This window comes from Neofelis nebulosa, chromosome 2 (assembly GCF_028018385.1).
Source record: "Neofelis nebulosa isolate mNeoNeb1 chromosome 2, mNeoNeb1.pri, whole genome shotgun sequence".
Lineage (NCBI taxonomy): Eukaryota > Metazoa > Chordata > Mammalia > Carnivora > Felidae > Neofelis > Neofelis nebulosa.
The window spans coordinates 102,754,859-102,826,027 of record NC_080783.1 but is presented as its reverse complement, the minus strand read 5'-3'; the positions used below and the strand labels follow the sequence as shown (position 1 = coordinate 102,826,027).

The 71,169-nt window shown below is 49.3% G+C and overlaps 1 protein-coding gene across 1 annotated transcript; it reads right to left on the bottom strand.

Annotated features, from left to right (window-relative positions):
• Positions 1-17,019: 17,019 nt before the first annotated feature.
• Positions 17,020-56,623, bottom strand: MARCO (macrophage receptor with collagenous structure). Its single transcript, XM_058715490.1, has 16 exons — positions 56,424-56,623; positions 43,096-43,197; positions 41,780-42,001; positions 40,424-40,459; positions 35,343-35,387; positions 34,982-35,026; positions 34,555-34,662; positions 31,041-31,139; positions 30,909-30,944; positions 30,323-30,421; positions 30,168-30,230; positions 21,830-21,874; positions 20,737-20,835; positions 20,108-20,152; positions 19,431-19,607; positions 17,020-17,287 (listed from the first exon to the last, which is right to left on the bottom strand). The coding sequence occupies exons 1-16, from the start codon at positions 56,530-56,532 to the stop codon at positions 17,157-17,159; spliced, it is 1,461 nt and encodes a 486-aa protein (XP_058571473.1). The 5' UTR covers positions 56,533-56,623; the 3' UTR covers positions 17,020-17,156.
• Between the last annotated feature and the right edge of the window lie 14,546 nt (positions 56,624-71,169).

Here is a 71,169-nt window from a genome sequence, read left to right as displayed (position 1 = left end):
CAGAGTCCCTTTGGTCACCTAAGGTAACATATTCACGGGTCCTGGGGAATCGGATGCGGACGTCTTTGGGGATCTTTTTTCTGCCAAACACACAGCCTCCTGGAGTTAATATTCTGGTGCTTAAACACAAAGATATTCATGGCAGCATTACTTGTAACAGCAGAGAACTTGAAAAGCTTAACCGACCATTAATAGCAGACTAGTTAAATTGGTTATGATGCCTCCATTTAGTGGAGTCCCAGGCTGTCAAAGATCTGAGCAAGGTGGGGGCTGTTTGTAGTCACAGGGATCCATCTCGCAGATGCTTCGCTGAGTGAAAAAGTGACTGCAGGGCAGGATGAAAAGTGAGCTGACAGCTGAGTGGAAAGAAAAGTGCATATGCTTTGATATGCATAGAATGTATTTGGAAAGATACACAAGAAACTGTTAATGAGACCAGAACTGGATTGAGGGTTTGAGTCAGGGCGAGACTCTTCATAATATATCCTGTGGTATTGTTTTCCTTTTTCACCATTTGTAGAAACAACTTTTCAATTAAAAAGAAATCTAGCTAGGGAAAGGATGGAAATGAGACCATCAGTATCTTAGCGGCAACATCTATCACTTCCCAAAAGATCTGCCCCAATTCTCTTCTGACTGATATGCCCTCGAGGGCATCCTAGAGCAGCTCTGGTCCTGGGAGGGATGGCTGGAGGGCCCAGGCAGCTGGAAGAACACAGAGGTGGGACCTGGAGGCAAGAGGGCAGGCAGGAGAACAGCCAGGTATGATTCCTTCCTTCCTTCCTTCTGTATTTCTTCCTTCCTTCCTTCCTTCTGTATTTCTTCCTTCCTTCCTTCCTTCCTTCCTTCCTTCCTTCCTTCCTTCCTTCCATATTCCTTCCTTCCTTCCTCCCTTCCTTCTTTCCTTTCTCCCTCCCTTCCTTCCTTCCATATTTCTTCCTCCATCCCTCCCTCCCTTCCTTCCTTCTTTCCTCCCTCCTTCCCTTCCTTCCTTCCTTCCTTCCTCCCTCCCTCCCTCCCTCTCTCCCTCTCTTCCCTCCTTCCTTCCATATTCCTTCCTTCCTTCCTTCCTTCCTTCCTTCCTTCCTTCCTTCCACAAATATGTATAGAAAGCCAGTGTGCAGGGCCTGAGTCAGCATTGGGAGGGGGAGCTGGGGGGTGAGGGGCACTCCCTGGAGCCTAATCTCTTAAAGTCCCCTCTCACTTCAGACCCACGAACACTTGACAGGCGCCCTGGGTCTGGGAAGTCTGGGCACCTGGGTACTCTGCCTCACCCTTGATGAAGTCAGATGTGAATTTTAGAAAACCCCTTGGGCTGGGAGGGGGAGCGGGGCACAGAGACCAAGAGGGGCAAGAGACGAGGCAGGGCAGAAGCTGGAGGTTGGTTCGGGGGAAGCGGGACAAAGATCTGGGTTAAGACAGTGGCTGCTGGGAAGAGGGAAAGGGTCTGAGGATGACCTGGTGACAGATGGAAAAGACTGGGGAAGCTGGAGGGACCCCTTGTCTCCTTTCTGAGAAGGGGCGTGAGGGGGACAATGGTCCTACTGTGAGAACGTGCAGGCAAAGGCACTTGCGGGACGCCCAGAGGATGATGACGCTGCAGGGGTGGACAAGGGGCCAGCAGCAGGGTCCTCACCAGAGGGACAGAGCGGTGGCGGTGCAGGGAGGGGAGGTGCCACAGCGACCGGGCTGCACGTGCATGCGTGGCACCCTGCTCCTGCTCACCTCACTACCATAGAAATAGCAAAGTCCTCTAAGATGATTCAAGCTTTACTGAAGAATGACAACACACACACACGTCACTCACTCACATTTTCTCTCTTCCTCTTCCCCCTCCTCTTCTTCATCTGCTTTGGAGGTGGCTTTGGGAGGAAGCAGATAGAGTTGGGGTGACCACCCCCAGCCACCACGTGGCACCGTTCCTACCAAAGAACGTATGGACAGTGAAGCAAAGAGAGAGTGAATATCAGTTTTTCAGGGCCAAAGAGAAGAGAAAGAAGCTGGGGAGGAAGGCTGAAGTGTGGGGGGGGGGGTCAGGGAGACAGCGGGGTAAAGCTCCAAAAAAGTTTGAGAAAATGAAGGAGAGACAATGTTTCGAAAAACACATAATGCATTTTGAACTTAAAACACATTTTTTTTAAAGGAGGCAACGGTTAACAGTGTCAGCTATCTCCTCTCTCTCTCTCTCTCTCTCTCTCACCTATCTATCCATTCATCCATCTGTCTAATCCATAGATACCTAAGGCATGTCTGCCAAGCACAAGGCATTATGGTAGAATCTTTAGGCAACGCTGTTAAAGTACCTATACTCTAGTTGGGTGACACTTGAAAACTAGCCATAAAATATTGAAGTGGCAGCTTACCCCTGAAGCCACAAAGGAAAAGATGGATAAATCTGACCACACACAAAAAATGAAAAGCTTTAGTCCAAAAACAAAAAAACAAAAAAAACAAAAAAACAAACCCTTTAAACCCATGGGGGAGGGGAAGGGAAAAAAAAAAAAAAAGAGGTTAGAGTGGGAGAGAGCCAAAGCATAAGAGACTGTTAAAAACTGAGAACAAACTGAGGGTTGATGGGGGGTGGGAGGGAGGGCAGGGTGGGTGATGGGTAATGAGGAGGGCACCTTTTGGGATGAGCACTGGGTGTTGTATGGAAACCAATTTGACAGTAAATTTCATATATTAAAAAAAAAAAATAAAGCACTATTTAAAAAAAAAATAATAAAAATAAAAAAAAAAAACAAAAAAACAAAAAAACAAACCCTTCAGTACACACTGCAGAGGTATTTGGAGTGCATGTGACGGTCGGCCCATTTCCCTAATTTACATTGAAAGAATCATTGAAAGACCCCAAATGAGCAGATGTGAACAGGAAGCTCTTGAAAACGAAAGCCAATAGGAAAAGTAGTCTCAACTTAACTCATAATTAAAAGAACGTGATTTAAAACAGCAAGGAGACTTCAATAATCGCACCTCCAGCTTGGCAAATGTTAAAATGCTCATTACTATCAAGTGTTGTCCAGGGTTGGGGGAAATAGGTACCCTCTCACTCCCGGTGGCAAGTCAACTGGGAAACCTTTTTTGGAAGCGCCTTTAGGACTATGTCAGCATTTAGAACACATACCCCATTCGACTCAGCAATTCCACCACCACGTACGCAAGGTATACCAGTAGGAACACTCAGGGCAGCACCGTTTGAAGACCGCAAACTACCTAATATCCATCGACTGGGGACGGGAGGGATGAGTCATTTTGCATCTCTATTGTGGAATATCGTGTTATCCATTAGGAAGGATGAGGTATAATAGAGAACAGTGTGTCTAGAATTATGCCATTATGTTGATAAAAAGCTTAGGCAGTAAGCTGTATGTGGATTACACTCAATTTGTTTTGGAAGGACACATGTGAAACTGGTAACCGTTTCTGTCTTAAAACACTGTATGAATGGTTGCTCCATCGGGCCAGATGAGAAATGCAGGAGCAGGTCTTTGGATGGAAATCATGAGTCTGGCTTTTGCCTGTTGAGTTTAAGGCATATTTAGGGGGAAGACAGAGAGGGGCTCAGTGCAGACAGAAAGTCACTGCTATTATCTACTTTATGTTTTCAAGTACTATTTCAACTCTCTACTGTGTGCGTGTATTACTGTTGCCTTGTAACAGATTTTAGGTAAAATTACATACTAAGGCAATAATGGAGTAGTTGGCCCAAGGCCGCATGTGAGAAACATTGAATTGCCCAGCCAACAGGGGCTGGGATGGGAGGGCTGTCTGGTCACCCCTCTGCACCATGTTGTTTTTCTATTTTGTGAAGTCCTTATGTTACTGCGTATTGTTCATGGAGGCCCTCAGGAAAAGCCACCCCAAGATGCCCGAGATGTTCCCCCACCACCATTAGCAGCCCCCGCCATCTTGCCCCAAGATGCAGACATGGCAGGTTTGTTCTGAGCAGCTTCCATTGCATTGTGATCCTTACATGTCCAAGTATTGTCTTGGCCAAAGACAAAATGAGTCACTAACTTGGGTAACTGTGTGTGTGTGTGTGTGTGTGTGTGTGTGTGTGTGTGTCCCAAGGTGGCACAGCTCGGTGAGTGGAAGGAGCCCTGAACTGGGGACAAGGAAACCTGGGTTCTAATCCAACTCAGCAGTTAACCCAGCTGTGTCTCAGTGCCGATCTCATTGCCTCTCTGGATCTCCCTCACTTGCCTATAAAATGAAAGAATCCAATTCAAGTCACGCCCTACAAAGATCCTCGTAGCCCAGACATTCTGGTTTTGCCACATTTCTTTCTAGACCCCATTGCAAGCCTTGGTTATATTTTCCTCCATTTCTCTACTTTCCCATAGAGCCTCCTGTAGAGCTGAGCCAACAGAGGGCTGGAGTGGTTGGCATCCTAGGGTGGAGAGTTTGCGCCTCGAGTCAGTCACATGTCCTCGGATTGGGACTCCGTTTCTGCTTCTTACCAGCTGTGTGGCCTGGAATAAGCTGATGATCTTTTCTGAGACTTGGTTTCTCCCTGTATAGAGTACCCTCAAGGTGGTCATGGAGATTAGAGATGCTTCCTCTCAGGGGCCTGGCACACAGTAGGTGCCCAATAAAAAGGGAAATTCTTCTCACTGCACCAGAAAGTAATGACAGGAGGGCACAGAATGTCTACGCCCTCACCTTCTTCAAGGCTTCTCAAATGCCCTTCCTTCAGGCATCTGTGTTGCCTCACCGTTGACTGTATGAGTCATGCCCTATTGGAATTGTCTCTGGATACCCCCATCTTCCTCATTAGACTCTGAACTCCTGGATCACGACGTTCGCCCCCCGATCTCTAGTACTTGGCACGGTGGCTAGCACCGAGAACTGCTCTACAAACATTTGTCGAGCTAGTGTAGCCACGTGTGGGCCTGTGGGGCCTGCAGGCTTTGGACGGTGGTTTTGCCCTTGGCCCACGCTTTGGTCCGGACCACCTGTCCCAGCTCTGATTGAGCTAACCCAGGAGGGTTCCTGTACAGATGGGGGTGAGGAGGGCAAACTGATGGAAGCTAACCCAGGGAGGAGGCTCATTTTCAATTAATCGCAGCCTCTTTTGTCAATGACAGGAGGGGCCACAATCGGCATCACAGAATTGCTCTAATTACCTCTGAAAACTCTCCACAGTTCGCATGCTCTGGGAGGGCCTCCGCAGCGGGCCCAGGCAGCCCTGATGACTCCCTCCTCTCTTCCCCAGTTAGTCAGCTCCTCTGGGGGGTCCCATAGGTCAAACTCCAGCTTCTCTTTTCCACGACCTGCCCTGTTCCCGAATTCTCCGTGTTGGTGACTAGCACAGCCACACTCCTGGGCACCCCAGCCAGGAATCAGCCTGGAGTCCACCTTCCATTCTGGGCATCGAGGGCCCATCCTGCGCCCAGGCCCCTGTTCCAGCCCTGGTCCTCTCTTGGCTTGGCTGCTGAGCCAGGCCCCTCGCCAGCCTTGCCTGTTGAATGTCCAGCCCCTACACCCTCCTCACCCAGCTCTCCCTTTCTAGAACACCTTTGCCCCAGCCTCACTCCTCTGGCCAACCTCGATCGGCCTCCCATGAGCTCTGTCACCTCGGGTTCACCATCCTGCTCCATGTCCCTGGACCCCATATTAGATCATCTAGTTGTGTGTTGATGATTCCTCTCCCCGGCTGGACCGAGAGCTCTCTGGGGTCCTGGCTGTGATGGGCCCTCTCTTTCTCCCCTCCCAGCCCCTGCTTCAGGGCTCCTGGTGCTTAGAATGTGCCTGGGCAAGTTTTGTTGAAATGGAATTAAATCCAACACCCTCAGAGAGAAAGAGGCTAAAGAGAGAGCTTTCTTCAAGGGAAGGGAGGACGGCTGTCAAATGCCGGGAGCACCTCCTGATGCCAGAGAGCTCGAGACGTAACCAGCGGCTGCAGACCGGCTGAGACCATGCGTGAGCAGCTGCTTAGGAGCGCATTTGTTCCCCTGCCCACTTCCCAGATGGCACACCCGTGAGATTGTTGGCATGAAGGCCCCTCCTGGTTCTTTGCTGTCTTTGCTGGCCAGTCCTTGGATGAAGCCCCTACTTGGGGAGTCCTGCATGCACAGACTATTGGAGATGGTAGGGGGCTTTGCAGTGACTTAGTCTCACCCTTCCTTGTCCGCTAGAGAACCCAAGCTCTTCAGAAGCCCCTCCATCAAACCTGCCGGAGGACCCACCGCCCACCCAAATTCTTTACCCGGGAGTGTGGGTATGAGAAGAGGATTGCCAGTGCAGGAGAAGAACATGAACTTCTAGGTCAGCTTGTGTTTAGACCATTAGCTGCTTGCTGGGTGGCCCTGGGCAAATAAGGTAACCTTTCTGAGCTTCGGTCTGTCTCCTCAGTAAAATGGGAGTTATAGACGCTCATGGGATTGTTCTGAGGAATTAATGCATATGAAGGACATCATGGGGCGCCTGGGTTGAGTGCCCAACTTCGGCTCAGGTCACCATCTCACGGTTGGTGAATTCGAGCCCCGCGTCCAGCTCTGTGCTGACAGCTCAGGGCCTGGAGCCTGTTTCCCCCGCTCACGTTCTGTCTCTCTCTCAAAAATAAATAAAGATTAAAAAAAAAAAAAAAAAAGAACTTCATATGGTACCAGCTCATAGTCAGTGCTTAATAAACGGAAGTTTCCCTACATCCTAAGGGAAACGGACCCAAGTACGTGCCTTTTTGAAAGCATTCTGTCCAGGGCCAGCTGTAGATTGGTTATTCCCGGGGAAGGTGAGGAAGGAAGGAGGAAGGACTTTAGTGGAGGCCCTGGCCGGGCACAGACGAAAGGCGTGTGTTTCTTCCGAGGCAGGTGGGTTGAGACCCACCGGCCAGCCGACCTTGGCCGACCGACCGCAGTGTCTGGAGGTCTGTACACGGGCAGAACCGCGGAGACCGAGGCAGCTGCCTGGCGGGCTGGGCATGGCCTGCAGCGCCCCCTCGTGCCCACAGCGAGAAGGCAACCTCCCAAACCACCACCACCGGATCTGCTTGTCCCCAGGGCTTGTGCCCTGAAGGGAGAGCAGGGTCCTGTCAGCAGGCCCTGAAATCAGAGGCAGGATATGTTTAGAGGAAAGGAGAGGCCTGAAACCCACCCTTTTCCAGACCGCTCCTCAACAGCAGCTCTGCCATCACCTGCAATGGTCAGTCATTGCCCAGCATATACCAGATTCTTGCCCCGGGGAACGCCAGCCTGTGTGCATTAAGCCCCTGTTATGCCCCTTGTTGTATTCTTCCCAGTCCCGGCCATAAGGGCCAGAGGGCCAGAGAAGAGGTTTCATCAACTTATCAAAGGACTGCAATAAGAAATCCAGATAAAAAATCCCATTTAATGTGTATCTTAAACTTGGAAAGTTCTTGTGTTATCTTTTGCATGATTTTGACGTGCACTTACTGGGGAGACACCATAAAGCTGTTTCGCATGTGTTATGAAGACTTTACTACAGAGGGGCACCTGGGGGCTCAGCTGGTTAAGCGTCAGGACTCTTGGTGTTTTTTTGGCTCAGGTCATGATCTCTTTGTGGGTTCAAGCCCTGCGCCCGGCTCTGCGCTGACAATGCAGAGCTTGCTTGGGATCCTCTCTCTCTCCACCTGCCTCTCTCTCTGCTCCTCCCCACCTCGACACACACACACTCTCTCTCAAAAATAAATAGGGGCACCTGGGTGGCTCAGTCAGTAAAGCGTCCGACTTCGGCTCAGGTCGTGATCTCGTGGTCCGTGAGTTCGAGCCCAGTGTCGCGCTCTGTGCTGACAGCTCAGAGCCTGGAACCTGCTTCAGATTCTGTGTCTCCCTCTATCTCTGCCCCTCCCCCACTTGTGCTCTGTCTCTCTCTCTCTCCAAAAATAAATAGACATTAATAATAAATAAATAAATAAATAAATAAATAAATAAAAGATTTTACTATGTAGATTTGGGAAGCAGGGCTGAAGGAAGGAATTCCAATTGGGCCCTGGGTCTGGCTGGGGTTCAGAGCAAAGACCCCCCCACATTCCTGGGCTGGCCCAGTCCATTGCTCTGTCCTGAGAATGTATTCACTTGTGGCTTCCCCCATGGACCCTGACCGCAGGGGACAGGAACTGGGCCGTTTATCTTTGTGTCAGTGACTCCCTCATAGAAGGCACAGGTGAATGAATGTCTGACACATTGCAGGGGAACGTGCAAATGCGAGATGGTGAGATTGGGAACAGGGTGGCTCCCAGTGGAAAGGGAAACAGAGGTGCAGCACCGTGTTAAGTAAGAGGGGCCCTCGCCAAAAACGCCTTTGAATTTTCATTAAGGCGTCGGCAGCCATCGATACATGAGACCCCCCCCCCCCAAATCTGTTGGGTTCTCGGGCAACAGGACTTGACTGGGAGGTGAGCAGTGGCATGGGGTGAGGCCCAGAAGGGCAGAAAAGGAGGCCGGGGGGGCGCCTGGGTGGCTCAGTCGGTTGAGCGACCGACTTCGGCTCAGGTCATGATCTCACGGTCCGTGAGTTTGAGCCCCGCGTCAGGCTCTGTGCTGACAGCTCAGAGCCTGGAGCCTGCTTCAGATTCTGTGTCTCCCTCTCTCTCTGCCCCTCCCCCACTCATGCTGTCTCTCTCTGTCTTGGAAATAAATAAACATAAAAAAAAAATCTCATAGAAAAGGAGGCCGGGGCGCAAGGCTCAGCAAAGGCATCTTCAGCAGAGTGCACGGAGGGCCACTTGACCCTGGCATCAGACATGCCTGGGTTCAATTCTGGCCTCAATTCTGTGCACGTTGTGTGTGACCTTGGACACAGACCTCCTCAGCTCTAGAACGGTTTCAGGAATCTTCACCCTGTATGGTGTTGTTTTTTTTTTTTTTCAACGTTTTTTATTTATTTTTGGGACAGAGAGAGACAGAGCATGAACGGGGGAGGGGCACAGAGAGAGGGAGACACAGAATCAGAAACAGGCTCCAGGCTCCGAGCCATCAGCCCAGAGCCCAACGCGGGGCTCGAACTCACGGACCGCGAGATCGTGACCTGGCTGAAGTCGGACGCTTAACCGACTGCGCCACCCAGGCGCCCCTTGTTTTTTTTTTTTAAGTGAAGGCTAGTTGACACACAATGTCACGTCATTTCGGGACGTACAGCCTAGTGATTCGACAAGTCTATTAACGTGGTGCTATGTTCACAAGTGCAACTGCCATCGGTCACCATACAACACCATCCCCGTTCCATCGACCATATTCCCTAGGCTGTGCCGTTCACCCCCACGACTTATTCATTCCACACCCGGAAGCCTGCGCCTCCTACTCCCTTTCACCCATTTGGCCCATCCCCCACCCCCCACCAATTATCAATTTGTTTTCTGTACTTAGGGTCTGTCTCTCGCAGGTTGTTGTGAAGATCAAATGAAAGGATGAGTGTCTGGCCCAGGGTAAGCCTCAGTGGATGGCAGCATTTCCAGTAAAGGCAGCAGTGGGCTGCACGCCCCCCCCCCCCCGCCCCCCGCCCAAACCCCAGAGTCAGATCCTTCTCCCTTGACACTTCTGGCACCCGTCCCTCCCCGCGTTCAGCCACTGACCTTGGTTCATGCCTTTTGAGAACGTAGAAGCAATCAAATGAGAACTCCACCCGTCCCTCATCTTCCCAATACCCAATGCACGGCTTCTGCGTCTTTATTCGGATTTTCACTTTCCTTCCTCCTGCCATGGAAGAGCTCTCCTGCTCCCACCAATTGCTCTGAACCCCTCTGACCTCTAGCCCTTGTAAGGACGTAGCTGCTGAAATTCTGCCCTGTCTCCCGATTTACTACTTTCTCCCTACCTACTGGGTCCTTCCCATCAACATACAAACAGGACTTAGTATGTCTTGTTGTAAAATACAAAGTCCTCCCCTGCACGCCTCATCTCCTCCAGCTGCGGTCCCCTTCCCTGTCACAGCCCAGCACACCCTAGGTGTTCTCTGGACCCCATGCCTCATGTCCTCCAAGGGGCTTGTGCTCCAGGACACACAGAGAGGGGGACCAGGACTGGAAGTCTGAGCCCAGGATGGGAAAGACGCTGGACCCTTTGATGGTGCATCGTGTGCTTTTACCGTCCACTTTAAATAACAATCTCTCTTCTGCTTACGAATATACATTCATGGTATATATTTATTGTCATGGTAGACAACTCCCAACGCATAGAAAAATAGAAAAAATACAATAAAAACCAATGCTAAAATAAATCAAAAATAAAATGAAATCCATCAGGATCCTGCCAAAGAGAAACATTTTGGTGCGTTTCTTTCCAATTTTTTTCCCAAAGCGTATACATTTAAAAATTTATTTATTACATACACATACGCCTTACATACGTACACACACATGATATATACACACTATGTGCCGGGCACTATGCTGAATAATTGGAGGACACTACTAAAAACACAGTTCCTGCATACACAGCAGAGAGAGGCAATGAACAGTCTTTTTTTTTTTTTTTTTTTTTTGGAGAGAGAGAGAGACAGAGAGACAGAGCGTGATCAAGGGAGGGGCAGAGAGAGAAGGAGACATAGAATCTAAAGCAGACTCCAGGCTCTGAGCTGTCAGCATAGAGCCCAACATGGGGCTCGAACTCATGAACCATGAGATCATGACCTGAGCTAAAGTCAGACGCTTAACTGACTGGGCCATCCCGGTGCCCAGAACGGTTCTGAACTATGCTGAGTGCCATCTTACTGACTGGATCTGGGCATATGGGGATCAGAGGAGATGGGGCGGGAGGAAAAGTGGGGGCGAGGAGGGATGAATGGCCACGGCTGTTCTGAGGGACTGTGTGGAGCTCCTCAGGCTGGAGAGTAAATTTGGGCCAAGTGACAAGAAGCGGTTCAAAGGCCAAGAGGTCAGTGGGGCCAGATGACAGAGGGCTCCTTCTACCACGGATGGGAGAGGGGACCTTCTTATAATGGCAGTGGGTGTTCTTTGAAGGGTGTGAAGCAAGGAGAGTGACCAGATGTAAGGCCACTCTGGCCGCTTGGGGAGAATGGCTAGGAAGAGGCCAGACTGAAGGGAGAGAGACCAGCTGGGAGGTGAGCATCACATAGGCCCCTGATGGGAGCTCGGGCTGTGGTAGAGGCAGGGGTGGGAGGTAGGGGGACCGGTGGACACACTCAAGAAGCATCTGAGGGAGAACTCAGGCATCTGCGGTGTGTGATCGACTCTTGGTTAGGGGTGGTGAGAAGGAGAAAACTGATTTTATTAAATTGTGGTCCTTCTGTACATACTGTTTTACAGCAAGGGAGACACAGAATCCGAAGCAGGCTCCAGGCTCCGAGCCATCAGCCCAGAGCCGGACGCGGGGCTCGAACTCACGGACCGCGAGATCGTGACCTGGCTGAAGTCGGACGCCTAACCGACTGCGCCACCCAGGCGCCCCACAGGGGGCATTTCTGATTCGTTCCTTTTTCTGTTTCAAAAAGCTCAAGTCACATCTCGCCAAATTCCCCTCCCCTACACCCGGGAGATCCATCTGTATTTCTATTTGCGGTGGTTAATGGTGTTCTTTTCCTTCCTCTTTGACCAACACCAAAGATTTTTTTTTAATTGCCAATTTGACATTCAAATAAATGACCTCATGGGTTGCTGCTGTTGCTGTTTTTTGCATTTCTTTTATTGAATGTAATGATGAACTTAAAACAATGATTATTGGACCATGATCTCTTGTGAACTGATGGCTTATATTCCTGGGACTTGATCTAATTGGCCTCTGATTGCTCCACTACAAAGGGGAACTGAAGAGTGTTTAAATGAAAGAATTCCTCGAGTTCTGATCCCCTCCTCAGTCCCAAAGACTTAGAACAGCCCTATCAGGGGAGTGTTGTTTGCGTATTATTTTAACGCAGGCTCCCATATGGCAACAATACACATTTCCTGAATGGTTCCTGAGTCCAACATGGTGCAAAGGAAAAAGTGCATAAGTAGAAGACCTGGGGATGAGTTTTACTGAGCAAAGGAAAGTCGCCTTATGTCTCCCAGCCTCAGTTTTTCCATCTGCAAAATGGAGGTATTAATGAAACATTCCGTCCGATGCGGCCGCGAAGGATAATCAGCACAAAAATATAACGCATCCAGCATAGTGCATATCACACAGTTGGCTCTCAGAAAATCTTAGGTTCTGTGCTGATTTCTCTTTCCTTACATGGATGGGCCATTGGGATTGAGTGAAAAGAAAGATTTGTCTGCAGCAAGAGTCGTCAGAAAAGGTTTCCTAAAGGAAGTACAACGTCAACTGGGCCATACAGGGTGGAAAGGATTCTGGAGTGGTGGGTGGAAGAAGATACAATATTCTAGGCGTGGAGACACGTTACAGTGGAAGCTTGGAGTCAAGCTGTTCTCATAACTACTGTTACTCAGTTCCCAGTATGTACCAAGAGCACGGGCAGTTAATCCATGTGAGGCACTATATTATTTTTATTTTTATCATCATCATCGTCATTTTCCCCCCTTTACAGATGGGGAAACAGAAACTAAGAGAGGGTATGTGACTTCCCCAAAGCCACACCATCGGTCATTGGTGCTGGGATTTAAATTTGATCCCAAACCCCACACGCTTTCCCCCAAACCACCCCCAGCGGCCACGCAGGAGAGAAGCTATCCTTCAGCTGCGGGAGCACAGGAGCCTCCGGCCTCTGGGCGGCGACGTCCGGATGCACCTCCACTCCCTGGTCAAGTCCGCGCACTTCCGGGGCAGCCTGGCCAGGGACTGAATGGGGCAGGGGACGGTGTAGGGCCTGACTATTCCTGCCCAGCACGGGACGCCTAGAGGGGACCGAGTCATGTCTGCATGTGGGTCTCCGTCTCTAGTGCCTTTTGTCTTTCACAGGCCTTACCCCCAGTAAACGTCTCCCACTGCCAGCTCTGTCTGTGTAGGGCCCTGGAGGACCCACGGACCCCATCTTAGTGCATCCTACCCCACAAGCGTGGCGCGGATGGGAGGGCTCTGAGAACACCCTCTTGCCTGGGGCACAGGGCCCAGCAGGGCAGTTGGGGGGAGGCAAGGGTCGAGGGGTGGACTGTGGAGGGTGTTGAAGGATCATAGTAAGGAGCACGGAGCATTTACCATGTGCCGGGCACCATGGGAAATGCTTTCTTTTTAGCTATCATTTTGATTAATCCTCACAAGAACTCTGAGAGGGAGGAATTCTTACTATATTTTATAGACAAGGAAACCAGGGCCCAGAGAATTTTTTTTTTAATTTTTAATGTTTATATTTGAGAGAGAGAGAGAGAGAGAGAACGAGCGGAGGAGGGGCAGAAAGAGAGGGAGACGGGGCAGGCTCCATGCTGATAGCAGAGAGCTCCATGCGGGCTTGAACTCACAAACTGCGAAATCATGTCCCGAGCCAAAGTCCTACGTTTTACCGACTGAGCACCCAGGTGCCCCCCGGGGCCCAGAGAATTTCAACACCTTGATTGTCCAGGTAAAAGCCTGTTATAGGCTGCCCAGCCCAGGCAGCCTGGCTCCGGAACCTTCCCTCTTAGGTGCATCTCTATGGCTGGATGCCAGGGAGCTCTCTGGGCTTTCCCTGCTGGGCAGGGGAGTGATGGGGGCGGGGGGTGCAGATTGTGCACAGAGGGCCATCTCTGTCCTGCTGGGCCGGGGGGCCCCGTGCTGGTTTGTGACCTGCGAGCCTCAGCCAGGCCACAGCATTTCCAGGAAGAGGAAGCAGGAGGGAAGAGGATTACTGCACATGAACAGCAACGTCTGGCAGAGGTTAGGCAGTCATGCCCAGCATTCAGCAGCCCCGGCCCAGCCTAGTCTGCTCTCGGGCAGTTGAGGATGCTGCCATGCTAATTTTACCCATTTCCCCTCCTGCCCCACAACCAGCCCTCCATCAGCCGCAGAACCAGCGTGCCCACGCTGCGGCCATGTGCCGGGCCCCGCCCTGCCCGGCGGAGGTTCTGGAAGGGAGGTTTTCTCAGCTTAGCTTGGTCTGAGAGCTTATGAGGGGAGCTGCCTGGCCGAGGTGCGGGCAGCAGCAACTTTCCTTGGTCTCTTAATGTTACTGGTGCCAGACAGACCTGGGTTCAAATCTCTCTGCCTCTTACTGGCTGGGTGTCCTCAGTCGAGTTAATTGTGTTAGGGGGTTACTGCTACATAGCAAACCACCCCCAAAGCCAGTGGCTTTAAGCCACAGCCATCTGTGATTGCCCATGCGTTTATGGCTTGGTTGGACAGTTAGTCCCTCCAGCGTGGGCCAGGCTTGACCAGCCTTGGCTGGACTCCCTCATGTGACTGGGGCCAGCTGTAGGCTGGCTGGTGGAGGCTGGCCCCAGCCGGGGTGCCCGGACCCTGCTCCACATGCTCATTCATCCCCCAGTGGGCTAACCTGGACTAGTTTTCATCACATGATGAGAATTCCCAGAGAGAGAGAGAGAGGGAGTGTAAGAGAAGAGACCTGGCCTCTGTCGACGAGCTGCAGGGTCACGTTGTGAAGGCCATGGATGGAAGGGTGATGAATTGGGAGCCACGTGCCGTGGGTTTATAAGATGAGAATAGTATCACTTGCATCGCGTGATGCTCTCGGCTCCCTGTCCTTTTCGGGGATGTCACTCACGTGCTGCCACAAGACGGGGCACAGGAGAGGTGCAGGGAAAGGAAGTGTGCTACGCTCACAGGTCCCAGTGAGACAGAGTCACTGCAGGCCGAGGGGCCGCCACATGGTGGGGAGTGTTCAGGTTCAGGGAACAGGTTGAGCCATACAGGTGGGGAGCAGAGAGACCGAGGACCCATGGGCAAGGGCCTTTATGGGGGGTCAGGGCGGTGCACAAGCAAAGGGCGTGAGGGCTCTTCATGGGTCCCCTTTGGTGTTTGACTATCACCAGGTCATAGTCGTGGGAGGTGGGAAGGGGCACCTGTGGCAGGGGGCCACCTTACCATACCGGTACACCTGGTCCCCTGGGCTGGGTGCTCACAGCGTGTTTTGTGGGGATGTTGATGCAGCAGGGAGATAGGAACTTTTAAAATTTACAATGCACCTAGTAAACCATGAGCTCCGTGAGTTTGTTTTGAAAGCTACCCTTATAAAATGTAAACGACCGAGGATTAGACTCACCTTTGGAGAAAGCCGTTCCTTCCTTTCCTTGGGAAGGGGTTTCAGTGGGGAGGTCCTCTGTCACAATAATTAGAGTACGATGCACAACATTTGAGGGAAGACGGTGACGCCATCCCAGGGCAGAAAAAACTGAGTGCTAGGTTTAGCCTGCCTTCTTCCTTCCTTCCTTCCTTCCTTCCTTCCTTCCTTCCTTCCTTCAGGGAATCGATCAGAAAACAGATAGCAAGAGCCTGTTGTGTGATGTGTAGGAGATAGATCGATTGTCAGGGATTGTCAGGGGCACTTTCTTGTAAGCCATGTGATCCGTGTGGCCCACCGCCTTGGGGAATGGGGAGCCTTTGAAGGCCTTAGGTGGGCATCAGCACGGTTTCTTTGTCATTTCTAAAGATCTCTCAGGCTGCTGCCCAGAGAATGAAGAGGTGGCTGATGGGGTGTGGTGCAGGGAAGAGACTGATTAGGAGATGTTCCAAGCGTCTGGACTATTGGTGCTGTGGCCTGGACCGTCGTGGTTGCAGAGAAGGCGCCAGCTGGATGGGCTGGAGAGATGTTTTGGAGGCAGGGTGGTAGAATTAGTGGGACTGGGTGCCTGGTGCTTGAGGGGTAAGGGATGGGGAGGCGTGGGCTTTGGCATTCAGTTTCTGTCTTGGGCCCTGATGGAGGGAGCCATTGGCTGAGATGGGGACGCAGGAGTGGCAGACGATGAGTCAGACCTTAGCTTCCTGACCTTGAGACACCCACAAGGAGGTGGCTGGTAGGCAGATCTGTATGACTAGGGCTCGGGAGAGAGCTCTGCACTTGGAGTATAAGCTGGGGAGTCAATAGCTCAGGGATGGAAACCAAAGCCATGGATGGGAAGTGACTGTGAGCCTAGGCCTTGAGGAGCATCGTGTGTGGCTGCTTACATTTTTATGCTGCTGCCTTCACCAGGACACAAGTTGTAGAGGGCATCTAGGTGGCAGGCCGAGCCTGACCCTCAGTGAAGAGCCAAACCCAGCTGGCCCTGCAGCTTGAAGCAGCGCCCCCTCGTGGAGCCCAGCCTGGATGGGCCAGTCTCCAGCCGACCTGCAGGTGCACGAATGAGTAAAAACTAAGAATTCTAACCTACGCATACTTGGTGCGATTTGTCGTGCAGCAATAACTAACCAACACAGGGGGTGTTTCTGATTCGTTCCTTTTTCGGTTTCAGAAAGTTCAGCTCACATCTCACCAAATTCCAACTTCTCCATCCCGCAGAGATCCACCTATGTGTTTATTCGCAGTGGGTAACTCCTAGGCCCGGGCCTTCCATTGCCCCTCTGTGGGTTCTAACCTTGGCTCCCCTGTTTACAAGTGACCCTGGGCATTTTTTCCGAATGCCCTGAGGCTGAGCTCCCCATGGGTCCGGTGCAAATGATGATACCTCAGAGTCATATCACACATGCATCTCACTCTCCCAGATTTACCATTTACCCAAAGCATTTATAATGGAGAGAGAGAGAGAGAGAGAGAATACTCGTGAGAGTGCACTCAGAAAATATATAACCCAGGGGAAGCTGAAAAGGGAGTCAGAAGCCAAGTTGCGCAAAGCATGAGCCGCTCCACCCTCTTGGTTTAATTCAGTTCATTCAGTACATGTTTACTGAGTCCCTACATGGGTGAATAAAACAGACAAAAGTCCTTTTATTTATGGAGCTCACATCCCAAGGAAACTAATTTTCATGCTTAAAGGCACCATTCCTATTTATCACGCACCATGATGTCAACCACATGCCAACGTCCTCACTCGCTGGCGAACGGCCCCAGTGCTGGGGCTGAAGGATGGTCATGCCTCACACTGACTTCGGGCACTCTTCGGTTTCCACATCGCGTTTAGATCCCCCGAGTTGAGACGCCACTGTCTCCCCGGGAGAACTCAGTGAAATGTGTGCGTGGAGTGGGCTCATCCGTAAGGGATGAGAGGTAGGAACGAGTGATTTCGGCCCCAGCCAATGACAATACCAGCTAGTGCTTTGAGCTTTATTAGTGACCCCACCCCAGAGGGACCCCTCGGAGAGCAGTGGCCCTCCCCCAGGTGAGCTGAGTGCCCATGCCTGCAGACACTTTGGGAGCGGAAGTAGAGGGGCTGTGGGGGGTCAGCTGCATTCCACGCCTGCGTCCTCATTGTGGTTGCAGTTGTGAGAGCCCCAGCTATTCTTGTTGCAATTCCACAGGGTCCCTTCTGTCCCTTGGCATGCAACGTTATCCAGCCAGATCTGCCCAGTGCCTGGAGATACGGAAGGCGAGGAGAGAGAGGAAAGCACAATTAGGGTCTAACTTCCATTTGCGGGTAGACTGCCAATTTCCCTCGCATCCACTCAGGCCCAGGGTGCTGACAGCTGGTCTACTCTCTCTCTCTCTCTCTCTCTCTCTTTTTTAATTTTTTTCAAATGTTTATTTATTTTTGAGAAAGAGACACAGTGCGAGTGGGGGAGGGACAGAAAGAGAGAGAGAGGGAGACACAGAATCCGAAACAGGCTCCAGGTTCTGAGCTGTCAGCACACAGCCCAATGCGGGGCTCGAACTCACGAACCGTGAGATCGTGACCAGAGCTGAAGTTGGACGCTTAACCGACTAAGCCACCCAGGCACCTCTCGTCCACTCTCTTATGTTAACTCCACTTTTATTCTGCTTTCTACCCTTTGGCAAAGGTCTCACCCAAAGATTAAATGAGATAGATTAAGATACATTATGATATTCAAGCTGTTATTAATTATTATTACTTAAGCTATGCACTGTTTGAAATTTCCTCCTAGGGGCTCCCAGTGTTTACCTCTTTCCTGCTGATTCACAGCAGCCATACCTACCTTCTTCAAATGGCCTTTTATTACCAGGCCATCCTCTGGCTGGAAAGCATTCACACATTCTTCAAAAACCCCTAACTTCTGATATAAATGATTTCAGATCAATAGCACAGGGAAAAACAGCAGGACGACAGAGTCCCCACTTACGATGGTCTGATTTATGACTTTTCAAGTTCACGATGGTTCAAGAGTGACCCACGTTCAGTAGAAATCATACTTGAGAATTGTGAATTGTGATCTTTTCCTAGGCTAGAGACATGCGGGGCGGTGCTCTTGGGGTGCGGGCCAGCACGAGCTCGCAGTCAGCTAGGCGACCACGAGAGTCAACAACCGATAGACTTAGAGCCCTTCAGTACCCAGATGGCCATTCTGTTCATCACTTTCAGTATGGTAGTCAATCAATTACAGGGGCAAGTTGACAACATGATAAGTAGGTTTCGTGTTAAATAATTCTGCCCAACTGTGGGCTCCTGTAAGTGTTCTGAGTATGCTTAAGGTAGACGAGGCTAGACTATGATGTGTAGGTGAGGTGTATTAGTTGCATTTTGTGCACAATGTTTTCAAATTAGGATGAGTGTGTTGAGATGTAACCCCATCGTAAATCGAAGAAGATGTGTATTCAGTTATAGTAATTTATACTACAGTGTGGCCATCTATATAAGGGTAATCTACATGAGGAAAATATATCCTTTAAAGTAGTGTCACAATCCAACTGGAACTCAGATTAAAAAGCAGGTGGGTGCTGGGGCACCTGGGGATCTCAGTCAGTTGAGCGTCCGACTTCGGCTCAGGTCATGATCTCATGTGGGTTCGAGCCCCTCGTCGGGCTCTGTGCTGACAGCTCAGAAACTAAAGCCTGCTTCAGAGCCTGTCTCGTTTGCTCTCTGCTCCTCCCCCATTCACGATCCCTCTCTCTCTCAAAAAATGAATAAACATTAAAAAAAAGAGGAGGCATTTTGGAGTAGAGTAAGGGCAGAGAGTATTTAGAAGTGTGGGCAGGAGAAGCCAGCCTAGTGTCCCTGCCAGGTCAGCTCTTGTGGCCAAAGAAATGATCTCAGCCTGGGGTCTTCACTCCTTTGTTGAAAGTTTGGACCTTTTGCTGAAAGACACAGGACATCTTTCCAAAATGAACTTTAGGAAGTCCCTGCCCCAATTTATTTTCTCTTCCTTTTGCACCTTCTCCTTAAAGACGGTCACAATATGGAATGTCCTCGTGTCTAGTTCCCAGAAGACTGAGAGGAACCCCCACGTTTGCCCGTCCTGTAACTTCTCTGTCCTTCCGGGGCCAGCGCCTCAGCTGGCCTTCAGAGAGCCATGCCTCGGCCACGGAGCGACCTGGCTTCAGGGAGGCGCGGACCGCGATCCAGGCCAGGTCAGCCAGAGCCCCGACCAAGCCTTTGCCGTCACTGTTGCGGATGACAAGTCCTCTCTCTCCTGGGGCCGCCAACCTGGAAGGTTGGCAGCCAGGGGCACTTTTCAGATGCTTAAACCAATCCCTCTCTTTTAACCCAAACTCCCTGAGTCACTTGGAACCGAAGGGAAGGCCTCAAGGAAAGACGCACTCACCAGGTGCCACATTGACAAGGGCCCTTCCCCTGGAGTAGCCCAGCATGCGGCAGAAGACAGTGGCATCTGAATGGTCCCAGTCGTCGTCACAAATTGTCCCCCAGACGCCGTTATAGTAAACTTCAGCCCGGCCTCGGCTGCTAGTGCCGATAATCCTGACGGACACCAGGGATTCACCTGGGTGAAAGACATACGTGGGAGAGGTGAGGAGAGCAGTCTAGGGCTTTGCATGGATGTGTGCTCTGCCTGTCCATTCTTGGAAGCTCTGTCGTTAGGGAAGAGCCAGCCCCCCGCTTGGCCGTCACCAGAGCAGGGAAGATCCCACATACGGCACAGGTACGACCCGGCCGGCAGCCTCCATGCACCTGCAGCTGGCCTGGCCTGGCCTTGTGGGGAGAAGAAAAGGAAAAGTTGAGGGGGTAACGGGAGGGAGGGAGAGAAGGGAGAGGGAGACAAAGGGAAGGGGGGAAGAAGAGAGAAAGAGAAGGAGTCGGGGGGAGAGGACGGGAGCTGTGGCTCTCCGCCATGGGCAGGCCTAGCCGAAGGATAAGCCTGTTAGCTTTTCCCAAACCAAGGGATTTCTCCGAGAACCAGGGCCTCTCCCCACCGCACCTGCAGTTTTCAAGTGCAGAGTTTCCTCTAAACCACAAATTAAAGAGACTAGAAATAGTGATTACCTTTTTGACCTTTTTGTCCCTGTATTCCTTGCTGTCCAGAGGATCCTGTCACAAGGACAAAAAAAAAAAAGCCCCCCCCCAACACACACAATTTGAAGGAAACCAAGAAGCCAGGATCCCCTCACCCCTCTTTGCCAGCAGTGGAGGAGGGTGGGGAGGTCAGATGGTCTCCTGCAGTTTTGCAGGTGACCTGGCATCATGAGGGCTGGATGGACCACGGGCACCCATGGTTGAGCCAGACAAAATAGGCTTACACTACAGCATGAAGGATTTGAGCTCGACCAGAGAGGAGCATTTAACAGGGGAGAAACATGTGACCCCATCATGTGACATGTGGGAAGTACATGTGACAGACAGGGGAGGCATCTCCTTTGTGGAAAGGTGCAGCGGCCGGGGCATTGGCTGGGCGTGAACGCGTCAAAAGTTCACATGTTTGCCTCTCTGAAACGCCCACAACGTGCCTTCTTCACTTCTGTGTGCTCAGGGCCAAGGGCAATCCCAGCACAGAACTTGTCCGGGGTGGAGGGGGGGAAGCCAGTAAACCTCTACACCTCTGGTTCCGGAAACTCCCAAACCCCTGACAACAGGGACTCTCCTCAGAACCCACAAATCAGAGACCGAGGCCTGACCTTTCACTCCTGGCTCTCCCTTTTGGCCTTTTAGTCCCGGTGCACCCCTGAGGCCTGCCAGGCCTGGGCTTCCCTGGCTTCCCTTCATGCCTGCAGGGCCTGGAGAGGAGAGAAACCATGTTAGTTAGATGCTTCACTCTGCTTTCCGAGGGGGGCCAAGGGCCTTGGTCCTCAATGACTGAGTTGTCCTCGACTACCACGTTTCCCACCTCCGTGAATGGGCTGCTAGGATGTTCAGCCCGTGTCTTTGGTCCACCTTGGAGGGACAGTAGGGTGCAGGGTGTTGTTCTGATCTCCCCACTGACTCTCCTATGAATGCCGGCTGGGAACACACAGGTAAAAACAGCGGACGGGATCCTGGAGGGCCTCACCGAGCGACATAATTGTGTAGAAGGTGTGGCCATTCTGAGAGAACTTGCCGTCGTGTTTCTAGGTCTCGAGTTCTCCTTTAGTAAGTTCAAACAGGAACCGAATACCCAGATCATGAGGCAGAAAGAGGGTTCAAGAGATGTGTCTGAGAAGTTTTGCATTGGCGCCCGTTGGGGTGGGGGCTGTGGAGAAGGCTAGAAGCGAGTGCTCTGTGGGAAGTGCCATGCGCAGTGACCGACCACGCGCTTGGGCTTGGGAGGTGATCATAATAGGCTAGCGGACAGCAGCAGGAGGAGGGGAGGAGCTTGAGGGGCCAAAGGGAAGACAGAGATGGACCAGTGCAGGTATGGGGAAGCAGATGAGGCCTCGCAGCCCACTGGGGAGGTGGAGAGGAAGGCCGCACAGCTCCATGGTGGCCACACGGCCTGAAGCCACCAGCCGGCCCCGGCTCTCCAGGCTCTTCTTCACCCCTTCTCTACCCTCAGCGCGGCCCCTCTCCCTACCCGCCCAGGTCACTGAGTTCTGTCGCTCTCCAGGTTTTCCAGGGGCAGGAATCTGAGACTTGAAGGACAGAGTCCTGGAGTCTTAGCCTCAAACAGGCTTGGGCCCTAGCCCCTTTGGGGGAAGGTCACAGCAGCATGTTCAAAGTCAACAAAACCTGTCCTCCAAGCACGAGGTTTTCCAGACATCATTCTAAGAAATTAAAATGAAGCCGGCCCTTTACCTGGAAATCCTGATTCTCCTTTTGTTCCTTTCTGTCCTTGAAGTCCTAAGATCGAAATACAAAAAAGAGGGGAAGATAATAAAACTTAGATATTAGACACTTTTAATCTTAGACAACCTCTACCTTTTGTCTGATTAATGCAGACGGAAAGATACATTGGTTCTCCACGATTGTTTAAAGCCTCCTGAGCAGAGCATAAAAGGAGACAGACTGCAGATAAATGGGGACACGTGTTGGGGACAAATAGAGATGGAGTGGAGGAAAGTCTGCGTTAGACAGACAGACAGACTCTGGATTTACTGGCTGGCCTTCTTTGTCCGATTATAACCTGACTTGATGGCTAACTCTAATCCCGTTTCTTCCTGATGCATTTTATTGGAAAGAAGTTGAGGGATATTTTGAAAACAAAGCTCTCTTTATTTCCAAAAGCCTGTGGAGGGGACTCACTGGCCGCCAGGAGTGCTTGGGGGCTCTCACCCATAGTAGATGCCCCACAGAATGTGTGGGTTCATTTCATTGTGGCCCTAATGTGGCTAAAGATTTATGTGGCTAAAGGGTCTCGTGTCCAGAAGATGGAAAAATTATCACTGCAATCATTGGTGATGATCGTATTTGTGGTTCTAAAGTGAAAGATCCTTCCTTCCCCCCTCCTTTCCTCCCTCCCTCCTTTCCTTCCTTCCTTCCTTCCTTCCTTCCTTCCTTCCTTCCACCCACTCACCCCGTTATTCACTGACTCATGGAAGGCCCACTGTCCCCAGCACCATGCTGGGTCACAGGGAGATAATACTTTGTTGGTTTAGCAACATTGTGGTTTCCTTTTTTTTTTTTTTTTGTATAAACTTTTTTTTAAGTTTATTTATTTTAAGAGAGAGAGAGAGCAAGCCAGCGGGGGAGAGGCAGAGAGAGAGAGGGAGAGCATGAGAATCCCAAGCAGACTCCATGCTGTCAGTGCAGAGCCGGATGAGGGGCTCAGCCCCCAAATCGTGAGATCGTGACCCGAGCTGATATCAAGAGTTGGACGCTTAACCGACTGAGCCACCCACGCGCCCTGCAACATTATGGTTTCTGGATTTTAAGTGCCTGTACCAATTTGATTTCAGAGAGAGAAGACTCTCCAAGACCCACAAACTTGGGGAAACGAAAGCTCAGTATTGACTGTGAAGTACCAGTTACTAGAGGGTAACCAGAGGAACACTGTACTCACCACCACACCCTCGACTGCTGTCCTTCCCATGGCACAAGCCCACTGGTGGCAATCCCCAGCAGCCACAGGGAACTCAGTTCCCCAGCTTGCCCACGGCCTGGGGGGAGTTCCTACCTGGGGAACTTCCTGCTTCTGACTTCAATTTCTGACTTTCCTAAGCACCTACTGTGTGCTCGTCAATGGAGGGCAGGCAACGGGCCCGGTGGGCCTCTTTGGGACCCCTTTCTGGAATAATGAGCAAGGGAATTCCTGGCTCCCAGCAGCCCTTCAGATGATTCTCCTGAGGCCGGGAGCTGCCTGGAGGTAGATCAGAAGCCCCAGGAGCTCAGACCTCGGCACCACCGAAGCAGGAAGCACTGGAATGATCTGAGAGGGCAACTAGTTCAGCTCCTCGTGTTAGGGATGGGACAGAACTGAGGCTCAGGAAGCTTCTTCTAAGGGCTAAAGGAACCTCAGAGGTCAGACCCTGGCAGGCAGGCCCCAGCTCACTCCGGGGTCATTTGCTCATGCCCCAGCCCCCTTTGTAGAATGCCCCACTCCCTTCATCTCCCACAGAACTCGGATCAAGCCTATGAAATCTGCTAAGATGTCAGATGTCCCTGACTGCAAAGCCTTCTCTGGCCTCACCCATGGATGGCATACTTCCTTTCAAGGCGGCAAAGTGGCCAGAGTCAGAGAGCCTGGGCTTACATCTGCCTCTGTGACCTTGAGCTAGGTGCTGCCCTCTGGGAACCTCACTTTCCTCCTCTGAGTCTCCTGGCTGCCTCGGGGGCCCTTGGGAGACTGAAACGGAGTCGTCTGTGTCATGTGCTGAGCCTCACGTCTGGCGTGGGCTCAGTAGACCCTGTCACAGGGACCCCACGGACCCTGTTTGCACGTGTCTGTCTCCCCTCTCGGCGGGGAGTGCCTCGGATGCTGGCCCACGTGAGTTCCGGGCTCGCTGCCCAACAAGTCCCATAAATGTTTGCTGGTGACCTGAGGTCACCCAGCAGAGGTGGCAGATGCTTCCTGTCCGCTCACCTACAGCTGAATTGCATGCGTCCAGATGAGAGAGGAGAAGCCACGCTCAGAAACATGTTATTAAATAGGAAAACGGGTCATACATTGACTCTTGGCTCTTTGCATCCTAGAGGGCACCGTATTGCAAAACTCTCTACCTTAAGAGTCTGTCCCTGGAAGCAAAGTTCAGGGACCCCGGGCCTTGTGACCTCCCCTAATTGTCCCCTCCTGAAAAAGTGCCCATCTCCAGCTGTCCCCAAAGCACCGAACGACAAACACCCTGTACAGACAGGAACCATAGGGGAATCCCCTCTTCTCTAGACCTATGGTCCCTGCGGCCTGACCCACCTGGCTCATTTCTCACACCCTCCTTCCCAGCCCGTCACCCCCCGGGGACTCTGCCTCTGCGGCTGCCTGCTCTCTGCCAGGCACCGCTCCAGGGGCTTCACAGACACCGCCTCATTCCGTCTTTCAGCTGCCCTGCAAGGTAGTGCCATTTTCCTTCTTACAGGGGAGGAGGAAGTCCACAGTCACAGACGCTAGGTGATTTATCCAAGGTCACGCAGGGAGTGAGCGGTGAACTTGAGTTGTAACCCAGGTTTGGCCTCCCACTGGGTGCCGTAGCTCCCTGTGTCCTGTTTGCAAGGCAGCTCACACCTTCCTGAAGTTTCCCTCTCCGGCTGCTTACTTGGTTCCAAAGACACTCCCAGCCCCACCGGGGGCCATCTCGTTCCCCTAAAGGAGTAGTCAAACTCGGGGTGCATCGGAATCACCAGCACAGGGCTTGCCAAACAAAGCAGCCTGTTAGGCTCTACCCCGGGGTTGCTGATTCAGTGGATCGGGGGTGGGGATCTGAGACTCTGCATTTCTAGCAAGCTCCCAGGTGATTTTAATGCTGCTGGTCCAGAGGCCACACTTGGAGGAGCAAGGCCTTAAACAATCCTTAAACTCACGGCCCAGCTTCTCCAAACAGCTTTCCTGTCTCTGAGGCAAATAAATGCTGGGTTTCTCCTCTTAACCACAGCTTCCTGAGTCTTCCTGGATATTGCACACATCTCAAGCTGAGGGGACCCCAAAATATTTATTTGCAAGGTGTTTATTTAGAGAAATGATTTTCTCCCAAGAAAATCGTGTAGTTAGAAAGCACACATCGTCTTATTGTTCAGCGCTTAGCTAGTATTTTGCCTAAAAGCTTAGGTTCCTGCTTTGAGGGGAAACTGCCAACTTCAAACCCAGAGTTATGAAACTAGCAGGGATCTGGATACTATTCTAGACGATTCCTCGCATTCCACAGGGGAAGAAACTCAGGCCTGGGGCAAGCTGGGGAGCAAGTCTCCCAACTCGGATTTAACGTAGAAATTTCCAGTACATTAGGAAACTTCCTTCAATACTTTCCTGACATACAGACTAAGTGCAGCCTGGCAGGTTGAGGATAAGTTTAATAACTGACAGATTGAGCTGTGTAGCAAGAAGGGGACCAAAAACTTGGATGCATGTAGAATTCTACAGATACCTCTGAGAAATTTAGAGGAAAATGAGAAAAGTTGTACAAGCGACAATTTAGTAATGTGATTTGGTAGAATTTAATAAGTTCTGGGGCTAACCCAGTCCTTAGATATGGCGGCTGGAATGAACTGAGAAATTATATTCACAGTATAGGGCTTAATTGCTATTATGACGAATTCTTTGTTGCTTACCTTCAAAGTAAAATGTCCTAAAACACAGATGAGAAAATGGATTGCAGGTTATTTGCATTTTGGCTTTGCCTCAAGAGGAAAATCAAAGAACGTAGAAAATTCAGATGCTTGTTATATTTTAGACGGGAAGGCTGTTGAGATGCAGAACTTCTGATCCGATTGGTGTTTTGGAGCTTAAATGTTTTGGTTGCTTCTAACATCATTTTATGAGGTGGAATGATAGAAAGTGAAATGCCAATCACAAGATGAAGTAAGTTCTTCCTCGTGTCCAAACAAACTTCAAAATGGCTAAGGGATTTTGAGCTAAAATTAATTTCTGTGTGGGGTTTTTGTGTTTTGCAATTCTCCCCACTTCAAAGTCAAGTGATTTTGTAATCCTTTGAAAGCTCAATGGTTAGAAAAAAACAGGGGCGCCTGGGTAGCTTAGGCGGTTAAGCGTCCGACTTCGGCTCAGGTCATGATCTGGTGTTTTGTGAGTTCAAGCCCCGCATCAGGCTCTGTGCTGACATCTCAGAGCTCGCAGCCTGCTTCAGATTCTGTGTCTCCCTCTCTCTCCGACCCTCCCCTACTCGCCCTCTGCCTCTCTCAAAAATAAATAAACATCAAAGGTTAGAAAAAAACCAAGTTTGGGGAGTTTCGTAAAATGCCGTTCGGTGAATGGGTGAAGGAAAGGACCGTTAGAGAAAGTTCTGCTGAGTGATAATGCCCTACTTAATAACTGTGCACCTTCCCTTCCCAGCAGAAGGAAAAGAATTTCCTCCTCACTGTCTTTAATCTGAGACGGCTCCTTTCTCGCAAGAGGTGTCAATGAGGGGAAACATTTCACATGGATGCGCTGGGGTGTGGTTAGTGGCTGTTCATAGCGGCAGGGGGATCTGGTGATGGGGCCAGGATTTACCCATCTTCTGTGGAATGGGAATACACGCGATTCTGACTTCTCTGGAGTTCTACACTCTATGTTATTCTATGTGACAAAATCTAGAACAGTGTAACTTTGGAATCTGACTTTGGGATCAACTCCTGGATTCAGAGTATATTAACTGTAAGCCCCCCGCCTGCCTACCCCAGGAGAGGTTTTGCCTTCGGGGAGTCTTTGCTTCTCCTGCTGTAAGGTAGCAAAACTCAGGAGTGTGGGCAGGGGAACTAAGATGATGGGAGTAAATCCCAAGCACAGTGCTTGGCCCAGAGGCATTGTTAATCATAAACAGATTTATTATATATATAATATAATATATTAATATATAATAATATTATATATTATATATGTATATATATACATATACATGTATGTACATATGTATATATGTATGTACATATACATGTATATACATATACGTATGCATATATGTATATATACATACATATATGTATATATACATATATATACATATAATATATTAATATATATTAATATATAATATTATATGTGTATATTATATATATAATACTATATATTAATATATTATATTATATATAATATATATAAATGTATATTATATACAATTAATGCACGATAATGGGATCTAGCTGTTACTTAGGTCAAGCAAAGGCACTATAATTTCTCTGTTTTCATCTAGGGAGGCTAGATATTCTCTTGAGAGATTAATGATTTTATTTACAAAATGGGAAATGCATTGGTTTGAAAAACTGGCTTGATAGAATCAAAACTGGACAAACACCATAGCGCCTCCGGTCTGGGGAATACCGATGTCCTCACATGGAAAAGCATGCGTTATCTTCCATGGTGAGAAGGCCTGGCCCCTTGGTGGGAGCCCAGCCTTCCTTTTCCCACTTCAGAAATCTAACTTCTCCAAGAATTCATTAACCTCTAACCCCGGGATGGTATGGAGACCTGCCTATAGGCCGCCAGACTGTGGACCTATGGCAATTCCCTCCTGAGATGTCCATGTGGGCCATTAGCTCCTAGATCAAGACAAGCATTTGGATTTGTGTGGGAAATCTGTGCAATTTTACATAAGCTGTAATTATCACATGCTCTGCTTTGGAAACATAATCACCATGTTTACTTGGGGAGCCAGAACTAAGGAAGAACCCTTAGAATGTGCCCGGTTGGTATTCACCAGTAGGCCTGATCGATGGAAATCCCCAAAAAGGTGCTCAGCAAATATACAGGAACTTGATAATGGGGTTAAAATGATCCCCAGGCTAAGGGCCAACTGTCTCTGTGCTGTAAGGGAGGTGGGTTTGGGGGTAAATAACGAAGAGCCATAACAGGGCCTGAGAACTTCATGTTTCCTTCTCAGAGTGGAAGAAGCTGCTGGAGCCTCAGCTCTAATCTTCCCTGGACTGGGATGGAGAGAGAAGGTGTTGCTCATCAGAGCGCCTGATGGGAGGCAGGGGGCACGTTCAGGCTGCCTGGGCAGGGAGACAGCATGATGGAGTGCAGTGGGTAAGTCCATGGGCGTTGGGTCTGCCAGGCTTGGGTTCTGGCCCTGGCTGTGTCTTCTCCTGACCCCTCGAGTCTGGGCAAGTTCCTGTGAAATCGCACTCACAAGAGTGCCGCTCCCACTGTGTTGTCACAGAAAAAAAGCTCATTATCAAGAGGTGCTTTTACTATGTAAACCCTCCCAGGACGTGGACTACAGGGCAGAATTCCATACCCTCAGACAGTGGGAGACACAAGTTGGGAGCTGGGGAGTAGGCACAGTGTTCCCTGTGCGTAAAACCATGCTTTACCCCTAATACCCTTGCTTAGTTAAGAACCGTTGGTCTGGCAGTGGGGGAAGGGTGTGGACAGGTGGGGACAGAGACTCATTGCTTATAGCCGAGGGATAAAAGCCATCATCACTATGAAGCCAAACAAAAAACTCAGGGAGAGGGCAGCCTCAGGCCCTAAATTCAGACCCCCTAAAATCTGGGACCAGGGAAGATGAAAATATATATGATCAGGAGGAAACAGCCAACAAGTCAGGGGCATCTGACCCCCACACCCAGATGGAGCCTTTCTAGAAGGTGAAACCTTGCTGGCTGCCTTCAGGTGGCATCTATATGGCATCCTGGAGCAGGTCCCCTGCCCACACTGACACATAGTGCATAAACAAGAAATTGACGCCGGGGCTGGATGGACTGGAAGGGCAGTGGGTGTTATAGCGGCCTGCGCCATGGCTCCTAATAATCTTCAGAAAAGCCCAGATGGTTGAAGTTCCAGAGTCCAGGGCCAGCCAGGAGGTGGCCCCGCTTATCCCTCTTGCCAGAGCTCCTGACCCTCTCTCACATCTCAACCCTAAATGCCAGGGACATCAGGCTACAGAGCCCTCCCTCATTCTTCTGTGACTTTGCCTGTTCTGTTCCCGCTCTCTAGATTTCCCATTCCCTCCTCACCATGGCCAAGCTCCACTCATTCCATGAGACTCAGCTCAAGCTCTTACATCACTCCCGGACCGCGCTGCCTTTCACCACCCCTGCCAGACAGGGGACACTGTGAGACTGAAGCAGTTAGCTGAGTTAAGTCACATTTGTTTAAGGAATCAATCCATCCATCAGTCAACCACTTGATCAGCGAGCACGGAGAGGACGTGCCCCTGGTGTGGGTCTGTGCACCACTCTGCCTGAGGGCATCGGGCTGTCTAACCCGGCAGGACCTTCTGCTCGGGCGGAGGATGGAGCCACGGAAGGCTGTCCACAGCCATAACCTTGAGCTGCTACCACATTCCAGGCTGCACTTGGCTTTCTAAAGGGCATTTGTCACGTCTCACTTCTCCATGCAAAAGCCCACAACACAGTGTGCCTGGCACACCCTGGCAACAGTCTGTGTGCCTGTCTCCTGCACCAGCCTGTATGTGTGAGGCCAGGAAGCAGGTCTTACGCATCACGGTGACCCAGCGCCCAACACAGTGGCCCACACTTTCTAGACCACTGTAGGCGCTCAGACTTAGGGACGCGACAAAATTGGCGTAGAGGTTCGCAAAGCAGACCACACTGGTTTGATGCTTTGTAACCTAGACGAATTTGGCATGAAGGTTCATCCTGTAGTCACTGTGAGTTTGATTACGTGGGTCCCTCCTCCCAGCCCGAGTCCCTCTGGGACAACGTGCAGGAAGGGGTTTCTTGACACCCCCTGCCCACATTCAGAGCCCTGACCCTGGGGGCCCCCCTGCAGGTCAGCAGGAGAGAATAGAAACTACGCACACAGCCGGAAGGCAGGCCAGGGGACAATGAGGGCCAGCTGCCCTTCTCTTCTCTTTAATGGTGGAGGTTTGGTCACGGCATTGAGGCCTTTCAGGGATGCTGGGCAGAGAGAGGACAGCCCTAGGCTCTGAGCTAAAAGGGCCCTGACAGAGGGAGGTGTCCTTAATCGGGGTGCCTCAGGGGCCAGAGCACAGGAGACTCTGTGCCTCCTTCTGGGGGGCCCCCTGAGGCAGTGCTCCTCCCTATCTACCCAGCACCCCATCCACCCCCTACCCACACCCTCCGTTACCTGAGTCCCCCTTGCTTCCCTTCATGCCGTCGGCTCCTGGCGTCCCGGGTATCCCTGGTGGTCCTGTACAACAGATGCCCAGAGAGCACGAGGGCTGGGCTCTGTGGCTCTTCAGACACCACTCCCCATGCCCACGGCAGGGTCAAGGACCTCACCTGTCAGCCCGGAGGGGCCAGCGCTGCCGGGCTCACCCTTGGCACCTGGGGATCCCGCTGCGCCCGGAGAGCCGGGAAGACCCTGAGCTCCAGGTTGTCCTGCAAGTTAAGTGACAGCTGCAAGGTTGGGGATGGTCGGCAGAGAGCTGTGGCTGCCCACCCCTCGGCTCGTCTGTCTTCTCGGCTGTGACACGTGTACCTCCTACCAGCGTGCATGTTCCCTGGGCAGTTTTCCACATCTCCCTTTAGAAGCCACGAGCGAGCCCAGTTAGTAGGAGAAAAGTTACAGCCTGAGCTGTGTGTTCATCGTTACCATCACTCTGCAGTGCCTGGGGCTCGTGGACTCCCTAGGCACCCCGGTCGTGGGTGTGGGCTCCACACCCCTGCGTGGCGGACTGCGGCGAAGGTCTAAGGGGAATGCCAATCAAGCTTGTTCCTCCCAGGCGGGGCCCGGTTTTCAGAGACCCCCCACGTGCTCTGGGTTAACGCTACAATGAAACTAAAGACAGTGGAGTCGTGTCCCGGACTTGACTTTGCCCAGGGACAGTAGCAGCTCGAATGACGTCTGGATCCCCAGAGTTCTTACCTTGGTCTCCTTTCATTCCAGGAGATCCAGCCGCACCTAAAATGAAGAAGGACTTTTAGGGATTTTGTTCCCCTCTAGCTCAGCCTGCCAGAAAAAAAGGGAATATGGACAGGCCGGTGGACGGCCTCTTACCTGGGGGGCCTGGCTTCCCTGAGTCACCTTTGCTCCCCTGGGCTCCGGGGGGTCCCATGACCCCTGTATCTCCTTTCATGCCCATGTCTCCCTTGCTTCCTGAAAAACCAAGGAGTTGTGGTTAGGCACGGAGGAGGACACAGCCGGCAGCCAGGTCCCGATGACGCTGTCCCACCCAAAATCCAAACTCAAACTCCTTGGGCTCCGCCTACCTGGTTCCCAGAAGGGGAAGATACAATGGTTGGCCTCAAGGAGCACACCATCTTGCCCCAGAGACCAGATGGAAACGCGTGAGAAATAGACGAGGTCATGGAGCCCGGCTGGCGTGCAGCCGAAGGCCCAGAAGCCAGGCTCTCAGGACCCTGGTCAGCACGCTGGTCCCCTTGGGAGGGACCACAGCCCAGGCTGAGCTAAGCGCTGCCTGGCTCATTTTAGTGTCTGCATTTGGGGAATTTTTTTTTTTTTTCAAGCCTCCCAAACTGAAACCTGAATATTCCAGAATGCCGATCCCAAGTGCCGAGAATAGAAACGTGAAGGCATGAGTGGAGAGGAAAACATTGCAGCAGCTCGGACTCCTGCCAGTGCTCCAGCCACAGCCTTTCCTGGTGCCCAAGGTTTCAAATTTTCCACTTGTCATCAGCATTCGAGGCTTGTCCCAGCCTGTCCTCTCCTCGGTCCTCCATTGCTCCCTCCTCCTTTCTGCGGCTGCATGGCGCATATCAATTGGGGGAGGCTCCTCGCATGGGGCCTGCCAACCTCCTCCCAGTCTGCGGGCTTGGCTCCCGAGCGGGCTGCACACCCTCGCTAGCCGTGCCAGGCTGGGTCTGTTCATCAGCGGCCCCCTGGCTTGGCTGGTGTTCCTGGAGCTAGTCAAAGTCCCATCCCGGCAGTTCCCTCAGCCCTGGGACAGGCTTATTGGGATGGAATTTGGTTAAAAGGCTCCACTCCACTATCTTCCCGATATCAGAGCTGGGAGGACTCAGAGGGATAGCAGCCTTCCCTCCTGTGCGTTGGGAAAGGAGACAGAGAGGTCTGAAGCAGCGGGGGGCGGGAGGTCGGGGGGAGAGTCACGGGTCACGCGAAGCTTTCTGGTCTAAGCGTGGGGTGACGTTAGGGGCAAGGCTCAGGAAGTAGCTTCTTTCAGGTGGTTTAGATACTTGAAGGATGACTATTCCCTGATGGGAAACAAAACAATCGGAAAGAACTCGGTTCTAGCTGAGATCGCTTATGGCCTCAGGGGCAAGCCCCAAAGAAGGCGATCCTTGCTCGTTCAAGGTGTGCGCTTTGGCAGAAGGGACAAATGGCATTTGGCAGATGGGACTAGGAATTACTTCCCTGGAGGAATATGTTGGTGCCCGACTGCCCCGGGCCGGCCGGAACCACCATGTTATGGGAATCCCTAGGCTGCCCGAGGATTCGGGAGCGTGCTCTGGGCCCGAGTCTGTGTGTGGCTGTGTGTGGCTATGACTGCCGTGTCTCCATCAAAGGGGGCGGCCTGGGGAAGCAGGGCGTTCTCGGTGAAAGGTTCAGAGTCTAGCCCTACCAGACGAACATCAGCTGCTGTCTGGTGTCAGAACTTTGCCATCACAGCTCAAGGCAAGGTGAGGAAAACGCACCTGTCCCCTGGCCCTTCCCCAGGGACATTACCCCTTAGCGGGGACAAAGACCACAAAGCCTCAGGACCACTGGAGCGGGGCCCCTCGTGCCAGCCCTGTCTGCCAGCAGGGGCTTAGGAAAACAGCGGGTGAAAGAGACCTTGCGATCTTGGGAGAGGAAATTTGGGAAGAGGAGGGGTGGGTCGGAGTCCTGATTTCTGAAGAATTGAAACTTTCGCATTTCCCCTCGCCAACCACAGCTTTTCCAGGCCGAGTGTGGGCGGGGGGGGGGGGGTGCCCACCCCGGTGTCGGGTATCTGCAAATCTGGGGCACTGGATAAGTGTGGGAGGGAAAACAGTAGGGCGCAGACTCCACAGGCAAAAGTGCTGGCTGTCACCCCCTCCCCTGGGGCTGGCAGGGCCAACTTGAGAAAGTCTGGGCCTCCCTTTCCTGTTACATAGAGAACTACGGAGAGCAGCCTTTGGAATCGCCGTCAGAGGTCAACTGTCTAACCATCCGCCGGGTGCACAGATGCCCCCCCCACCAACCCTCCCGGTCATCTCAGCACAACTGGCTCTCCTGAAACCTTTGATCATGGCTCCTCATTCTTAAGGATGGCTGACACCTGCCTGTAAGGGCCCTCTTCCTGAAGCGTGCACCCCAGTATCTGATAATGTGAATAATTCCTATTCGTAGGTACAGTGTCACGCATCTTCTGTCTTCTACTCCAGTTGTAACTCAATCCTTATTCAAGGTTGCTTTTATTATCCCCCTCTTACAGCTGAGTAAGTTGTGGATCAGAGAGGTCAAGTCATTTGCCCAAGGTTGCCCAGCTAGTGAGCCATACGAGGACCCAGATGTGTCTGACCTTAGAACTGAAGTCCTTCCCTTTCTACCTTAAGGGATCCCTAACATCATTCATACGGACGGTTATCATTTGTTTAGTGTTTAACCATGTGGCAGAGAGTTTGAACACATGATCTCTAGGGACTGCCCTACAAAGTATGCATAATTTCATTATTATATATATGTTTATTTATTCCTGAGAGGGCACGAGTGGAGGAGGGGCAGGGGGGCGGGGGACGGAGGACCCGAAGCAGGCTTTGCGCTGATGGCAGCCAGCCCGATGAGGGGCTCGAACTCACAGACCGTGAGAGCGTGACCTGAGCTGAAGTTGGAGGCTCAACTTCAACAATCAGGCACCCCTGATTATTATCATTTTAATGGCCATTCTTTTCGGAAATGAAGACACTAAGCCTCCGCTGGTTAAGTCACGTGCCTAGAGGCACACGTGGACAGGTGCAGAGCAGGGGCGATGTCAAGCCTTCTAGCCGCACGGCCCTCATCCCCCCTCTACTGCACCCCATAACCACCCGAGGGGGCTTCCAGAGGCCAAGCGACAAGGGGCGCGAAAAGTGCTCTGTCGTGGCCGGAGCCCCTGGGGCAGCGCTTCTCAGAGCATGCCCCCCAGACTTCCGGCATCAGAATCACCCAGGCCTTTGAAACACAGACTCTTGCACTTTGAACAAGGGCCCCAAATGGTTCTGACGTAGCACCTGCTTCTGGAATCAGCCCTTTCACCCTCCCTGCCAGCCAGTCTCCCCTCCTGCCCTGTGCCCATCTCACGTCCCACTGCCACCCTCGCCGTCCTCTCCTCAGAGCTTGTCGCATGGCCTGTGTCCTCACTTGTCACCGGTTGTGCCTGGCATCACATTGTGTCTCCCCCCACCCATGCTACTCTCAGCTCTCCATTCCTGGCCTCTGCTCACCTGGACGGATGGGACACATGTGCTCCTGGGGGAAGCAGAGCACAGCCCTGCCCTCAGTGGGACAAAACAGACATGCTTACAGAGGGTCGGGGCCCAGCTCCCCCTCAGCCCCTCCCCCACAAGCACCAACACCCCCATCTGGCCCTTACCTGGGAGGCCCAGGTCTCCTTTGTCTCCTTTAGCCCCAGGTTCGCCTTTCAGGCCAACGAGTCCCCCATCACCTTTGCTGCCCTTCTCTCCTTGCCGTCCTGGGGTGCCTGGGCAGAGAATGGCCAACAAGATGGGCTCCCGCTGCCCTCCCAAGGAGGACTCAGGAGCCGCCCACGGGCTGTTCAGCAGTGGGGCAGGGGGCATTTTGAAAAGAAAAGAAAGGGGCCTCTGGAAGAAGTCCGGGGGATGTTAGGTCATCTCTTGGGTGTCTCGATGAGGCACCGTAAGACTCCAGAGCAGAGGACTGTGGGAGGGCACCGACCCCCTGGGGCTGTGGGTGGGGATGTGGGGAGGGGGGACCCGGGCAACTGGCTCAGCACCTCAGCCAAGGCAGGGCTGAGCCCAGGCAGGGGAAACACGCGTTACCAGGGGCTCCTTGTTTCCCTGGAGCGCCGCTGGGTCCTTGGAGGCCTGCGGAGAAGGAAAGAAGAATTAGTCACAGTGTTCCAGGCTCTTCCGTCAGCTGACGTTCTAGAGCCTGTAGGAGGGGACGAGGGCCCAGCATGAGGGGAAGGAAGGGCTTCAGTCTGTCTCATTCTCTGTCTCTCACACACACACAGACACCCCAACAGTATCAACATTCACCCTTCACAACAGCAAGAAAAAGAGAGATTGAGAGAGAGAGAGAGGAAAGAAAAGGCTGAGTTGTTAGTCACAAGGGTGTAAAAGAGCCAGGCCCCTGCCTCCTGACTCCCCCCGCCTGCGCACTCACCCAGCCCCTGCCCACCTGCCTCTCCCTTGATTCCAGGCGGGCCTTGGAGTCCCGGGAGGCCTGGAAAGGAAAAGGAATTCAGAACGTGGCCTGGACAAGGAGGAGAAAAAGGATTACGGGGCTAGTAGACAGACGCTCGTATCTGCCGCTCCCTGGCATGCCTCGGTCCCCTCAGTCCCCCTCTCAGCCGGTGGCCTTGGCAGGACAAGGATGCCAGACATGCCCTGGGCCCCTTTTGACCTGGAAGACCTGAAGAAGAGGGGCACAGACACCAAGGGGCCAACCCACGAGGTGGGGTGACAAGGCCACTTATCACACCTTTGTGTATTCAACGAACTGTTGCTGAGCACCGAGAACGGGCCAAACAGTATGGGCAAGAAAAGGAAAGGCAGGGCTCCTTCCTACAAGAAGCTCAGGGCCTAGCAGGCGAACGCAGTCGTATTGATGACGTCACCCGAGGGAGGCTGCGTCACACAGACCTCGTGCGAATCTCTCCCTCATTTTGAGCCTCAGCTTGCTCGTCAGTGAAATGGGGCTAATATGCCAGCTTTGCAGGGCCGTCCCGGAGGCAGGCTCTGGATAAACGGAACCTACTTTTGCTGCACCTTGCGCGCGGTTCTGTCCCTTTCCCAGGGCTGTGTTGCAGGCTGGAGACGCACAGCACCCCGGGAGCGCGGGACGTCCTGTCCTAGTCCGTTCGGGCTGCTATAGCAAAATACCGCAGGGCGGGTGGCTTTGAAACGACGGACATTCATTTCTCCCTGTCCTGCAGGCGGGAAGCGCAAGGTCCTAGATCCAAGAGCTGGTGTGGTCGGGTTCTGGAGAGGGCCCTCTTCTGGGTTGCAGACCACTAACTTCTCACTGTGTCTTCACGCGACAGTGGGGAGCTGAGGGAGCTCGTTGGGGTCCCTTTGATAAGGGTACGGATCCCATTCAGGAGGGCCCCGCCTTCAGGACTGAATCCCTTCTAAAGACCCCACCTCGTAACACTGTCGCTTCGGATGTTAGGTTTTCAACGAATGAATTTTCATGAGAGAAAAACACTCAGGCCGTGGCTCGTCCCCCACATCTCCACGAGGGGGGTGACTTTCTGAGAGGCGTGGCTTTGCCTGAGCTCACACATGTGGAGAGAGGCCGGCAGATTCCAGGTCTCCCGATGGCAAAGCCTATCCCCGTGTCAGGACACCACGATGACAAGGCCTCTTACATGCTTTCTACTTCAGGGTAGAACCCCAGTCTGATTGGTGGGACCCATGATGCCATATCTCTCCTACGTGCACAAGACGGGGGGTGGGGCGGGCAGAAGCAAGGAAGGAGAGCAAGGGACTAGGGTCTCTCTCTCACACAAATCCCAGGGAAGAGCACTGGAGAGTCAGTTCAGGCTCTGACCGCTGGCCCCCACTGACCAGCCTTTCACACGGCCTAGCCCGTTTTCCCATGTCACATGGGAATGCCGCCACCTGCCTCACAGGGTCCTCAGGGGACCACATGGGGTCATGGGACACGGTAAAAACCCGGAAAGTGAGCTTTGGCTACACTTACCAGCCAAAGGAAAGAGGCAAGAACTCCAGAGACCCTGCGAGTACAGGGCTCAAGGCCAGAGGCTCCGGCCCCTGGCCCTTTAGGAGTAGTGCCCCACTTGTTGATAGGACAGGTCCAGTCCCTCAGGGGAATTTTCGAGGCGAGTCCTTAGGATCCTATGCCCGTCAATATGGCTCCTTCCCACCACAGGCTACACAAGCAGTACCAGCTTTGCTGCGGTGGCCTGGCCCCCGGGGCGGGAACGGGACTCAGGCTGCGGAGTCCAACTCTGCCCCTCCAACTTTGCCTGAGTTAGCTTGAGTAAGTCAACGTCCCTCTGAGCCTGCTTCCTCATCTGTGAAACGGGGGTAATAGCAGCAGCCACTTGGGGTTAGCATGAGGAGTCAACCAAAATATGTAGCTAGGGGTGCCCCCTTCACCTCCCCTGACCCAGGCCGGCCTCGTCCCCGCCGCTCCCAGCCTGTCTTCCACCTCTGCTCCTCTGGTTCTTGCACTCCAGCACGTGGGTCTGCCTTCTTTGCCTTCCTACGCTCACCAAACCCCCTTCCTACCTCAGGGCCTTTGCACATGTGGGTCTCTGTCTGGAACCCATATTTCCTGACACCTTCTGCTCATACCCAGGTCAAGGCTACTAGGTCTCTCTGGGAAACCCCTTCACGTGCCGGGGTTAGGCCCTTTCTGTGCCCTCCTTACCTAGGGAGTTGTCCCAGTCTATCAGAGCAGAAGGGGCTGGAACCAAACCATGCTTCCCTGGGGGCAGGGGTTCTGTCTGTCTTTTTATGTCTGCGTTCCCAGTGGCTGGACGTTGCCTGGTCCTTAAGAGGCTTTCAGTAAATATTTGTTGGAAAGTCCGGAACACACAGGGGAGGGAAAGAGGTGTGGGTGGGTTCCACATCACCCTTTCCCCAAACTTGACTTAGGTGCAGCTCCCGTCTCCATCCCCGCTGTTCTGGAAGCTTGGGCCAGAGTGCAGTTTCTCGGCAGGCTGCCTCAGGGCCAAACCGGTCATCCTGAGCCCTGCACCCAAACGTCCTCTGGGATCCACCTATTGGTCACCAGGGGCCTTTGCAGGAAAATGTGCCTTTGGGGAACCCTAGCCAGGCGAAGCAGGCCATGGGGGAGGGGAGACAGATTGCAGCCTCCCCTGGGTGGGCCAGGGTGGTGGGGGACGCTGGGAAGGTACTGGTGGTGGGGGCGTTGCTGAGCTCCAGCTGCTAGAATCAGTTTCCAGCCTCTGGTTTCTGGGCTCCAGAAGAGAGAGAAAGACAGGGACAAAGAGGTAGTCAGAGACAGAGAGAGGCTTCAAGAGACATGGAGAGAGAGTACTGGAGATTATATACATACATACACGTACAGAATCTTCCTTGACTCACAGAGGGCTTAGGTCCCGATACACACAACATAAACTGAAAATATGCTAAGTCGAAAATGCATTTAATGCACCTAAACATTAATGCCCGTGACAGCTCAATCTCACCCACCGTAAACATGCTCGGAACACTGACATCAGCCTACAGTTGGGCAAAGTCATCTCACGCAAGCCCACTTTATAACACGGTGTTGGCCCTGTCATGTAACTTCCTGACTAGTGTACTGAAAGTGAGGGTCAGGATGGCTGTCTGGGGACAGAGTGGTTGTCAGCGGCGTGGTTGTTTGCGACCAGGAGCTGCCCCACCCAGCTTCACGAGAGAGCGTCGTCCTGCCTGTCGCTAACCAGGAAAAGATCCAAATTCAAAATTCAAGGTACAGTACCTGCTGAATATGTATCACTTTGGCACCGTGGTAAAGTTAAGAAATCGTAACTGGAGCCACTGTATGTCAGCGACTGTGTACGTTCACACAGAGAGAGAGACGGAGACAGAGGGACAGAAGGGAGGACGCTCTCCACCCTGAGGGTGAGCTGGGCTCTGTGTCTTGTTCCTGGAGCACTGGGCCTGGGGCGGGTGATGGAGCAGATTTTAAACGTCAGACTAAACCCACTGGGTTGACAAGAGGTGTAAGCCCCCATCATGTTGGCTATGGCGGTAGAAGCTGTTGGAACAGCATCTCCTTGGAAGGGAGGAGACGACGTTCAATCAGGCCGGGACTGCCCCGGAATTAACGCATTCAATCTGCCCCAGAAAATAACAAAGCAAATAGTAACAACAGATAACAGCAACGACACTATCGAATGCTTCCTCTGAGCTGGGCGTTGGACTAAGCATGTTTACCTTCATCATTTTAATTCTCGCACCAATCCCGGGAGGTCCTGGGATTATCCCCTGCTGCGAGGGGAGAACACAGAACTCAGAAATGTTAAGTGACTGGTTCAAGGCCACCCAGCTCCAGAGGGAGCCACTGTTTGTCCCGGTGTGATAGTCACACAGTGCACACTCAAAACTCTGCTGCCTCAAAACTCTTCCTGGCCAGCAGGGGCGCCCAGGTGGCTCAAATAGTTAAGTGTCTGACTCTTGGTTTCGGCTCAAGTCATGATCTCACGGTTCGTGGGTTCAAGCCCCGCATCCGGCTCTGCACTGGTGGTACAGAGCCTGCTTGGAATTCTCTCTCTCCCTTTCTCCCCTGTGTGCACGCGCGAGCTCTCTCTCTCTCTCTCTCTTTCTCTCAATCTCTCTATCAAAAATAAATAAATAAACATTAAAAAATAAACAACACAACTCTTCCTGGCCAGCAGCGTGATCTGGGCCATATGTGAAAGATTCTGAAGCCAAGGAGTTTTGTCCCAAGAAGGCTGTGTACCCTTATCTTCCGGGTAGAATTTCAACCACTCAGGTGACAGAAGGAGTAGGACGTGAATGAAGCGTGTGCACACGTGTGCAACGAAACCCGAGTGTGTTCAAGGAGAAAGAGAAAGCAGCCGAGGGGGTTGTCCTCAGAGAGCACTTGCCATTGTCAGACATTTGTGGCCCGCCACTTCCCATGAATCTTCCAGCATCCCTATGGAGTGAGCCCAATTGTCTCCCTTAGTTTTGACACCAGTGAGTGGCTGAGGGTCCAGAAAAGTTAAGTACCTGGCCCCAAGTCACACAGCTGGTAAGCAGCAGACCTGGGATTAGAGGCTGCCCCTCCCGTTATGGTCCACCCCTTCCCCCACGTCATTACGGTGCTCTAGGAGACGCGAGTTGTGCGGCCCTGTCAACAATCACGACAAGGTGGGGAGACAAGCTAGGTGTTGGGTAATCAGCCCTGGAATCAGTGCTTATGGGAGACAGAGGGGGAGTCCTGCATGGGCAGCAGGGACGCCAGGAGGAGAAGGAGCAGGGGGGATGCACGTGGGTTGGCCTTGGAAGATGGCTTAGAATCGGCTGGGCGCGGTGGATGGAGAGGTCACTTCTCATTTCAGGCAAGGAGCAGGGTAGAGGCCCAGAGGCTGGGAATCCCAGCACGGTCAGGGAACAGAGAGCAGACCCAACTGAGGACCAGTGAGTTTGTAGGGGGGCTCTGGAGGCCAGTGGGAGGTAAGCTGGGGTTGAGGCCCAGAAAAGCACAGGCCCAGGAGCCCCTGGGGGAAGGCTGTGGGGAGCGGGCGACGTGGGTCAGAGCGGAAACGAACGTACCTGGAGCGCCTCGTTCCCCTTTGATCCCGAACAGCTCTGCAAGGGGAGAAGAGAGGGTTGTAGGCTGGGCCGGGCGGGCGCACCCAGCTCAGAGCTGGAAGGCTGTGTGCCCTCGGGGCTGAGGAGCAGGGGCTTCAGGCAAACGGGGGATTTGGACAACAGGGGCCCAACGCTCGGGTATTTTCCAGGAATGAATGTTTTCGAGAAAGCCGGATGTTTGGTTGCAGGTAGTGGTCTGCACCGGAGAGCTGTAGATCCCTGGGAGCTGCAGAAGTGTGGAGAGAAGGTTGAGACCCCCGGAGTCTTCCCTGTGTGGTCAGAAGACCTTGGAGCCAAACCCACAAAGGAAGAGCCTCAGGTTAAAGGCAGGGCCCCTCTTGTGGATCACCACCTCTGTATGTCAATGAAGAGAGGGCTGGTCCCGGTGTCTGAGCGGCTAAGCCTGGACTCCGCCCATCTACCACGGCTGTCACCTCTCCTCACATCAGGGCTTGGCCTCTGTCTGCGCTCACGACGCAGCCTCTGAGGGATTTGCCCACCTGGACCCTGAGTCCTTTCAGCATGTGCTCCCCTGGGCACAGAACCACCGTCATGGAATCAGCCCCCAAGGCTGTCTCTGGAGACAGAAGAGCCGGAGCTCCGGGCCACAGTGTGAACGCTGCAAACAGATCACACCTAGGAGCCGGTTTGGCCCAGATCAGCTCTTCCTGCGCGGGCACAGCCAGAGGGTGGCAGGTGCAATGGCGGACAGCCTCGCCTGGCCCAGGGAAGACCGAGGGAAGGCGGAGGGCACTGGCATCTCCACCGTCCGCTCTGTTTTCTCCCGTGTGCAGCCCTATCTTCCAAGCCACCACACTTCCCCAGCAGGCCCACTGCCCCCTCCCTCCAGGGTTCCCACGTGACCTGGACCGGCTTGGTGCCTTCCGTGATGCTCTCTTCAGCCACGAGCCAGTATTAGTTGGCTGCACGGGAGTGGTCTTGGGAATCGTCCCAGGCTCTGTGTTTTACCCACCTTCCCAAACATTCTAGATCCATCTGTGGGCTTTGTGACTAAGACCTGGCCTTGGGCCGATTGCTCTGGTCCCTGGTTCTCGGAGGTCATACTCTGCTTGGATAGGGCACTTGCACCCTAGGTTCTTGACCCACTGTCTGCAGCCCCCGATGGGGCTGTAACCTCATGCCCGTCCATTTGGCTCTCACCCCTTGTCTTGGGCCCCAGGGTCTCATACTCTGGGTTCTGGAATGCTCTCTTTGCCGGGGAAGGACTTTCAGGCCCAAAGATCCCCTTACCCATGAGCCAGCAGCCCCTACTTTCCATCCTCTGAAGGGTCCCAGTGCAAGGGGAGGGGGCCAAACCTGGGTTTCGAGTGAAGTTGTCCACTTTCCGCAGCAGATGCTCCTGCCTGGTGTGGACCTGGGTGATCTGGGCCTGTAAGACTTGTAGCCCCAGCGCGCCCCCAGGGAGGTGCGGGACGGGCATTGACTGGAGCAGAAAGAAGGACGGGTTGTCCTCGGCGGCCAGCGTTCCATTGGTGAAGTGCATCTCCAGGGCCGAGAGCCGCTCCTGAAGATTCAGAACTGGACACCCCACCCCCACCCCACAACACTCTCTTAGGGACCTCATTAAAGCCCCGGGCATGTGAGCATGTCCCTGACATTCCTGTGTCATATGTGCATGGCTTCTGTGGGTCCTGAATACTAAACACACATGTCATGTGTTATGAGGACCTAACGTGAGCACAGAGCTCTTTCCGTATCTTGCACATGTGTGCTTTATACCGGGCATGACGTTACACATCATAGAATATTCCTGCGTGGCCTAGGGATGTACCCACAGCATCGCGATCAACCTTCAGCCTTCCTGGATACTCTGGGTGTGAACGTATGATGACTAATGTACTGGTGTGATCTAATCACGTGTGACCTTAATATGCGAGTGACACATGTTTATGACAGCTGAGCACACGATGTTCTTGCATGACTTCAGTGTCTGCGGGTGGAATTGCTTCATGACCTTAACATTTGGACTGGGGACACTTTGAAAGTAAGATCATGTTAAAATGAACAACCGGGGGTCCCCCGGGGGGCTCAGTCGATGAAGCGTCCGACTTCCGCTCAGGCCATGATCTCGCGGTTCATGAGTTTGAGCCCCGCATGGGGCTGTGTGCTGACAGCTTGGAGTCTGGAGCCTGTTTTGGATTCTGTGTGTCTCTCTCTCTCTCTCTGATCCTCCCAACTCACGCTCTGTCTCTCTCTCTCTCTCAAAAATAAATAAAAACATTTTAAAAATTTAAAAAATAATAAAAATAAAATGAACAATCCACTCAACAGAGCCCTTTCACACCCAGACGCTGGGGATCCTTGATGAAAGACACACATGACATCCTGGGTGAAGTTATCGCACTGTTCACCGCTCTAGACACACATAGGTTCACATGTGCTTTCTCTCTCTCTCTATCAATATGTCTCTGTCTCTTTCTCTCATACATACACACACACACACACACACACACACACACACACACTCCTCCCTGGCCACTCCCCACTCCCTCCATCAATGTAGCTGCTCAGGGACTAAGAACTCTCTCTCCACAGGTGACCCCAGGGCTCTTCGCTCAAACCTGAGCCCTTTGTCAGCCCAGGAAGCACCAGACAGCACCAGATCTCTTTACCTTTTACCACCAGCAGCCCGGCACCTGCGGTGAGGAGAACCAGGTAGATGGCCACCATGACCATGAAGCAGTTAGCCGCCTTTCTCTTCCTGGACTTCGGATCTGAAACACAACCCCGGTAGAAGGTGGCTATTGTAGAAGGCAGAGAACAGGGAGCCCCAAACTGCGTCCGATTCCCCTCTGTGTGAGGGGAGGGTAAAGACCGTGAGGTCTTTACCCCGTGAGGTCGAGGGTAAAGACACAATGTCTCACTACCCCCAAGTCTTCCCCCGATCCTCCTCTTCCCACAAGCCAGGAAATGCCATCATCGGTCACTCACTGGTGTGCTGGGCACACAAACACCCATGCCACACGTCATCAGTTGGAAGAGTGCAGTCCTTAAACCAGGCTCACTGCCAAAGCCCCTTCCAGTGCCTAGAAGTAGAGGGCTCTCAAGAGACGTTCGGCGGATGAATTAATGAGTGAACATACTTAAATTTCAAAACTTTGGGAGGAGGATGCTTGTTGCCTCTTTATAAACTGTGGGTGAGGTTCGGAGAAGTTGAAAAACCTATCAGGTCGTGAGATGCAGATCTGGAAATCAGGTTCAGGCTTTGGCTTTCTTTGTCTTTAGATTATGTAATTATAAAAACACAACCTGCTTAATATAATTTATCAAACAATATAGAGAGCGTTGCAAAGGTTAATGATCTCGTCATCAGGGACTTCAGGGGACCTGAGTTCCTTGGCGTCCTAACCCACTGACATAAGCTTTGCTGGCGTTCTGGGGTGTGGCCTTCGTCCTGCTTATTCGTGGAAACTGACAAACCCGTACCCTGCTGAATGGACTTGTTTTTTCTTTCGATTTTACCCAGATGACGTCATATTACATATAATACAGCACGTTGCTTTCTGCAATGAGTGATTTTCTACGGACATTCCTCCAGTCTTTTGTTTGTTTGTCTTTTGTCTTTTTGTAGAGAGAGATTGGGCCATTCTTTTAACAGCTGCCTGATATTCCTTAAAGACAAGAGCCACAATTCCTGCAGATAATGTCCCCGTTGACAAGCTGTTTCCAGTCTGGGGTGTTACAAAAGGAGGCCACGGTGGTTCTAACTCCAGTGTTTTCCCCATTCCAGCTGTCTCCCCACTTTGGGGCATCCAAAGGTGGGGAGCCGGCCTACTCGGTGCCAGGCACTGTCCTCTATCATCTCTAATGCTTCCCGCAATCCTGCAAGGTAGGTGTGATTATCCCTTTGTACAGACCTGGTGTTCAGAGAAGTTAGGGCAACACAACAGGCATGTGTCCCTGGGTCCGTCTAACCCCAAGGCCTGAGCTTCCCTCATCAACCTACACTGACAGTCGCCCTTGGAAAAATGCATTTGCAATGAACTCCAAGGGCAGGTGTGAGGGCAAAAGGGATCATAGGTGAGCCTCCCAGGGGAGGGAGGCAGGGGTGGTGAACACATTTTTTTTTTTTTGCGCTTTGTGGTAGGTGACGGTGTAGAGGAACCTCGCGTCTAGTTTCCACCACCTGTGGAACCGTTACTATTCTGCTGATGATCCTTCCAGCCACCTGCAGGGCACATGCCTCTGCGTTGGCGTCGTCTAATGCATGGTGGTCTCAAGATGGCTCTGGCAGAGGCAAGAGGAGTGGTTATTTGATTGGGTGGTTTTTTAGTTAGTGGCACTTGGTTACGCTTCATCTAGCACAGACTGTCCCCCGCACTGCCCCTCCCAAAAGGGGGGCCCGCACGGCGGCCTCGGTGAGCACTCTGACACACAACTTGGCCAAGTCGCTTCCCTATCTTCAGCCCTCCAGCGGCTGTTCACTGCCCACAGTCCTGTTCACCTCCTGCCAGCCAGTTGTCCCATGGCTACACCTCCACACCACACCCCACGTGGACCCTGACCAAGAGTCAGGCCGGACCACTCGTGGTGACACCCTTCTGATTCCAGGCCATGTATCTCCTCTGAGTACATGGCCCTGCCTCCTCCCTTCTGCGTGACTAATTCCCCCTCATCTTTGGGGACCATGGCGGAGCTCCTCCTGCTCCAGGAGCATTCTCTGACTCCCCTGGGTTAGGTGGGATCCCACTCTGCCTCCCCACATCGCCCCGGGTTTCCGCTTGATGAGGCATCCATCTCCCTGAACCGTGTCTTGTTTATGTCTCAGTTTCCCCCAAATAGCCCGGAAGCTTCTTGGACTGCCTTCTGGCACCAATGTGGTGTAGACCACACGCGACGTGCCGGAAGATGAATATTCAATGGATGAATGAGTGGCCGCAGAGGTTGGGCGCTGAGCACGTGCAGAGTGGAGCACTGCCAGGTTAGAAGTGTTGGGAAAGCATCAGGAATGCAACGGCAGACCTCAGGTAAGCGTGTCATTGTGGCAAGGATGGGCAACGCACAAGGGAGGCCTTGCGTTTAACAGAAGATGGCGGACGATGAATACAATCTTGTAGACAGCACTACACCTTGTAAAAAAAAAGTTTGTTTTAAGATATATATAGAGAGAGAGGCAGAGAGAAAGAGAGAGGGAGAGAGAGAGAGAGAGAATCCCAAGCAGACCCCATACTGTTAGCGCAGAGCCCGATGCGGGGCTCGAACTCACAAACCAGACAGCACTAAAGCCAAGGAAACAATGGGAATAGAAAGATAGTGTGCTTCAGAGACACGGTGTTAGAGAGGTCAGAGGTGGCAATGAGGGCCAGCATGGAAAATACAGATATTCTCTTTTCTTTAATTCACATTTTAGTATAATTAAATTGGCAAGGGGACACATAGCTTTCTTTAACGGCTTTAAAACATATTTAGATTCAAGTTAGTTAACATATGAAAATACGAGTATGTTCAAACCAGATGGTCGGAGGGGTGGAAGGCATTTGAGTAAGGATGATGAAAGGAAAACCAGACATGATAGTATGATGGGAGTAGTTCAGGGGTGTTCACTCAGGCCCACGATGCTTTTTTTTTCTTTTTATGTTTACTTATTTTTGAGAGAGAGAGAGAGAAAGAGAGAGACAGAGCATGAGTGGGGGAGGGGCGGAGAGAGGGAGACAGACTCCGAAGCAGGCTCCAGGCTCTGAGCTGTCCACACAGAGCCCGACGTGGGGTTCGAACCCACAAGCTGTGAGATCATGACTGGAGTTGAAGTCGGACACTTAACCGCTTAACCAACTGAGCTACCTAGGTGCCCCAACAAGGGTGCTTTTTTAAGCCAGAGCTATCATGTAACACAGAGGCAAGGTATTTTAGAAACTGGGAATGGCATTTCTCTAACTGACTTTGTACAGAGCTGATAATCTGATAAAGTTTTCTTTTTTTTTTTAAATAAGATTCGGGATGAATCTTCTTAAAGTTTTTATTTATTTATTGTGAGAGAGAGAGTTACGGAAGGGGCAGAGAGAGGGAGAGAGAGAGAGAGAGAGAGAGAGAATCCCAAGAAGGCTCCGCGCTGTCAATGCCGAGCCCAAGGTGGGGCTCGAACTTGCAAACGGTGGGGTCATGATCTGAGCTAAAATCAAGAGACGGACACTTACCCGACTGAGCCACCCAAGTGCCCCAATCTGATAAATTCTTTACCGTCTATGCCGATCATTTAAGCTCTAAGGGAGTAGAAGAAACTGCGAAGGAACTTCTCCTCCAGACTGGATCTCCCCAACAAGGAAGAGCAGTCTGAGACGAGAGAATGAAAGAAGCCGCTGGCGAGCTAGAAAGAGCTTCCCCGGAGCAAACCGTGGTGAGTCTGGCTGAAGAGTTTAGAGAAACAGTTTTCAGAAACGTGGCAGCTCTATTGTTTGACTCCCAATGAAAATGTGGCTCCAGAGGCAAATAAAATTTCAATTCTGTAAAAGATCTCCACGAAGAAAAAAAAAATCCGTACGCAGACTCTAGGGTTCCCAGGCTTGCCCTCTCCCAGCTCCTTGTGCTGTGGCAGATTTGGCTTTGGTGGGTGCAGAAGCACCCCCCCCCCCGCCCACCCCGCCTTGAACCCAGCACGAGGCTGCTGGTGGGCAGGCCCAGGAAAGTGGCTTCTGCCCTATTGGCTTGATGTCTCCACCCCCCACCTAGCACCACTGGACAGTTTGAGGAAGTATCTTCTGCCCCTGCAGGCGGCACCAGAAGGGAACCAGCAAGGATACCCATAGCATCAGGGGAACAAAGTAGACCTGAACAGCGTAGTGAGGGCTCTGAAAACTAAGTTGATATTGGAACCACAGCCCACAACATGGGCCAGAATGCATGTGATACCAGCGATGTGATTTTCTACCAAAACAGAAGATTTAAAAGGATCCAGCGTCTCCTAAGATACTACACAACGTGTCCACGATACAACGGAAAACCACTCATCATACCAAGAACAGAGAAAATGGCAACCTGAATGAGAGAAGATAATAGGCAGGTGTCAAAAACATTGGACTTATTTGATAAGGACTTGAGAGCGGGTAAAACAAAAAGGCTTTAACGCTCAATTACAAATACTTTTTAAACAATAAAATAAAAAATCTTAGCGTTTATTTCTTTTTGAGAGAGAAAGAGAGACAGAGAAAGAGGTAGCATGAGCAGGGTAGGGGCAGAGAGAGAGGGAGACACAGAAACTGAAGCAGGCTCCAGGCGCTGAGCTGTCAGCACAGAGCCCGACCCGGGGGCTCGAACCCATGAGCCGTGAGATCATGACCTGAGCCAAAGTCGGACGCTTAACCGATGCTTAACCCAGGCACCCCAAACATATTTTTTTAATATACGAAAAAATAGAGAATATAAAAAAGAACCAAATGGAATTGTAGAACTTCAAACTACCAATTAAAAAAAGAATCTCACTGGATGGGCTCAACAGTGCAATAAATGTGATGAAGGAAAGAATCAATGAACTAAATGATAGAACAATAGAAATCACGCTTTCTGGAAAAGAGTAAATTGACTAGAAGAATAAATAAAGAGACCTAGAGACCTATGTATCAATAGCAAAACACATAACATTCATGTCATTAAAGTCCCAGAGCATGAAGCCGAAAACAATATTTAAAGAAATAATGGTGGCTGAAAACTTCTCAAATCTGGCGAAAGTCACAAACCTACCAATTCAAGAAGCTGAGCAAACCCCAAACGTGATAAATTCAAAGCACTCAATAACAAGACACATCACAAGTAAAAAAGCTGGGGAAAAAACAGCCCTACATGCCAAGAAAATTAAAAATCTAAAGAAAAAGAAAAAATCTTGAAGGGAGCCAAGAAAAAATGACTCATGACCTATAGACATACCGATTTGAATGATAGCAGATTTCTCACCTGAAAGCGGAAGTGACATGACATTTTTCATGTGCTCAGAAAATGAGTTATCAACTGTATCCAGTGAAAATATCCCTTAAGAATGAACAGGAAATAAAGATATTCTCAGATGAAGGAAAACTACACGAAGTTATTGCTGCTAGATCTACCTTTACAGAAGGGCTAACAGAGGGCGCCTGTCTGGCTGTCAGTGGAGCTTGTGACTCTTAATCTCAGGGTTATGGGTTGGGTGTAGAGATTACTTAAAAATAAAATCTTGGGGCGCCTGGGTGGTTCAGTTGCTTAAGTGTCCAACTTCGGCTCAGATCATGATCTCACAGTTTGTGAGTTTGAGCCCCGCGTCAGGCTCTGTGCTGACAGCTCGGAGCCTGGAGCCTGCTTCAGATTCTGTGTCTCCTTCTTTCTCTGCCCCTACCCTGCTCGTGCTACCTCTCTCTCTCTCTCTGTCTCTGTCTCTCTCTCAAAAATAAACATTAAAAAAATTTTTTTTAATAAAAATAAAATCTTAAAAAAAAAAAAAGAAAGGAAGAATGGCCGAAGGAAGTTCTTCAGACAGAAGGGCAATGATAACAGCAGAAAGCATAGCACTTGCAAAAGGAAAGAAGAAGAAAAAAGAATGAGTAAACATGGAGATGTGTTTAGGCCATCTCTCTCATGATTTTTTAATTTTTTTTTTAACATTTATTTATTTTTGAGACAGAGAGAGACAGAGCATGAACGGGGGAGGGTCAGAGAGAGGTAGACACAGAATCGGAAACAGGCTCCAGGCTCTGAGCTTTCAGCACAGAGCCTGAAGCGGGGCTCGAACCCATGGACCGTGAGATCATGACCTGAGCCGAAGTCGGCCGCTTAACCGACTGAGCCACCCAGGCGCCCCTCTCATGATTTTTTAAAATCACATTTTTTTAAATCGATTTCTTAACAATTTTTTTAATGTTTATTTATTTTTGACAGAGAGAGAGAGACAGAGCATGAGCACTGGACGGGCAGAGAGAGAGAGGGAGACACAGAACTAGAAGAAGGCTCCAGGCTCCAGGCTCCAGGCTGTCAGCTCAGAGCCCAATGTAGGGCTCGAACTCACGAACTATGAGATTATGACCTGAGCCGAAGTCGGAGGCTTCACTGACTGAGCCACCTGGGCGCCCCTTTAAAATCACATTTGATGTTTGAAAAAAAAAATCATAATTATGTGATACCTAGTGCATGTAGAGGAAATGTTTAAGATGATTACATTTCAAAACTGGAAAGGCTCAAAAGACATAAACGGAAATAAGATTTCTACACTCGACTGAAGGTGGTAGAATGTTGATGTCCGTAGACTGTGATAAATTATATATGTACGGTGTAGTGCTCAGAAAAAAAAAATTAAGAAAACTATTTCAAATGATGAACTAAAAACAAACAAAAAATATAAATAAGTCAAAATGGAATTCTAAAACATGTTCAAGCAACTCATAGGAAAGTCAGATAAGAAAAAAAATGGGAACCAGAGGAACAAAGAGAAAATGCATAATAGCATGGCAGATTTCATGATAATACTGGGGATATTAACATCCCACTCTCAGAAACTGATCAAAAATCAGCAAAGCTATAGAAGAAATGAACAACAGCATAAACCAATAGAATCTAAAGAACAGTTATAGAATATTCCATGCAACAATAGCAGAATACACATTCTTTCCATGCACACATGAGATATTCACCAAGATAGACTATATCATGGGTCCTAAAACAAACCCCAACAAAATGGAAAAGAAGTGAAGTTGCACAGAGTATGGTTCCTGACAATCGAATCAAAACAGAAATCAATAACAGACAGATAAGGAAAACCTCTAAACACTTGGAAATTTTTAAAAACATTAAATAATGTATGAGCTATAAAGTCATAAATATTTTCTTTTTTTTTTTTTGAGAGAGAGAGAGAAGGAGAGCAGAGAAAGGACAGAGAGAGGGGGAGACATAGAACCCCATGCAGGCACCGTGCTGTCAGTGCAGAGCCTGACATGGGGCTTGAACCGATGATCTGTGAAATCATGCCATGAACCAAAATCAGGAGTTGGATGCTTAACTGACTGAGCCACCCGGGTACCCCTTAAATAAAAATTTTAAAAAATACAACTGATTGAAAGTGAGAATACAACATATCAAATTATCGGATTCAGCTAAAGTAGCACTGAGAAGGAAATTCATAGCAGCACTAAAGGCTGACATTACAAATAAGGAATGGTCTCAATCCAATAAGCTAAGGTCCTAGCTCAAGAAATTGGAAGAGAGCAGAAAAATAAACCCTAAGCAACCAGAAACAGACAAACAAACAAACAAACAAAATAACAGAGATCAGAGCAGAAATCAATGAGATTTAAAATAGGAAAACGAAAGAGAGCATCAAAAGAACAAAACATTGGTTCCATGAATAAAATCAATAAAATCGATAAAGCTCTGGCAAGACTCACAAAGTTAAAAGAGGAAAAGACACAAAGCATCAATATAAGGACTCAAATAGGAGCTATCACCACAGTTCCTGCAGCCCGTAACAAGAAAATAAGAAAATCCTGTCACTGACTTTATGCTCACAACTTGAAAGAAAGGAATCAATTTCTCAAAAACTACAAACTACCAAAACTCAGCCAATAGGAAATACATAATATGAATGTCTGTATATATTAAATAAACTTAATTTGTACTGAAAAAGCTCCTGAAAAAGAAATGTCAAGGCCCAGATAATTTTATTGGAACATCCTATCAAACCTTTAACAGAATTAACACTAGCTTTACATACTCTCTTACAAGATAATGGAAGAGTAGAGAACAGTTCCTAACTCATTTTAGGAGGTCAGGATTATCTTGAAAATGCAAACCAAAGATAACATAAAAAAAGAGAACTGAGGATCAGTACCTTTCATGAAATGTGACATAAGAATCCTCCACAAAATATTAGTAAACCTTTTTAAACAATGTATAAAAAGAATTTATATATACCATGACTAAATGGGATTTCTAGGTATATAACTCTGATTCAATATCCAGAACTCAATCAGTATGATCCACCATATCAATGAGCTAAAGAAGAAAAATCAGATAACCATATAATGGACACAGAAAAAGCACTTGACAAAATCAAATTCATACTGAAACTCTCATAATTATAATTCATAATTCTAACTCTCTTTATAAATAATAAATTCATAAGTAAAAACTCTCAACAAACTAGAAATAAAATAGAATTTCCTTAACTTAAAAAAAAAAGGAGCATCTAATGGGGTGCCTGGGTGGCTCAGTCAGTTAAGCGTTCAACTCTTGATTAGGGCTCAGGTCATCGTCTCACAGTTTGTGAGTTCAAGCCCCGCTTTGGGCTCCACTCTGACAGTGCAAAGCCTGCTTGGGATTCTCTCTTCCTGTCTCTCTGCCCTTCCTGTGTGCACACGTGTGCTTCTTTACTCTGTCTCTCAAAAATAAATAAATAAAACTTGAAAAAAAAAAAGGAGCATCTAAAAATACCTAAAGCTAACATGATACATAATAATGAAACAGGATCATTTGCTCTGAAGATTGGGAAGAAGGCATGGATGTCTGTTCTTACTCTCTTATTCAGTCACATGCTGATATACTCGTGACAAATAGGTGGAAATCACAATTAAAACATAATGCATTTACAGTCGCTCCAAAGGAAATGAACTCTTTAGATATGAAGGTGACAAAATGTATACAAGAGGTGTAGGCTGAAAATTTGAATACCCTGATTAAAAAACAAAACCAAAAAAACAAAAACGGAGACCTAAATAAATGTGGAGATGCACTGTGTTCACGGATTGTAAGACTAAACATAGTTAAGATGTCAATTCTCCAAAACTGACCTGGAAGTGTAACACAATTCCGATAAAATCCCAAAAAGGTTTTTTTTTTTTTTTTTTGTAGGTATCAGTAAGCTTATGCTAAAATTTACATGGAAAGGTACAAACTGTAGAATAGCTAAAATCATCTTGAAAAAGAATAAAATGTGAGGAATAGCTACTTGATGTTTCGACATCGACAAGTATGGTGTAGTATTGGTTACAGGAGTAGAATTTAGTGATTCATCACTTACATATAACACCCAGTGCCCATCCCCAAAAGTGCCCTCCTTAATACTTATCACCCGTGTAGCCCATCCCCTCACCCACCTCCCCTATAAAACTTTTAGAATTAAACATAAGAGAAGACTTGTGGGCCCTCAGGCCAGGTGAAGAGGGCTTAGACTGTAAATCTGTAAATCTATAAATCTATAAATCTGCAAAAGGGGAAATTAGACTGTAAATCTGTAAAAGGGAAAATTGCTAGGTAGGGCCTCCCCCATAGAATTAAATACTTTTGCTTTGTAAAAGACTGTTAAGAGGATGAAAAGACACGTTACAGACTGGGAGAGAATATTTGCAGACATTAGCAGCCGTTAGGAAAACGCAAATCAAAATTACAATAGGATATCGCAATCAGGCACCCATCGGAATGGCTAAGATAAAAATAGTAAAAATACCAATTGCCGGCAAGGACTCAGAGAAACTGAGTCAGCTGTACGTCACGGGTGGGAACGTAACATGACACAGCCACGCTGGAAGAATAGATCCGCCGCTTCTTAAAAAACCAAACCCACACTTAGAATGCAGCCGCTGCACTTGGAGGCGTTTATCCCGGAGAAATGAAAACTTAGGCTTACACAAAAACTTTTTCGTAAATGATCATAGCAGCTGTATTCGCAGTAGCTGCACACTGGCAACAGTGTGTTACGTCTTTCAAGGGGTGCGTGGTTAAACACGCTGCGGTACATTCATATCATGGGATAATACTCACGAGAAACACCCCTTAATAAAAAGAGCTGTTGATACATAACACCAACTTGGATGGATCTCGAGGGAATCGTGCTAGGTGGAAAAAAAGCCAATCTTAAAAAAGTTACATACTGTGTGATTCCGTTTATACACCATTCTTTAAACGGCAAAACTGTAGAATTGGGGAACCGATTGGTGATTGCCAGGGGACGCGGATCGCCGGTGGGGGGCGGTGAGGGGTATGTATGTGTGGCTATAAAGATAACATGACACAGAGTCTTGTGATGCAACAGTTCGGTATTCTGATGCTGGTGATCGTTACACAAATATGCACATAGGATAAACTCGTAGAGAACTATTCACACACACACACACACACACACACACACACACACACACACACGAATGCATGTAAAACTAATGAAATCTGAGCTCTATAAGTTGTGCCAATATCCATTTCCCGGTTGTGATATTGTAGCTACGCAAGATGTTCTCACCGGGAGGGAGAAACCGGGTGGGGGGTCACAGAGACTTCCCTACACATGTTTTTGCAACTTTCTGTGAGTCTGTAATGGTTTCATAATAAAAAGTTAGGAAAAAAAGAACTCAAGGGTGGAGCTGGATGTCTAAAAGATGCTGAGAAATAGTGACGTGACAAAAACCAAAGTCAGAGCAAGGACCTGGAGTGACAGCAATCTCGTCAGCGCCCAGCGTTCAGGTCTATTTGGAGAATATTTAAAATCATCTTTAGAGCAGGAAGAAGAGACAGCTAGACCCACCGCTGGGGGGAACGGTGCTTCCTGCTAAGCAGAACAAACAACTTTTCCACCCGTGTGTTTGGGGGTTTTCACTGTCAAGAAGTATGTTCTCAGACGGAAATTGGTGGGAAGGCGTACAAGAAGCAAGACGTGAGGCCCGAGATAGTGGCGGGCTCCGGGTGAGAGGTCCAGACAGATTCCATCCCACGGACTGCAAGAGCTTCCTGATGTGCTAACAGAGCTCCTTCTTGAGAAACCAGACACGCTGGGGGAAAGGCAGGAAGCTCAGTAAAGAAAAATGTCCGTAATTTTCCAAAAGGTGCACAGGAGCGCATCCCAGAAGGATACTGACACAGGGGACAAAGGGAGAGTTTCTTGTTCAAGGCCAGACGCTCCGCCGTTGAGGGGGAGGGGTAGGCTCTTACTGGTCCCCGAGGAAACACCGGGGGTTTTGGTGGGCCTTCTGAGCAGCAAGACCAGCGGTAGGTTGAGTCTCTTCAGAAAACGAAAGCCATCTTCAGGAGACATAAGGAAAGGGAGGGAGCAAGGGAGGAAGAAAGAAAGGAAGATGCTTGGAGCCATTTAGTGCTGAAGCAAGGAGTTTTATTCATTTCAGTAAGCCCTGAGGGGGTCACTATGTTACAGAGCCTCACAGAGATTACTGTTCATAATGGTATTCATCTGGAAAGTTCCATATGGTACGCGATCTTTGTATGAGAAGACAGGAAGTTGTCAATGCATTTAGAAAAATGTTCCTTCCAATGAAGCTGGAGGGTTTTGTTTGTTCGTTCGGTTTTTGGTCAGAATTTTAGTTAGCGGCCTCCGTAAACCAAGTCAGAAAGCTGGAATCCCTCCTTGAAGCTGGCCTCCCCCCTCACTTGCGTTGCCCCGCCATTAGAGTCCTACTGACGTGACTTCTAATATCTTTCCAGAGCATTCTCTCTTTCCCTTCCTCATAACCATTGCCTCTTATTGTCTCTTGCTGCCATGCTTCTCTCTGTCCTCAGAGTTACTCTTTGTAGCTCGTCCTGTGTTTACATCAAGTAATCTCAAATGCAAACCAATGCCTCTTTGCCCAATGTCAAATGTTCAACGCTCCCCATTGCCTTCAGGACAAAGTCTAAATTAATTGGTCCTAGTCTCAGTCCCCTCTGAACTTCCCCACTCAATGTTGACCCCACCTCATGGAACCATCTGTATTTCTCTAAATATCCCCTATGAATAGATCATAAACTTGTGGTCCTCTATTCCTGCTCCAGCCAGCATCTTCTGTCACTAATTCCCTTTATTCTTTCAACTTTAGAAGAGTTCCCGCCTCTGACCTTCACATGAGACCAGGTTGGATCTGTCCATAGATCTGTCCTGTGCTGGTGACAAATTGTTCAGAAATAGTTTACGGGTGGCCTCATCCTGCCATCCTCCTGCCACCACCAACGTGACTGAAGACTCCCCATTTACTCTTGCTTGTTCCCTCGGTGCCGAGAACAGCGCCCAGCAGGTGCTGAATATGTTTGATCAGCTGACTTTGCTTGCACATTTTCAGTACCTTAAAAGGCACATATCAGCAATGCTGCATTCCCCCAAGTTCTGAATAGCCAACAATTATTAAAGGCATTTGCGTGCATGCGTTCTCTGTTACCACACTGCAAATTCCTAAAGGCAGAACACCCGACCCCTCATCTTTGTACCCCCTTAAATCCCAGCCAGTGACCGCACAAACAAATGCTGGATGGGAGAGACAAATCAGGCCAGGGGACAGAACTTCGCTTGCTCTGAACATACAACTTCTAGAAAAGACTGGGAGCGGGAATGACTCATTAGTTCAGAAGGCAATTCCGAAAGGATATTCTGGAATGGAAAACCAGAGATCCCCTGTGGAAAACACCCCCTGGTGACTTTAAAGTCTAGAAGATTTAAAAAATGCACCACCTGTATAACAATGAGGGAGAAAATAAAGACGACAGAGTTGCCTGAATTTTTAAAACCTGAAGCGAATCTAAGACAAACTAATTATGAAGCTACAAACATAGCCTAGCCCACACGAAATGCAGAAAGCACTCCCTGATCAACACATCAGTTATTATGGAAGTCACCTAGAAGAATTTTCAAGGAATTACATTAAATAACTATGTGGCACTGGCTTTAGCTTTGTGGAAACTTTTCATCCCTCTTGTTTCGTTTTGCCATTTCATCGCACAATCTGTGTGTCCAAATAAGACGCTAATAAAAAGCAGGAGCGTATGGTAACTGCATTAATCTGGGGAAATTATTTGAATACAATTTATTGCGAAGCCAAAAAAAGCAACCCCAACTATATGGTAACGATACAGCATCTATTACTCGCATTCTACGAATTCCAGATTGAAGCATTCCAGAAATGGATTAGTGAGAGTCTATGGTACAAACCTAGGCTTCCTATCACCTTGTCCATTCTCATGTTGCCAACAGAAAAAGTACATCACCAGGGAATGCCATTACTGGGAAGAAGTACTTTACCGTTGATTTCAAAGGTCTCCATAGCAGGGAACATGGTTTGGTTGATAGTTTCTCTTTCTCCAGTGCTAGCCAAGACCTTGTCCTCCTTGAGAATTTCTTTATTTTCCATTGTGAAGCTTTATAGATGGCCAAAAAGTCCTGCAGCCAGCAGAAATGTTCCCCTCAAGAGGAACCACTTGGGGGAAAGATTGTTCCTATTTAACCACTGCAGCTAATTGTAGGACACACGGCACTTCCCTTTGGCTCTGACTTCTGAATCTGCAAAATGTTTCCTGACATGATCAGAATGGGACATTTCTCAAAAACAGGCTATTCACATGTGGAGATCCTGCTCCGTGCAGCTGCTCGTTAAGGGGGGGGGGGGGTGTCAAGGTGGCTTTAGGGCATAAGTCACAGGTCCTTGGAACCACCCCTCGCTCCAGGCTCCTGAGAGCAGGGTGGTGGATGACCCCAAGGAGGATGTTTCCCTCCCTTCCCTCCGCCCACCAGAGCCCCGCCATCATCGCAGACCCAGGACACTGTCCCAGGACCTCCGCAGCTTACACTGAAATCTCCCTCCTTTGGCCTCCTTTGGCCTACTTTGGCTTCAGGGTTCATCTTTGCTCCTTAAAGTGTGGACCCGGGACCAGCAGCATCAGCATCACCTGGGAACTTGTTAGAAATGCAGTCTTGGGTCCCGTCCCCATGTGAATCCAAATCTACAGTTTCACTAGATTTCCGGGTGAGGTACATACACGCTGGAGAAGCACTTCTCGGTAGCACACATTGTGGCTTTTGATTCTGTTTCCCCTCGTATTTTCCCATGCTCTGTGTGGGTCCGCCCGTGTGCTTGCTCTGGCCCCAGTAAGACCTGAACTCCCGGAAGGGAGAAACCCCTTCCTTAGCTCCCTCTTGTCAGGCATTCCCCATCCTTCCTGGATGGATAGCCGGGTGGTGAAGCCACAGACCCTACAAGTTCAAGTGTTCGGTTTCGAATTCCACCTGCTCCGCAGAGGAGCTGTATGACCACGGGGACATCATGCGGGCTCCAAGTGCCTCACTTTCCTCGATCGTAAACTAAATAGGATGGTGATATTCGTTTGGCTGTTGGCTAAAAGGATGAGACCGTGAATAACGGCCAGGATGGCACCTGGCAGGCAGTGGGTGCTCAGGGGGCATGGCTATGATCGCTAGAGACGTGAGCTTCCTGGTTTCCGGGGAGATGAAGGGAACGGCTTTTGCCTCAAAAGGAGCTCACAGTCCGGTATGCGGGGAGAAAGTGGATACAACTGAATTCTAGAAAACTGCTGTTAAAGGAGGCAGTCACCGAAGCCCCTGACAGAATGGCCTGGAGGCAGCAGGGCCATCAGAGAGCTTGCTGATCAGCTCCGGGTTCGAGGGCTGACCGGGGCTTTGCCTGGAGAGCGAGATGGGTGGGGGGTTCCCAGGTCAGAAGGGTGGTGAGTACAGCGCACAGGCAGGGAGGCCTCAGGGCCGAGGCGCCACGAGACTTTGGGGCTGCTTGGAACCCGAGAGGTGAGGAGGAGAGGTGGCCGGAGATGAAGCTGGGCCCCGCCGAGTCACTTTCTCTGGCGTGTGGCGTGTGACAGAAAGCCAAACGGGAGAGGAACTCGGGAAAGTGAGTTACTGGCAGTGCCCACAAGGCAGAGGTCTCCAGTGGTGCCTGCGGTTTCAGTAATCAGGAAGTCCCTGGCTGGGGCTGAGGTGCGGGGAGCTGAAGCCAGCACAGGAAAGGTTAAAGGCGAGGAAAGGGAAGCAGCTGTCAGCTCTAGTCAGAAGTCTGGGCCACGGAAGATAGTAGAGGCTGCGGGGGGTGGGGGTGGGGGTTTCCCCTGCAGGAGGGCAATCCTCCAGGGACAGGAACCTGCTCATTTCTGCTCCCCCTGCCTGGTCAGCTCCTCTCTGGCCAGGAGTAACCCTCATTCCCGGTGGGCTAGTTGCCGAGTGCATCATCCTTGGAGGGAGCATTTAGTGGATCTCAAACGTGGTTCTTTTGGCTGTAGATACGGGGCCAGAAAGACCTGGGCCACAAACCCAACCCTTTCATGAACTTGCCGGGTGACCTTGGGTGACTTTCACTTCTCTGGGCCTCAGCACCAAGTAACAGTGCATCGAACCATTAACGGGTGTCCAGGGTTTCTCAGGGCCCAGCACTGTGCTAAACACGTGTGTTACTCAACACTCTCTACAACGTGCAACTAGCCTCAACTCTTGTGGTTAGAAAGTGAGGCCGCCAGAATTGGAATCCAGGGTATTCTCTCTCTCTCTAGCCTGGTCTAGACCGAGTTTGATCCAGAAGCTGTAATCCAGTAGCTCACACTGGAGGAGTTTTTTGGGAACACACATACCATTTCTCCCCACCCCCCACCCCCCCAGCCTGAGATTCTGGTTATAACACAAGCCCCATGGTTGGATCTATGTGCAGCCAGGCTGAGGACCTTTGCACGCCCCAAAATAAAACAGTCACACGTAGCACAGAGACGCGTAGGACTCCTTCCTGGAAGCATCCATTAGGGGGACCCCTACAAAATTATTGCTATTCAGCCCTTTTTGACACGTAGTAAATGGATACTTCATAGGATTCAAGCTAATCCTCTCGGCCTGCAGGGCTGGGCCTAGAATAAGGTCATTGAGGCACCAGCTTCCGGTGCAAAGAGATTCAGTAATCAAGGTCGTTAACATTTTAACACGATATTTTAAAAGTCAGTTAAATGCAAAAAGCCCGTGATGAACAGAATGTCAGCATCTTAAAAAAAAAAGACAGGATCCCACGCTGCATTTGCAATGATCCATCGCTTACTCTCCCTGGTCCCAGCGCTGCTCTTTACTAAGTTTCAGCGACCTCATTTGCAAAAGGGGACACGGGTAGTTGCCCTGTTTGCCCACAGGGTGGGCATGAGGGTCCGACAGAACAATAATAGCGTAAGCTTGTTTATCAGTGGAAGGGCCCTCAGGAGAGTGGCATCTCCTGTCAAGCCAGCATGTGATGTGAAACTCCTGCACTGTTAATATGACCCTTAAAAATCCCTTATATCTCCCATAAAGTACAAAACACGCAATTTGGGAAATACTGTACAGTCTCTTCTTAAGTGTCTTCCACTCAGACACTTTTATCTTTGGGAACAAGGATCGGGCTGTTTTCTTCTCTCGAGCACCAGTTGAAATGGTTAACTTGCCTTTGGGACCGTGTTGTTCAAGAAATGCGGGGTTTGGCTTTACTTTTCCAGTGCGTATAATTGGATTGGAGAATTTTTTTTTTTTTTACATTTATTTATTTTTGAGAGACAGAGTGAGACAAAGTGAGAGCGGGGGAGGGGCAGAGAGAGAGGGAGACCCAGGATCGGAAGCAGGCTCCAGGCTTGAGCTGTCAGCACAGAGCCCGATGCGGGGCTCGAACTCACAGACCGTGAGATCATGACTTGAGCCGAAGTCGGACGCTCAACCGACTGAGCCACCCAGGCGCCCACCCCCCCTTTTTTTTTTTTACAAGGATTGAAGAATTTAAATGTGTGTTCAGAGTTGCTCTGATGTAGTTACCTCAAGTTCTGTTGTTCTCCAAAGTGACAACCAAGTGGCTCACGGTGCTCTTATCAGACAGGGGTAATGCGGCTGGAGTCCCAGGCAAGTGGGACCCCATGCCTGGTGGTCTCTGTACAGCTGGGCTTTCTATGAACTAGTGGATCCCCAACTAGTTTAGCTGGTGGGTCAGCCGGCAGATCAAGAACTTCTGAGCAGCCTCGTTCCAGCTGAACACTGGGGCAACCATGTTAATGCATGATGTAAAAATCGCCATCACAAACCCAAGTGTTCAGAACAGGCAGACAAAACCCCACAGCAAGCAGGCAAGCCCAGTCTCCAGTGGTGGTCCCAGAGTTTCCGTCGTACCTCCCTGGCTGTTTGACCACTTATTCTGTCATCTGCCTGAGCTCATCAGCAGAGACAATGGAAAGGGGGATCCAGGCAATGTATAAAGCATACCAAAGAAAAATGTTAAAAGTTCTTTGACTTTATTTTTCTTTCTAGCTGTGTGGGATGGTGGTGGTCGGGGGCCCCCCCACCTAGCTCATCGCCTGGTGCTTAATGAAGCTTGGTAACTGCTGATTGCAAATCGGGCTCCTGGGTGGCTCAAATGGGTGAGCATCCGAGTCTTGATTTCGGCTCAGGTCATGATCTCACGGTTTATGAGTTTGAGCCCCGTGTCGGTCTCTGCGAGGCTGGCATGGAGCCTGCTTGGGATTCTCTGTCTCTCTCTCTTCTCCTGCACGCACACTCTCTTTCTCTTTCTCTCTCTCTCTCTCAAAAAAAAAAAAACATTAAAAAAAATTTTAAAATAACTGCTGATTAATTAAAAAAAAAAAACCCAGCAACACAAATGGCCATCATTGGGTGAATAGGTAAACAAATTGTGGTATGCCCATTCAATGGGATATTAATCAGCAGTGGAAAATAATAAGCAAAAGTATGAGCAAAAGAAGCCAGACCTCAAAGAGGACATCGTGTAGGACTGCATTTATATTAGGCTTCATAACAAGCAACATTCATCTGTGGTGTCAGAAAACAGAACCATGGTTTCCTGGGTAGGGGCTAGGGGGCAACTGATTGCACAGGAGCACAGAGGAATTTCTGGGGTGATAGCAGTATTCTGTGTCTTTATTGGCACATTAGTTCCAAAACATACTGAACTTCATGCTTGAAAGGTGTATACAGTTTCCAAAATATACCTCAATAAAGCTAAATGGATATAGTATACAAATTATACCTCCGTAAAGTTAATTAAAATAGCAATTAAAGGCCTCACGGAGCCACCCACACCCTCTCCTCCCTGAGTGGGGAAACTTATCCACGCTTTGGGACTGCCACGTCAGGACTGCAGCCTGTGCTTTCAGAACATAGAAAAAAAAAGTGAAATAAACAGGTCTATGGTGAGATTTTCCCACTGACCCAATGCTACTCCCCCCACCCACAGCCCACCCAGGGCAAAGATCTGATTTCATGAACATGAGTTCTCCTGACCCCAGACCCTGTGGTCTACTTTCCTGACATCTGCAAAGTTTTCACAGAGGCCAAATCCTTTATTCCCTTGCCCCATTAAAATGTGTCTTCCCAGGGGCGCTTGGGTGGCTTAGTCAGTTAAGCATCCGACTTCGGCTCATGATCTCACAGCTCGTGGGTTCGAGCCCCGCGTCGGGCTCTGTGCTGACAGCTCAGAGCCTAGAGCCTGCTTCCAATTCCGGGTCTCCCTCTCTCTCTGCCCCTCCCCTCCTTACACTGTCTCTGTCTCTCTCTCAAAAATAAACAAACATTAAAAAAAAATTTTTTTTAATGTGTCCTTCCAGGGGTGCCTGGGTGGCTCAGTCGATTAAGTGTCTGACTCTTGATTTCAGCTCGGGTCATGATCTCACAGTTCATAAGATCGAGACTCGCGTTGGACTCTGTCCTGACACATAAAGCTTATTTAGGATTCTCTCTCTCCCTCTATCTCTGCCCTCCCTGCCCATGCTCTCTCTCTCTCTCTCTCTCAAAATAAATAAATTAACATGAAAAATAACTTAAATGTGTCCTCCCAAGAGAGGAAACATTTACTTATCCATTCTGAGGTATAAACAGGCAATATTATTCTATTCCCAGAGCAGGTTTCGGGGGTTGGAGGTGATGCAGCAACGGGAAACAGTGGGACCACCCAGGTCCCTGGAAGTCTCTGAATAAGAAGATGTTAAATATGCACTGAAAGAGAGGTAAGAGCCACTGTTAGGAATTTTGGTGTCATAGTTGTGCCGAGGGTCACCTGTGCTAATTCTCATCGATCTGAGACAAATTGTGCCCGAGCGATCCGGGGCTAAGAGCAAATGGGATGGAACAGAGAAGGTAGGAAACACATCAGAACTGCTGTGGAGGCCAGTTGGTAGTCACCCCCCATTCGTTCAACTGATGATTATCCAGTGCCTACTTGTCCCAAGCTCTATGCTGGTGGGAAACGAAAAGAGAGCCCTATCTTCCCTGATGAACTCGGTCTTCACCCTCCCAGGGTCACATGCTCCTAGGGGCATCTCTACCTTGTCATTTTTCATGATTGTAAATCCTTCATAATCCCTCCTGTCTTTGTAGCTCATTCCTCTAAGAGAGTACTTCCAATAATCCTTTGCCTCAAGTACTTCTGCTCTGTTGTTCTGCCATCTTCCACTGTCCCTTACCCCTTTCCTGTCCTCTCTCTCCTACTCAATCAACTTAAATTTATGTTCCTTATAAGCACCCCCTCGCCCACATGCTCAATCCCCAACCCACTCTTGCTTCACTGTACTCACTTGACAAAAACCCCAATGTGGATTGGACCCAACCCTTCGCACAACCGAACGTGACTGGAGAAAAGGATGCTTATGGTCTTTTTTTAAATCTTTTAACACGCACTGAAAATGAACCTTAATCCCATCTGGCCATTGTAGTACGGGTTTGTTTGTTTGTTTGTTTGTCTGCAGTATGCTTTTCGACCTCCTCTCCCATTCAACCCCCATTTCAACCTTATTCAACCTCCTCTCCCATTCCACCCCCATTTCAACCTTATTCAACCTCCTCTCCCATTCAACCCCCATTTCAACCTTATTCAACCTCCTCTCCCATTCCACCCCCATTTCAACCTTATTCAACCTCCTCTCCCATTCAACCCCCATTTCAACCTTATTCAACCTCCTCTCCCATTCAACCCCCATTTCAACCTTATTCAACCTCCTCTCCCATTCCCCAGTCTCCCAACCAACTCTCCCATGCTTGTCTTCACTCACCTTGGCTTTGTCGCCATCATCACTCTCAGCTTATGACTTTGCTCCCCTCTTTAGTAAGAAAACGTGAGCAACCTGGAGAGAAATTCTCCAGGCTTCCATCACTAGCATCTGCTCCCAAGATCCAGCCTGTGTTCCTGTGACATAAACGAACTTTCCAAGCTCCTGTCAAGAGCCAAGCCTTCAACCTGTGCACTGAATCCGGTCACCACTCACCTGCTCAAGGGTACCTTCCCCGGGGTCATTCTTCCTTCTCTCTTTATAGCATCGATTGTACTGTCTCTCCTGGATTATCCTCAACTGCTGAACATACGTAACCATTGTTTCTCCCATAAACTGTTATTTTTCCCCTTCAAAAACACTGGCACTTGACCCACTTCCCTACAACCTACTGCCCAGTTTTTTGCTTTCTTTTGTAGCAAACTTCCTCAAAATTATTGTCTGTGCCCTCTGTCTGTAATCCTTCTCCTCCCACGTTCTTGTAAATCCACTCCAATGAGGCTTTTATTCCCAGTGCTCAACCAAAACTACCCTTGTTAACCTCACCAACAGACTCTACCTGGTGCCATCCTACGGTCAAGTTTTCGTCCTTATCATACTAATCAGAAGCACTTCAGAGGGATGCTCACTGTCTTCTCCATGAAAAATGTCTTCAGGTTTTTCTTTTTTTCTTTTTTTTTTAATTTTTTTAACGTTTATTTATTTTTGAGACAGAGAGAGACAAAGCATGAATGGGGGAGGGGCAGAGAGAGAGGGAGACACAGAATCGGAAGCAGGCTCCAGGCTCTGAGCCGTCAGCCCAGAGCCCGACGCGGGGCTCGAACTCACGGACCGCGAGATCGTGACCTGAGCCGAAGTCGGACGCTCAACCTACTGAGCCACCCAGGCGCCCCAGGTTTTTCTTTTTAAGACATGACACTCTCCTGATAGTTTTTCTGCCTCACTGGTCACTCTTGGCTTCTTTTAGTGATTCCTTCTCTTTCCCCCACCTCTCAGTGTTGAGCACCTCAGGGCTCTATCCTTTGTTGGCTCTTCCACTTACACTCACTTCCTTGGTGATGCTGTCTCATCTCATGGTTTTAAATTCCACCTATGTGTGATTACTCACAAATTTATATTTCTAGCTCAGACTTCTCTCTTGCACTTCAGGCTCATATCATGTCATACAGACATCTCAGGCTGGCTGCTGAAACTGCCCTCCGTCTTAGTTGATGGCAGCCTCGTCTCTCCAATTGTTTCAGTAAAAAATCTTGAAGTCAACCTTCACCCCGTTGTCTCCCTCTTTCTCTTGCCACATTCAACCTATTTGGAAATCTTTTGCCTTTACCTTCAAAATACACCCAGACTATGAAACTTCTGAGTGTCTCCCTTTTACCACTCTCGTTCAAGTCACCATGATCTCTCATCTGAATTACTTCAGTCAATTTAAATGGTGTCTGTACTTCTGTCCTCGGTACCACATAGCCCACATTCAATATGGTAGCCAGAGTTATCCTTTAAAAATATAAATCATGAGGGGTGTCTGGGTGGTTCAGTCAGTTAAGCATCTGACTCTTGATTTCGGCTCAGGTCATGATCTCACAGTTATGAGATCAAGGCCTGCGTTGGGCTCTGTGCTGACAGCAAGGCCTACTACAGGGCTTCTCTCTCTCTGTCCCCCTCAAAATAAATAAATAAACTTTACAATATAAATCATGAGTGATGTTAGGGAAAATAGTGGAGAAGAAAGTAGCAGGAATGGCTCTCTCCAGCTGGACAACAATTATACTGGTAGAAACTGTCTGAAGTGACTATGTTGTAACTGTGGAGTTCATTTGAATATTTGTAGTTTCCAGGAAACAGCTTAGCTGATTAATGGCAGTTAATTTCTATTGATTTCAGCCATCAGTATGGTGGCAACTACTCATTTCCCACCCACTCTCGGCCCCATGGCAGACAAATGTGGGGACAGCCGCCCACATTTCTGACATGACTTGCTAGAGCAGAGTGGGCAAGAAGGACCTTGTCTTTCAAATAATATTGGAGTTCTGTGTTCTGAGTATGCATTGCTGCTTCAGGCTTCTGAGGGGAAGGCATGGAGGCTATGCCATTTTTTCATTTCCCACCAACTGATTCAGCTCCCAAGAGATTTAAAGGAGTTATCACTTGTTTTGGGCATTCAAAAACAACCCTACATATGGTGGAATTTAGAAGGTAAACCCAGGCATAAAGGGAAACATTCAGTTTTCCACCTCTGGAGTAGGGGAAATCCCCATTCTTTCTAATTGTCATTCTCTTCCCCGTGTTTCTCTTTTACTACTTACACAAAAACCTTTGCTTATGACGTTTCTGGTCACCAAATGTATGGAGGTTATTCACCATAATGAACAATTTGACGCCAGCTCGGTATCCGACAGTTTAACTCATTCCAAAACTATCTACCTGAAGATGACATCAGATCCCACAGGTTTAGGACCCAGCCTCACAAGACTGTCCCCTGTCCCCACACAGACACTTCAGATCCCATTCGCAAGGCCAGGCTCTCACTTATGCTTCTGACCAACTGGTGGCAGATCAGAGGGCCCAATGATCCCTTCCTTGGGTTTAATTAATTTGCTAGAGTAACTCACAGAACCCAGGGAAATGATTACTTATATTCACCAGCTTATTAAAGGAAAAGATAAAGGTTACAGATGAAGAGCCAGATGAAGAGATACATAGGGTGGGGTATGGGAGAGTCCCAAGCACAGGAGCTCCCATCCCTGGGGGGTCGGGGTGCATTATTCTTCTGCTGTGGATATGTTCACCAACCTAGAAGCTCTCTGAACCCCATACTTTTGGTATTTTATGGAGACTTCCTCACATGGGCATCGTCAGTTATTAAGCCTGTTTCTAGCACTCGAGCCCAATTGTTGTCCATCCTCTGAAGGATGAGGGCTGTGGCTGAAAATTCCAAGCTTCTAATCATGGCTTGGTCTTTCTGGTTACCGGTCCCCATCCAGGAGTCATACAGGAGCACTTTCAGAATCACTTCAATAGGGCAAAAGATTCCCCTAGTATTCTCATCACTTGAAAATTTACAAAGGTTTGGGGTGCCTGGGTGGCTCAACTGGTTGAGCATCCAACTCTTGGCTTCAGCTCAGATCATCATCTCATGGTTTGTGGGTTCAAGCCCTGTGTCAGGCTCTGCACTGATGGTGTGGAGCCTGTTTGGGATTCTCTCCTCCCTCTCTCTCTGCCCCTCCCCTGCTTGTATTCCCTCTCTCTTTCTCTTAAAACAAATAAATAAAACTTAAAAAAAGAGAAATTTACAAAGGTTTCAGGAGTCTTGTGTCAAGGATGGGATCAAATACGAATATTAGAACAAAAAATGTTCTTAGCATTCTCATCACTTAGGAAATTACAAGGATTTGGGGGGCTCTGTACCAGGAACCAGGGACAAAGACCATTTTATATCTATCTATCTATCTATCTATCTATCTCCTATTAACTCACACTAAGGGACTAAGGGGAAAAGGCAGGTTCAGAAAAGAATTGAGAAAACATTAGCTTTTACCTTAGACTGATTTCCAGCACAGAAACACTCTACAACAATAACAAACAAACAAATAAACAAAAACTCAGAAAATTTTGTGGAAGATGGGGAATTTGATTTACAGATTGACCACATTATAAGATTCAAATATCCATCTTTCAACAACAAAAAATCACAAGGCATATGACGAAATAGGAAAGAATGGGTCCTTCAAAGAAACAAATTAAATGGACAGAAAATGTACCTGAGGAAGTTCAGATGTTGAATTTAGTATAGAAAGACTTTAAAACAATTGTCTTAAAGATGCTCAAAGAGCTGAAGGAAGACAGAAATAAATATAGGGGAGAAATGTATGGACAAAATGTGAATATCAGTAGATAGAAAATATAAAAGCAGACCAAAAATAAATTCTGGAGTGGAAGAGTACAATAAATGAAGTAAAATATACACTATAAGTGTTCAAAAGCAGATTTGAACAAGCTGAAGAAAGAATCCGAACACTTGAAGATCTGATCATTGAGATGAGTGAATCTCAGCAGGAAGAAAAACAGAAGGAAGAAAATAAACAGCATTTTAGGAATCTGTGGGGTACCATCAAGTGGATGAGTATACACATTGTGGGAATCCCCAGAAGGAGGAGAGGAACAACAGAAAGAATATTTGAAGAAATAATGGCTGAAAACTTCCCAAATTTGGTGAAATTCATGAATCTGCAAATCCAAGAAGGTCAACAAACAAATAGGATAAACTCAAAAGAGACCCATAGTGATGAACATTATAATCAAGCTGTCAAGTGACAGAGAATCTTAAGGGCAACAAGGCAGAAGTGACTTGTCACATACAAGGGACCCTCAATAAGATTTCACCTGATTTCTCATCAGAAACCTTGGATGCTAGAAGGCAGTGGGTTGGTATATTCAAAGTACTGTCAAGTGGGAATTCAACATCTAGCAAAACTGAACTGCAGAAATGAGGGAGGAATCAAGACATTCACAGATAGACAGACAAACAAAAGCTGGAGGGTTTTTTTGTTTTTGTTTTTGTTTTTGCCACTAGACCTGTCCTGCAAGAAACGTTAAAGGGTTCTTCAGGTTGAAATGAAGCTAGACAGTAACTTGACGCCATATGAAGAGATTAAGATCTCCAATACAGTAAATACAGGGGCTATTATAAAAATTAGTATTATTGTAATTTTAGTGCATATCTCCACTTTACATTTTCTATGTAATGACAAAGGCATAAAATTGAGTAAACTCTGTTGTTGAGCACACAACGTGAGAGACGTAATCTGTGACACTGATAACAGAAAGAGGGGACAGAGCATCACAGGAATAGAGCTTTTGTGTGCTATTGAAGTGAAGTTAGTGTAAATTCAAATTACATTGTTATAGCTTTAGGATGTTAAATGTAATCCCCACAGTAACCACGAAAGAAATATCGATAAAATTTACACAGTAGGAAATAATAAAAGAATCAAAATGTTTCACTACAAAAAATCAACTAAATGCAAAGCAAGCAGTAATGGAGGAAATGAGGGGCAACCAAAGGCTATAACTCATGTAGAAAACAAATAGCAAATTGGCAGCAATAAATTCTTCCTTATCAGTAATAACTTTAAATGCCAACGGATTGAAGTCTCCATTCAGAAGACAGAGTCTGGCAGGATGGAGTTTAAAAACCCACAATTCCACTATATGCTGTCTACAAGAGACTTATTTTAGATTCAAAGACCCAAACAGATTGAAAGTGAAAGGCTGGAAGAAGACATTTGATGTAAATAGTAACCAGGAGAGAAGTGCCGTGGGCATACCAATATTAGACAAAATAGACCATAAATTCAGTGGAGCATTCGACTCTTGACCTTGGGTTGTGAGTTCAAGCCCCATGTTGCTTGTAGAGAATGGTTAAAAATAAAATCTTTTGAAAAAATTACAAGAGACAAGGAAGGACGTTATATATTAATAAGAGTTTCAATCCAGCAAAAACATATAACAATAACAGGCATTTACAGACCTAATAACAGACTTGCAAAGTGTATGAGACAAAAAGTGGCAGAATTGAAAGGAGAAATAGTTCCACAAGATGTAGTGGTTGGAGATTTCAACGCCCCACTTTCCACAATGGAGAGACCATGTGGAAGAAAGATAAGTAAGGGCTTGGACAACATGGTCACCAATTAGATTGAACAGATATGCAGAGACTATATCCAACAGCAGCACCCAACGTTCATCTCAAGTGCATGTGGGACCTTCTTGAGGATGCATCGTATACTAGGCCATTAAACAAGTCTCGATAGATAGAAAATAGATAGGAAAAATATATATCATACAAAGCATTTTCTCCAACCATGGTGAAATCAAGTTAGAAATCAATGACAGGGGGCGCCTGGGTGGCTCAGTCGGTTGAGCATCCGACTTCGGCTCAGGTCATGATCTCACAGTCTGTGAGTTCGAGCCCCGCGTCGGGCTCTGTGCTGACAGCTCAGAGCCTGGAGCCTGCTTCGGATTCTGTGTCTCCCTCTCTCTCTTCCCCTCCCCTGCTCATGCTCTGTCTCTCTCTGTCTCAAAAATAAAAAAAAAACATTAAAAAAAAAAAAAGAAATCAATGACAGGGGGGTGGGAGGGAGGGGAAAGTGGGTGATGGGCACTGAGGAGGGCACATGTTGGGATGAGCACTGGGTGTTGTATGGAAACCAGTTTGACAATAAATTTCATATTAAAAAAATAAAAAAAAGAAATCAATAACAGAAGGAATACTGGAAAATTCATAAGTACAAAGAAATTAAACAGCATACCGTTAAATAACCAATGGGTCAAAGAAGAAATCAGAAGGGAAATTAGAAAGCCCTTAGAGGTGAATGAAAACAAAAGCAAAGCATACTAAAACTTACGTACACTTATGAATGGTTAAAAGAAATATTATATTATGTATATTTTTACCACAATAAAAAAAATGTAAGCCATATTGGTTATAATGGCCTAATTCCACCCCTGCTGGATAACAGGCCTTCCACACAGTAAACCTGAAGGATGGGCATCTATTTTCCCCTTCTCTCCACCGTCAAGCCTTGTTCCTGCCCCACTGTCCCCAAGAAGTCTGGGTTCAGAGGGACACCGCCTTTGGGGAGAATCACGATTTATTCGCTAGCTATTCAGTGTCATATGACTGAAAGAATGAATGGAGTTATCTGAACCTAAAAACAGAAGTGGGTGCTTGTGAAAGAAGCTCCAGGGCTGGGATTATTGCTTAGGTTTCTCTTCTTCTGACTTTCAGTTCTGGACATCACTAGCATTGGACCTCTGACATTTAGAGGGGCTGAATGGTCATGTGGTCTGGAAACACAGGGTGAAGAATGTTTCGTGGTAACCTCATGGCATTCCGGAGAGCACATCGGGAGCTTTGGGAAAGAGGGGAGTAGTGAGTTGCAGTTTGAGGTAACTGACAGATGGGCAGATAACTGATACCTGATTGCTGCATCATGGTGGACAGCTGGCTGCACAGATCCAAACAGAATTCTGTATCACACCAATCTCCATGCTGGCTGCAGCCGGGGCCCAGGTGCCCCTGGGGGACAGGGTAATAGTCAGGAGGGGTGAAATCGGTGCTCATTTGACTGTTGGACCCGAGCTAAGCTCAGATGCAAGTGGACGGGGGGTGGGGGGGTGGTTTCTGAGGTGACACCAGTCTTTCAGAACTATTGGACCTGGGCCACACACGTGCTCAGGATTGCTCAACTGCACATTCGTTTGGGAGTTTGGAGCTGTCCAGCATCCATTTTCCCTTCCTCGAGCACCCCAACGTCCTTTATCAATATCACCTCTTCCTTATTGTCATTCAGTCCACTGCAGTAACTCAGCCAAGGGGTAGGCAAGCAAACAAAGCTAAGCCAATGGCATGATCCCCTACTGGTATTTAATTCATAAGCAGAGAGAAAATAGCTCAAAAATAGTTGGGGCTCTGCTCCTTCCTAGCAGTGTTGTCCCAAGCAGGTCAACGGCTACCTGATCTTAGCCCTGCCCTGTCTGCAACCTTTTCAAACTGCCTCAGTTTCTCTCTTTTCTAAGCCCAGTTCTTCCTGTCAAATCTCAAAGTCCTCTACCTTCTTCCCCTAAGTTTCCTCTTGCCAAGTTGGCTAGATTTGCTTTCTACTGCATAGAGCTGAAGAACCCAGACTCCCCTAGCTCTGCACAAAGGGCTTCCAGGCCTTCTTCTGACCCTCATTCTGTTTTCCTCTCAGGTCTGTGTGCCCCGTGATTCTGGGTTCCCACTGTTTTGGGTAAGGTACCGTCTTTCTCAGCCTGAGCTTTGTGGGACTCAACTAGCTCGAACTCAGTCCAGGGGAGGGTAGGCTCACAGATTTCAGAAATGATATGGTTGATTCATTCTCCAATAACCTAATTCACTCCCTGATTTTTTTCCTTTCTTTAATTTTTTACTTAAATTCCAGTTAGTTAACATA

Excerpts from the sequence above, each read along its gene's own strand:
- MARCO (XM_058715490.1), bottom strand. The coding sequence starts at position 56,532 with ATGGAAAATAAAGAAATTCTCAAGGAGGACAAGGTCTTGGCTAGCACT. Across the intron at positions 34,663-34,981 it reads AGGGAAACAAGGAGCCCCTG|GCACCCCAGGACGGCAAGGA; the intron begins GTAACGCGTGTT and ends TTCTCTGCCCAG. Across the intron at positions 30,422-30,908 it reads TGGAATGAAAGGAGACCAAG|GACAACCTGGAGCTCAGGGT; the intron begins GTAAGAACTCTG and ends CTTAACTTGCAG.